This window comes from Rhipicephalus microplus, chromosome 10, assembly GCF_043290135.1.
Source record: "Rhipicephalus microplus isolate Deutch F79 chromosome 10, USDA_Rmic, whole genome shotgun sequence".
Lineage (NCBI taxonomy): Eukaryota > Metazoa > Arthropoda > Arachnida > Ixodida > Ixodidae > Rhipicephalus > Rhipicephalus microplus.
In genome coordinates, this window is record NC_134709.1 from 60396258 (window position 1) to 60455215 (window position 58958).

Genomic DNA, 58958 nt, shown 5'->3' on the forward strand with positions numbered 1-58958 from the left:
CTCGTTTGAAGACATTGGCGTCAGGAAACGTGCGAGAGACCGCAACAAAACAGATGTCAAGGGTATCTGCACTGTCCTCCGTCGTGGTCATAGGTAGGCGAGAGAGGCAATCAGCGTCCGAATGACGTCGTCCACTTCTGTACGAAATGCTGAAGTCAAATTCTTGAAGGCGTAAAGCCCATCGAGCAAGGCGGCCAGAAGGGTCTCAAAGGGTAACCAGCCAACATAATGAATGATGGTCTGTCACAATCGTGAATGAACGACCGTAGAGGTAACATCAAAACTTCTGAATGGCGAATACAGCCGCTAAACATTCTTGCTCTGTCACCGTATAATTCATTTCAGCCTTGCTTAGAGATCGACTCGTATAAGCAACATGCTCTGCATTATCATGGCGCTGAACAAGCACACCTCCAATGCCAATTCCACTTGCGTCACTGTGCACTTCTGTAGGAGCAGAAGGATCAAAATGACGAATAATAGGCTCAAATGTTAGTAGAAATTTCAGTTCAGAAAATGCAGCATCACAATCAGGTGTCCATTCGAATGGGTTGTCTTTTCGCAACAAGCTCGTCAGTGGGTGTACTACGTCCGCGAATCGGGGCACACAGCGGCGAAAGTAGGAACATGGGCCCAAGAAGCTGCGAAGTTCCTTCAGGGTCTGGGATGGTTTGAATGTGCCGACTGCTTCGATTTTGCGGGGATCCGGTTTCCTTCTTCGCTGTGAGACATTTCAGCTGCCAGTGGTAACGGGGGCAGTCCAGCAAGGCGGCGGCTTCGTCGTAGATCAGGCGCTTGAAGTGTCGTGTTGCTTGGTTGATTAGCCAGCGCCTTCACCACAAAACTGTTACGGTTGAATTAAAGGATAGGTGGATTTATTCACAGGGTGAGGATGAAGTTCGGCTGTCGCGGTAAAGATGGAGTCCTCAGGCCACACCAGACAACGTCATCTTCCTCTTCTACCTCCCCGGCACATACTACAGCCTGGCTCATACCGTAGCAATATTATAGAATATTAGAGTAATGCCGTATATAGAATGAAAACATTACAAATTTTAGTATGAAATTTAGTGCTTGCTCTAATCTGCAATATATATATATATATATATATATATATATATATGTGTGTGTGTGTGTGTGTGTGTGTGTGTGTGTGTGTGTGTGTGTGTGTGTGTGTGTGTGTGTGTGTTTATTAGTAACAGATAAGAAAAGAAATCAACAACCTAATATTTCAGAAAAACAAACAAATGCATTCGAGCTGTCCTTCTGGTGTCTAATTACCGAAGTCTACCACAAAAGCCTTAGCATGAACTGAATGTATTGGCCAACGGGTCGCCCTTTTATACATGAAAACGGGAATACCATGCGCGGGAAAGGAAGGGCTGTTTATTATCATTCGATACCCTCGTGCGAAGTGCAAAAAAATAGTCCAAAAATTTTGGCTAGGAGCACCTGAGAGCGTTTGCCCATTGTTTACAGATGCCTTCTCATCCAGCATGGTGGTTTGGATGGACATTCAAATTATAGCGGAACGTCCACGTCTAGAGCCGGTTATCTAAAGAATGACCTAGGGCCGTCGCATTTCGGTTGTACTTTACGTCTGTTCTATTTTCTGTTTAGAACATCCGAAGGATATCTACAAAGTATTTCATGCGGACGCGCTAATTTGAACACCAGATGGACATCCACGAGACATCGCAAAAAACAAAACCTTAAAGACTTTTCGAAACGACTACAAACAGTTATATGCGTCTTGGTCTAAGTGAGGACCTAAAACAGACATTTCCGATAGGAAGCACCTCAAATGTGCTCGCTTGCAGTTTATTAGTATATTTAACAACTTCAACATAGCCTGATCTGCCAAACAAGTTCCTAACGTGCCCTTTAAGACATTGTTTAGGCCCTATACAGAGCCAGCATTCAACGTCCACCTCGATGATTCTGAGACAGTTGTGTCGAGAAAGTGCTAAGGTGCCCAAACGTCCGTTCAAAATAGCGGTGACCGTCGGGTTTACCAAGAAATGACACAATTACTAGCAAATAATTGACTAGACACTGCAAGCACGAGTGTACAGCTGCCCAGTTTTTTAACCTGCATGTGCGAGAACCGACCGCCGAGTCATTAATTTCCTGTTCCCAATCTCTCATTGTCCAGATCCCAGAACAGCCTAGGAGACAGCTGAAGATTGTTTATAGTGTACATGAACGTATTGCAGTTTTATAACTTGATTTCACCGCTGCCCCGCCGCGGTGGTCTAGTGGCTAAGGTACTCGGCTGCTAACCCGCAGATCACGGGATCGAATCCGGGCTGCGGCAGCTGCATTTCCGATGGAGGCGGAAATGTTGTAGGCCCGTGTGCTCAGATTCGGGCGCACGTTAAAGAAACTCAGGTGGTCAAAATTTCCGGAGCCCTCCACTGCAGCGTCTCTCATAATCATATGGTGGTTTTGGGACATTAAACCACACAGATCATCATGATTTCGCGGCTCTGTGCAATAAATAAGGCTCTCATAAAGTGGGCAGTCAACGCTAGCGCCTTCGGGTTTAAAAAATTGGGTGACTGTATAGGCATGAGGCATAAGCTTTTCAAGCCAAGGCTCTCGTATAACGATTGCTTGCTACAAGCTCGCGCGACGGCAACCAATACGCTAGGGAGTTTTAGAATACCGTTTGCAAGCGCTGCAGGCGAAGAAGCATGCGCCATAAGAGTTTTAGAATAGCGTTTGCCCTGCTGCAAACCGCAACGCACGACCGCAGCGACACCGTAGCCTCGAAACAAGCGCTTGCGGGCACATGCGGGCAGCCATCACCACACGCGATTTTGGATTTTCTGCGTGCGGTCCGCGAACGCCAACTCGCGTTACGACGCATGCGCAGTGGCAGCGACCGTACCGCAAGGGCTCGCGGTGCGCTATTATAAAGCTCTCAAACAACGGGTGCGACACGTGAGCAAAATGCAGGCGCTCATAGGCGCGCATGCCAGCTCGCATCAGCTTCGAGCACTACGTGGTTTCGGGTAAGCGGTGACACAGTACAATGCCACGCATGTTGGAACTTGCACGACCGGATCCAGCAGCCGTGACACTTCTCTTTGATATGTGGGGTTTAATGTCCCATAACCACCATATGTTTATTAGAGACGCCCTAGTGGAGGGCTCCGGAAATTTCGACCACCTGGGATTCTTTAACGTGCACCCAAATCTGAGCACTTCCGGTGACACATGGCTTCCTTCCGCAATAATGCGCGGTGGCTCGAACAGCAGGCCAGCGGTCATCGTTTTGAGTGTTCAGCTTTCCGTAGGCAAGTAACAACCGGCATTCTGCTTTCCGCATATTTCGCATCAGTGTTTCGTGAAACAAGTTCTACTGTGCGCTTTCGCCGTTGATTCATTTCAATTCAATGACCAGATTTGCGTGCTTGCCACCTTCGTTTCCAATATAGGATACAACTAAAACGTCTGCTAAAACAACTAACATACTTCTTTCGGCAAGTTTAATAAGGTCGCCCCGACTTTGCATCATTTCCTTACTGGAACGTTATAAAATTGTAATTAAAACGGTATGTACGACAGTTGTTTGCTGGTGGTTGGATTTCGGTCAAACTCGTAGCTGCAGAACACACGCTGGTGTGAGTCGTAAGCTAGACTGACTCAACCTATTTTGGATAATCTTGTTCTGCGGGTTACAGCTCACGTTCGTGGGCCTGTGCGTGATAGCGCCAGGCAGACATACTTCCAGGCAAACATGATTACAACTATGCTTGCCAGTCACCGACGAAATGCAACGTTTTTACCGCATACGCGTCTCGCACGAGTGCAGTTGACTGAATATTTACAAATACATGACGGCATTTCATCAGATCAGTAATTGGAAATTTGTCTTATATATTCGAACCCATACGTAGCTTACATTTTCTTGTATGCAGCTTTTCTTCACTGCTGCTTTTGTAAGACATTGGACCTCGGACCGCGCCTGCGAACGCGACCGCCAGTGCACTTTCTTTTGATGGGACCCGTAGTGCGTCATATGATCGTCATTGTTTATGAAATTTTATGTGAAATCAATAATGTTTTCTAAATTGATTTGAAGATTTTAAAATATATATTGCTGCACCCCGTATTAGCTGCCAAGTCCTTATAGGGAGCTTGCACAAACGGCGACGACGCTACGCATTCTGGGTAGGCAGCCACATTTTAGTCGGAGCTACATGGCCAAGGCTGAACAGTCGTTTTCGTGGTGTCGGCATGGCTGCAGGTGTTATCGAGTACGAGTGAGGTTTACGACTCCCAAAGTATCAACAAGCCCCCCATCCATGTCTGGTTTTTGGGCAAGATTGATGGTGACGCCCTCACTGCGCACTGCACATGCATGGCTGGGAACGGTGAAGTGTGCTCGGATCTCGCTGTGTTGTTTTACGTCCAGTACAGCGTACGTGCTACAAAAGAGCACTCCTGCACACATGGGTCCAACAGCTGGCTTCCTCCGCTCATCAAAAAGGTTCATGCAAGAGCAGTGGCTGCAATGGACTTAGCATCGTTGGTAATGAAGAAGCGCAGTTTTAATGGTGAAGTGAACAACTCGACTGGTGGCTCCGGCTTCAACAAAAGAGGAGGAAGAATAAACTATTATAAGTAACCAGCAGGTTTACGTGACCGGGCTTAAGCCTCCCATGAGGGGACGTCAAGGGCTTGCCTTGCTGGGTCACCCAGGTTTGCTCGTTAAGAGAGAATGCAAAACAAAAGAGTGCAAGAAGTTTTTCAACCCACTGATTCAATCAGGGCACCGGCCTGCAGCAGCAAGCACAGACCCATGTTACAGCGATCTTTACGTGCCGGCGGGAAGGAATTGCCCAGGCGCTTACTAGAGTTCGCTTTACAACAAATCCACATTGACCCTTACTCGCCAAGAGCTTCTGGAGAGATGTCGTAAGATTTATGCTACATCGCACTTAAATGAGAAAGCTCAGATGAGCATAGAGGCAAGAACAAGTAAAGCATGCATGTAAAATGGTATGCTAATCGAAATGGCCAAATTATAGCATTCACACTTTGTGATGTATGCCACAGAAAAATCGAGACACCATCATCAAACCTTGCAAAAAAAATTTATTTGTTAGCCCCCCATGAGACCAATATTTCATCACCGCCAATGAAGTACGGGAAACAAAATGAGGCAAAAGCACTGCATTCATACAAAGTGCTTATGCACAGAAGTCGTCAAAATGCAAAATTTAAGGAAGCAGGGCTTCTGGTTTCCCAGCAACGTTTTTCTTGGTGCCATGCCAGACATGCTCGTAGAGTGTTCGTGCTGTGGAAAAAGCCTTGAAAAGCCTAGTTGAGGTAAAACGTCCTAGGTCAGTGAAAGAAGGCAAGCTGAGTGGCCTTCTGCTTGGCAGAAAGTTTTGTCACTGAAAACAAAGGTGCACTTGAGCTAAGATCTGCACACCGTTGCTTTTACAAAGTGCAAACACACACAGATGTGTGGTAGCGACAGTACTGCAATTTTGCGATCTGGAACAAGAATGACACAAGCATACAAAGAACCACAGCCGATCAAGCGTTTTTAGCTCCACATCTTGATACTGCTGCAAATTTCTTTTGCTGGGCTCCATTGCTCGAGCAAGTGGCACACTGGTTCACAGCACAGAAGGAAAACACAGCGGTAACAAATGAACTGGCCCCTGTAAATGCATCTTTGGACCAAGGTACTAATGACCCGAATAGGAGTAATGTGTTCTGTTTGTGAAAGCGCCCAGAGGTGCGCTAAATGATTGAACGGTTTAAACTGCCCAGTCGCATGGTTTCACTTCATGTCTGTAGACCTGAAGAGAGCCCCTAAATGTAAGAAATTGTATTGTGACCAATGCAAATGATGGCCACATTATCACTCAAGTAATTCACTCAAGGAACTGTAATAAGGATCTAGAATATGTTCATGTTAGATCTTAATATGGGAACAATGTAGCAAGGTGCATTTCATAAGGCAGAAATAAATGATGCAAAAATATGTGAATAAAAATATTTTATTGAAAACACTCCCAAGACTTTATTAGCGACAGGCGATAAAACACAGCACAAAGGCACCACAAAACTTATGCAGGGTATTTACAAACAAATATAACATGACTGATGGGTTACTTGGTGAGCCACGATGCATAATAAAGCAGCACACATAAGGACACAAACATGCACACAACAGTAGACGCTAACCCAAGTGCTGTACTGCAACTTATGCATTACTGTTCAAGACCTGCCTTATGCAGGGAGACTTCAACCTGTGCATTGACAACAGTGAAATATTAAAACTACAAAAACCAAATAACAATACCTTGGTTTGGCCGAGTTGGTTCATACTGCAAGAAAATTAGATGACGCAGACAAACGGAGAAAATATAAGCGAAAGAAAAGAGCGTTCTTTCCTCTCGCTTATTCTTCCCTATGAATTTGACGTCTTAATTTTCTTCTAAATTACAAATTGCCCTGAAAGGACAACTTTCTGGTAAAAAAACAAAAAACAAACAAGCAGTACATGACTATATACCAAGGTATCAACACACTTTTTTACAGAATGATAGCAAGGGGCAACTGACACATTTGTCTTTTGATGTAGCATCGTTCATTGCCTCGTTATTCAGTCTTGTTAATACTAGGCTGCTGTCAATGCACAGGCCTGTGTTGTCCTGCATAAGGCGGGTCTTTTCACGAAGCATCAGTTGCAGGACAGCGCTTGTGCTCTACCACAGTGATCTAGTTGTTATAGCACTCTAATGCTGACCTGAAGGTCGTGGAATCAAATCCCAGCGACGGCAACTGCATTGTCGATGGAGGCGAAAATATTGAAACCCTGTGCTTAAATTTAGGTGCACGCTATAGAAATTTCTGGAGCGCTCCGCTACAGCGTTCCTAATAATCGTATCATAGCTTTGGAACATTAACCCCAGATATTATTATTACAACATTGCTTGCGTCAACTTTTGCGTGCACGTTGATGTCTAAATGTGAACTGCTTCACAACAAAGTAAGCCTGCGGATCCTGCGATAGGATTACTCAAAAGGCACAAATGAATAGCAGATTCGTGAGGGCACAGTAGACACTAGAAATCTTGTAAATTTGGCACTCTTCATGTGCACTGACTAGTAGTACTTCAATTGGCATACATTTGCTATTTCTCCAGTCTTTTCCATGCTTGCACTCGAAAGCTGACACTTCCCTTTGTTGAATGCTGGCATGGCGAGTGTTGCATGACACATGCCAACGCTCTCGGCAACCAAAAAGTCTTGGTCTGCCAGAACCACATCATCGTACTCTAGATTATCAAGAGCTCCACATTCTTCAGTGATGTGTTTGTCACTGGCACGCCCACCATGGGACTCTCACAAAAAAGACAGAACCCTGAGAGCATATTCTAACCAGAAACTTGACCATGTTATGATGCTTGTAGTGAGACCACGAGACCACGTCTCAGCATGAGGCAAGTATGACATCAGACGGTCGTTGAAAACTTTTAAAAAATCAAGTACGACGCAAACCTTGGAGCCAAAGTTGTCAAGAAAACCCACAGGCATTGTCTTCATTATTTGTTCTTTCTCTGGCCAACGAACAAGGGGTCAAATTTTGTCAAAAAACAGATCAAGCCATTTCTAAAAAATTCTTGATGCTGTTGACAAGGAAACGTCACAGCAAAATGCTAAATCATTAAATTCTTATCCGAGCTGCAACCTCATGAGAAATCACAAAATTTCTCGAAATTGTGACAATAAGGTTTTTCCTGTGTGTGCCATGGGGCTCTTAACTAGCTCAAAGAAAGACGCAAGTGTACCATATGATGGTAGTCCAGTGTAAAATGTGACCTTGTCGTTTTTATCTTGCAAGGCCTCCCTGGTAAAACACGCTGATAAAGCTGCAGTTTTCGTTTTTTCACGCTCCACTTGCAGGCTGGAGATAAGTGCTTGCATCTGATCAACTTCGCTTACACAGAGCTGTCTGGCAGGTACTGACAGGTAGCTTCTGATGAAAATAAAAGAAAAAGTTGTATTTTTTTTTCCATCACTACATTTGGACTTGCTTCTGGGCGTATAAATTGCACTGTAGCAAAAAGAAAATAATAATAATTGCCAAAAAGTTTGTATTCTTTCAATCTAGGCAAACTTGAAATTCACGTACCAACTGCCAAAGGAGTTGGCTTGATTTCTGCATTGTGTGTCGGCGAGTACCTCGTTGCGTCAGGTTCGTCACCATCGTCATATTCGTCAACGTGGTTTCGAATCCCATCCATGGAAAGAAATGACATGGCTTCATGAAAAGAAATGACATGGCTTTCACAATTTCGAAAATGTACGCATAACGTGAAACCACGCGCAAGGAGCTCAGGCCTGTTCACCTGTGTGTTGTAAGCCTTCCTTGCGATGGCGGTAGCGGTACTTGTTTAGCGATGGAAACCCGTAACACAGGCTCACCAGAGGTGCCCAGTCGAGTTGCAGTCGTCGAATAGGTACGGCGGCCGACCTGGGAGGTCATGAGTGTGAAGGTTTTACGAAATTGCATGACAAAAAAAATAATACTTCACTGCAAATGCTCTCAGTGTCAACACATTTCTCAGCCTGTCAATGTTGTAAAGCACGGCACTCAAAAAATTAATAAATGATCCACTAGATTCAACGATAACCGGCAGAGCAGATTGATTTGTGATGAACTGTTCACGTACCTGACACGAACTGGCCAGAACAGACGAAACAGTTGTCGGCGTGAGCTTCTTGAATGTCACATCTGTTGACGCACAACAACCACTCACGCCGCCGGCGCTCCCGCACTCATGTGAGTGAATCTTTAGGATTTTGAAGTAACTGTAGTCTTTCGTACCTGTCTTTACCTTCTATGCCTTGCTTTGGCTTTTGACTATTGCAGCCTATAATTACACAGTGCACCATTATGTCTCCAGGCAGTGCCGACGCCATGAAAATGACTGCGCCGCCTCAGCCACCTCCGAAAAAAAAATTGCTGCCGACACAGAATGCATAGCGTCGCCGCCCTTCATGCAAGCTCCCTAACTGCTTGATATCTTGGTTGTAGCATGCTATGCTCCAAGAAAAGCTAGTCAAGTTAATGCATTGTACTTGGCAGAATTAATACTTCTGTGCCAAGATGTTCATTATGGACACAATCTTATTTGCATGATAAAATGAAACATTTGTGCTTGTCATGTGCAATAGGTCAACGCCCACGTGAGCGTCCCTGTCGTAGTGCCTACGTGGAACCCCCGACCAATCGCGTATGGCGAGGGCAAATGTTGTACAGTGCGGTATAAGGCAATGCATGTGCAATGAACGTCCAGTAATTTGAGCGATATTCCCAGGTACGTCCAGGGTATGTACTAAAAGGGCTAACTGCATATTCGTCCTGTGTTGAACCTACGATTTTTGCCACTCATCAGACAATCAACGAATCGACATTTTTTTTTGCGCATGAGGGTACTGCAGACAACCGTAGTACAGCTGGCGAATCTACATCGGACGTACTAATTTCCAAAACTGCATACCTGTGGATGCTTACCAGATTTTCGTGGCCCATTGGGAAACCACTATATAATTGCAAATAAACATATGACATTTGTCTTCAATTGTAAAGGGCCTCTAACTCGACCAGAAGTCAAATTTGTTGCGCTGCTTTCGTGCACAAGTCCAGAGCAAACGCCTTCGTCCACTTATACAAAGGCCCTTCCTTCAAGTCCGAGGCCGCCGAGGGTGCTAAAAGCAAATATCGATCTTAAAGACGATACTCCAACACATAAATTTTGGCCTGTCTGTCTTTCTGCTGGTCTATCTGTCATACAATTCAGCCACTTGGCAAAGGTTTAAGCACACTCTCACGGCAAGCTATCTTGACTTGCTGACTGCGTTCATACTTGTGAATAGTGTCAACCTAAAAAAAGGTATCATGCATTTTTTAGATAAACATCAATAAGTAAAAACTAAGTAGTGTGTATTCATTTCCAAATGCATAGGTGCGTACTTCTACACATGCTGCGCTGACAATGCCCCGCTATGAATGAAAAAGCAGCCGTTTCCCACCCTTCACGAAAAGGGCCCGTTACTGCCACCTACCCGTGGCTTTGCCTTCTAGAACAACTTTCATTTCTTGAAATCACTGCCACATTACATCCATATCTTACGCAGCATCTCCAAACAAAAGCCTGTCGTCACCTTTTTCAGTGAAGCGCACAGGTACGTGGCCATTTTTTTTCTTGCACAGCAACGATCTACAACAACTGCTATTGATAAAGCACGGACAGTTGAGCATGCGTTAAATGTCGCTCCAGCGGGGCATGACGTAGACAATTGGAACAACTCCCTATGCAGCCATTCGACCACGTAATACCGGGAATGCACGGAAATCGTTCACGAGTGTTCACGGAAAAGCTCACGAGTGTCCTATTTCTTGGATGCACTGCGGCACACCATTCGGCGAGCATGGTGTGTAGAGCGTGAGTGCGAACACTACCACGCACTGCTATACAGGAGACGGCGATTAGATTTCACTAGCACTGACGTCTTTTTCTTCTTCCTTTTACAATCTAGACAGCTTCCAGCACGGCAATGAAAATGTACGCTTACGCCTATTTGTATGAGAATTTCCTTTATTATACACCAATTTTTCACACAAATATAGCTGTCAACTAAATGCCTCTACGTTCTTAGTGGCATTTTTCTTGCACGTACAAGTGCATTTGTCAATCAAAAATGAAACTGCAGCATGAACAAAAATGAAAAAGTGAGAATAAGAAATAAATGTACTATTTCACTTGGCAACAGCTGTTGCTTATCCTTATTATCACAATAGCATAAAAACTCCACTGTGAAACGGTCTTAGGCCCACACAATGAAAAGATCTGCACAGAAAGATTGTGCACATAAAGGAACAATGTTTTCAAGTATAATCTGCATATTCGAGCTACACAACTACGAAATTGCTGTGCATTGCAACTTGCCCGGCAATAAGCCTACAACTGCCCTCACGTGAACCACATTTCTACAGTCGTTCTCCATGTTGAAAAAACTTCTGGGTGAAATTAGTACCTTGGGAGTTTCACATATTTGTGATAGAATGGTAGTATTGTTTCTTCATCATGGCTGCATTTTCATACCATGATGCATAAATGCTGCGGATGACTATTATCTACATAACCATTTACGCTGCTAGGGTCACTGAATCATACACGTCACAAGGCGAGTCGTGGTCATCAGAAAGCAATTTTCACCAGAATCGCCTATTGCCCTCTACAGAGTTCGCATACGCGATGCACATCCTTTATCTAGAAGAAAGAACATCACACTGTGCACACCAAAAAGGTGAGCCCCCAACATACTTTGGTGGTGGCAGCTTATATTTCTTATAGGGAAGCAGTCAAATGCAAAATGGAAGGTCTGACACTCAAATTCAGGTTGAGGTACTCACAAGAACTTTGCTTCATTTTGAATGACTGAGTACTTTGTGGCTGGTGTAGGATTTTTAACCTGAGTGCATTGACAACAGACAAGAGTGGTCAGACATAGCGAATCATATCCCCACACATTTTGACATTTCTATTGTGTACGCAGGCGTCGGTGTTTGACAAGGTGTGCGACCCGTGCAAATGATTTGCCACGTGTTCTGCTGTTGTAAGGCTTCTCGGGCATATGATCGAGTCGGTGAACGGCAAGCTTGGTCAGTTCAAGGAATGACTAGCCGCATGTTCTAAAATGTGAGGTGTCTTTCCCGTGTGTGTGCATTTGTGTCTAACAAGAGATGCTCTCTGTGCAAAAGACTTGCCGCATGTTGTGCACGTGTGCAGGTTCTCATCCATGTGTATGCGTTGATGAAGGAATAGCTTGTCCGACCTCGCGAAGGACTTTTCGCAGATTTTACAGACGTGAGGTTTCTTTCCGGTATGCGTGAGTCGATGGCGGGAAAGCTTGTCCGATGTGGCGAAGCACTGTTGACATGTTTTGCACTTGTAAGGCTTAAGTCCCGTATGTGTGCGTTGATGAAGAAAAAGCTTGTCCGACCTCACAAAAGACTTTCCGCATGTTTTACAGTTATAACGTTTCTCTCCGGTATGCGTGAGTCGATGACGGGAAAGCTTGTCCGACCTCGTGAAAGACTGTTGACATGTTTCGCACTTGTAAGGCTTAAGTCCCGTATGTGTGCGTTGATGAAGGAAAAGCTTGTCCGACCTCACAAAAGACTTTCCGCATGTTTTACAGTTATAACGTTTCTCTGCGGTATGCGTGAGTCGATGACGGGAAAGCTTGTCCGACCTCGCGAAAGACTGTTGACATGTTTCGCACTTGTAAGGCTTACGTCCCGTATGTGTGCGTTGATGAAGAAAAAGCTTGTCCGAACTCACAAAGGACTTTCCGCATGTTTTACAGTCGTAAGGTTTTTCTGCAGTATGCGTGAGTCGATGGCGGGAAAGCTTGTCCGACCTCGCGAAAGACTGTTGACATGTTTCGCACTTGTAAGGCTTAACGCCTGTATGCATGCGTTGATGAATGACGAGAAGACGTGATTGACCGAACGACTCACCGCATGCTCTGCAATTGTAATGTTTCTCTTCAGCATGCGCACTTGGATGAACTGCAAGTTTCTCCATCATACCGAATGATTTCTCTCTTTTTCTTAAATTGTAGCGTTTTTTTCCATCATCAGTGCACTGAGGAGTGACCAGTTGTGCTACTTGTTCGAAGGATTTGTCGCACACTGCGTAGTTGCAAGGTCTGTCTGTATGCGAGCGTTGGTGAATGACGAGAAGGCGTGCTCGACCGAACGACTTACCGCAAGCTTTGCAATTGTAACGTTTCTCCTCAGCATGCACACTTCCATGAACTGCAAGTTTCTCAACCATACTGAATAATTTCTGTCTTTTTCTCAAATTGTAACATTTTTTTTCATCGTCAGTGCACTGAGGAGTGACCAGATGTACTATTTGTTTGAATGATTTGTCGCTCACAGCGTAGTTGCAAGGCCCATCTCCAGTGTGCGTATGTTGATGCAGGATAAGCTGCTCCGATTCCCGGAGTTCCTCACTGGACGTTTTGCATTCGAAGGGCGTTTCAGTTGTATGCAATGTGCGGTGCTTCGCGAGGAAATTCAAATACCTAAACGATTCGCCACACGTCTTGCACTTGTAGCGGTCCTGCGATGAGTCCTGTGAGCTGTCATTGTCAATGCCGAGAACCGAGTCATCCAGCTGGTTGGTTTTCCTGTGTCCGGTAGCATACCTACGAGTTGCCAAACGAACAAATTTAAACAACCAGCTCAATACTCTGCACTCTCACGTTAAGAGAGCAGCACGTTTGTCATAGTGGAAGCCTTGAGTAACTAATAAAATATTCTACCAGAAAAGCTTTTTACTTCAGTGTACTGGAGGGAAACAGCCCGAGAAACACACCGAGCGAAGGACACATACAACAGCGCTGACTTTGAACTTTTGGTTTATTCGTGAAACCACGCATTATGTACTACTACAGTTGAAACGAAAAGAAACAAACTTAACAGTCGATACTTGAAATATCAAAAACACCCTTAAAAACATGCTCATTGCACATGCACTTAATTTGATAAAAGCCAAACCTCATTTTCCGAGAGGACAACTGAAAGCCTCTTATCACCAGGGAATCCTCACTTAACCTGTCAGATAATGACGTGTTTTTATCAGGTTTATTGCACTTATAATGAGCATGTTTTTTATGACGTTGATATTTCATCTATATTACACTTTCATTTTTGTTTTTTTTAGTTTCCTCCAGACATGTATATAGTGGGTGCTTTGACAAACTTTTTTGCAACTCAGCGTTGTTGTATGTGTCCTTTGCCTTGTCTCTTGTCTTTGGCAGAGTTTCCCTCCAACAGGTCATAAGAACACGCCCAAGCAAACAACGATTTTAGCTTAACTGTAATTCTGGTGAGGATTGACTGTCATTTCCGCTTTTTCTAAGAGGTTGTTATGACTTTACATTGTGTTAATTTAAACAAAAATATTATGTTTTTAGGTTCCGACAACTCCTGTAGGGAACTGTGTATCACAAATACAAATATGCGCTCATTATGTTAACGACTGCCACTGCATCAACCGGAGCGCGAGATAGTTGTAAAAACGAATGTCGTAAGCTGAGAACAGTAGTGAATTTAAGGCATTTTATACGCTGAATCTTTTCTCTTGTGAAGGGGTTCTTCCATTTTGATCATAACTCAACCACACACAATGTTCCACGCATACTTTATGAGAAGCTCCTTTGAGAAGAACTCTTCAAAAGTTGGACTCACGTTGCATTGTTTACAGAAGGTGAAACTTCCTCCATTGCAGTGTGAGTTGTACTGGAAACTGCGTCACCGGCTTGCAGTGTTGCGGATGCCGGAAGTAACGTGCACCTACTGTCTTGTCCTGCCAGTTCTGTGCATTCTGAAATATCAGGCATTGATTGGCGAATGTTAGAAAATAATTCTCGATGCTGGAGCTCTCAGTGCTAAGAAAAACTTTTAAGCCAAGTAACCATCCTGCAAAGTCTTATCTGAAGCGTCGTGCTTTGTGAGCATAAACTTGGCATTAACACCTTCAAAGTGTAAAGTGATGTCAGTGAAGAGCTTTAGCACAACTAGCAGAAGACTGAGCAATGTATAGATGCTTGGCACATTGACAAGGCAGATTGAGGAGACTGAGGACTCGCTCTTAACAAAGATAGGTCTGCCTAAACGAACGTCAGAAAGTGATACTTTGATTACTGTTAAAGCAACCATGCACCGCATGAGGTTATAACGAGCCATAGTATACAATTAGATTTGACACTGGAAAACAATAATCAGTGACGCTAAATCAATCTGCACAGTAGAAATGGCTTCCTTTAGGATGCATGGGGAAGACCATTTCTATGGTACTGTTCCGGTCAAAGACATTTCCACACAACACATACCATGGTATGAAGACGTGCAGGCGGTCGGGCTCTGTAGGGCATACGAAGAGTTTTGAGGAACCCTGCAGGCACACAAAGCTCAACGGTCAAATGTATAGTATCAAGGTCAATTCAACTAGGATCATGCAAACGGCTTTATGGATGCAACACTTTTTAGAAGAGGAAATTATGACGCAACTGATACGCTAATACAGTCATCTGCTGACACATACGGCATGCATAGTGATAAGCTTGGCCAGAAAAACATCACAGAAGGATGTGAAGCGAAATTTGAAAATATGCCACAGTCCGAGAGCTGGAACAGAGCACCTGTCATTCCTACAGGCAATGGTGTCAGGCTGGTGTGGTATCTATAGCGGCAGCATGCTAGCATTGTGACAAAATTATATAAGCTGTAAAAAGAACCAGGCACTATCACATTACAGCAACATCACAGCCTCCATACGACAATTTCACGAATGAAAGAATAGCTGATACTTATGCTTCAACACAGTACAGCCTTTGTGGCCTTTGCAATCTCGTGAACGTTCGACTAACCCTGCATCATTGTCCAGAGTGCCCGCTGGTTCATCCATGGTAATGCGGCTCCCACTGGGCTTGCCTTCAAACGCCTGGCTGCTGTCAACAGGATGTTGGAAGCCAGGGCTTCCTTCTTTGCTCCTGTCTGTGCGCGAATAAATAGGGATGATTGTTCGGCACTGAACAGAAATGTCTCAGTTTTTTTTAAATAACTAGTCCTGCCCATTCAAAGTAACGGGCATAGGCACTCTCTGCCATAACGGCTGAACTACCTCGCATACGCACCACAGATGGTAGGTGCTTCATAGTCCAAGTCGAACTCGTGACTTCGGTCATCTTCAGTGCTGCCAGGACTCCTACAGACACGCAAGCGTACAATTTCTTGTCAGTAAAGCTTCAGCAGTACGTGCAAGCGAGACACTTTTGTGTAAAAAAGAGAAGAAAAAATTTTCGAAGGTAAGCTTACAGGAGCTGGGTTTTAAGGCCTGTTCCTTTATTTATACCAACAAAAAAGAAACCTAAGAAATATTTATCTGAACGGGAATATTCAAGACGAGAAACCCTTTCAGAACTGACAAGTTCGGGCCACTAGAAAAATTGAAAAAAATACCAAGCTCTTATAAAGCACATGCACTGGCGACGCCCTGTGGCAGCTGTGGCAAAGGGACTATACACTGAGACCTTGTTATAACGAAGCGGGATATAACAAACCAATGAATTTAACGAAGCAATAGTAATTCCTCTTGAAATTTCCATAGACGACCACGTATTTAAAAGCTCGTTTTAATGAAGCGAAAATTTCCCCACAATAGATATAACACACCATTCCTCGTTCATAATGAGCATGCACTGATCATTTTGGTATAGATCGATTCTCAATACAGTGAAATCTCATTTATTCGAGCACGCTCAATTCGAACTTCCTATTCATTCGAACTCACGATGAGGTACCGTCAAAGCTATGTGTATTCCAATGGGCAAAAACGCCCGGTAATTCGAATGCCAAAGCACTTTCGACAGTTAATTCGAACAAAGCACGCTCCGCAAATGCTCCCAGCACCCTGCCCAATCCTGCGGCAGCACCTGCGACACCTCAACGCTGCCCGCGAAGGAGAGAAAAGGCTGCGCTGAAATGTTTGCTCTCTCTCAAATTCCGATCTGAGACGCCCCCGTGTCACACTTCTCCCTTTTCTGTCCCTGCGACGTAAAAACCCTTCTCCTTCCAACGCCGAGCGCAAGTGAGAGAGGAAAAAAGAATGAAAGATCTCGCTGGGTCGAATGAATGTGTGGTTGAAAAAAAATGAAAAAGGCACGATCTTCTGCAGCCCTTGCCCCTTGTGGGAGCATGGCTCTGCGCCTTGAGGGGGGTCTCTCACGCCCCGGTGCCACGATTCCCCCTTTACCGTCCCTGCCACGTAACCCTTCTCCTTTCAACGATGTGTGTGAAGAAAGCAAAAAAAAAAAAGCAGCCGTGGAGTGTTGGTTTTCTCTCAAATGCAGTTCTGCTTCTTTCCGCGTGGAGACGCTCCTCCTTTCTCGTCACGTGCTGGCCATGCTGCGGCTGCAAAGAGGAGAGCGGGAGGCTCTGCTACGCAGTCGTTGCTGTCGTCTTTTGAAAGTGCCGGTGCTGGACATTTCCGCGCACAGCTTCTCTTACCAGGAGAATGCTTTGCAAGCTGCGTGCGAAATTGATTGACTCGCTGCAAGGCAAGCGTGTGCAGACGTGCATCACCGATTACTTCAATTATTAACGGATGTCCTGTGATTTGTGAATAAATGTAAGTCTTCTGAAACTTCCACCTCGTGTGTTAGCTCAATGCACATGTGCCACTGCATGGAGAACCCTCCATTTATTTAGCTTTCATTAATGCCGAACTTCTATTTAAAACGAATTTTCGGGCTTCTTCGAATTCAAATTATCAAGGTTCGACTGTATCTTATAGCACGTGACGGTTTACCTCTCATCACGGCTACGGTAATTAAAAACTCGCGCCTTGCGCTTCCCAGGAGCCGCTTGCACACACGCATGTTGGAGCACCTCTGGAACTAATGAACTCGCCCCCTCAGCAACTCGCGCGAGCGTGCGCGTCAGTCGGCCTCCCCTCTCTTGTAGAACTCGCTGACCGGCCCGGGCATCTGACCTTTTTCTTCCCATCGGCAGGCTCAGCACCAGGACGGTGGAGATTGGAGACTGTGACATTGTTCGATGTCATTTGCTATGAAAGAGCAACACCACCTGACTTACGGCGAATGCATAGTGATAAGTTTGGCCAGATTAACGGTCACAGGACAATGTGAAGTGAAAATTTAAAGTACGCCACAGTCCGAGTAGTAGAACAAAGCGCCAGTGATTCCTACAGGCAGTGGTGTGAAGCTGGTGTGGTATTTTTAAGAATAGCATGCTAGCATGGCGTCAATATTATAGTAACTATAAAAAGAACCACTCGGTATCACGTCCCAAGCGACATCACAATTTCTATTACAAAACAAGTTCCTGAATGAAAGAAAAGCTGATACTTATGGTTCACCACAGCACGACCTTTGTGGTCTTTGCAATCTCGTGAACGTCCCACTTACCCTGCATCATTGCTCAGAACACCCACTGCTTCGTCCATGGTCATGCGGCTACCACTGGGCTTGGCATCGAAGACCTGGCTGCTGTCGACACGATGTTGCAAGGCAGGACTTCCGTTCTTGCTGTCTGTGTGCAAACAAATACAGATGGTCGTTCGGCACTGAAATGAAACGTGTCAGTTTTTCTATTTCTTTTTCAAATACTGGTCAGGCGCATTCTAAGTTAATAGGCATTCTTTACCATATAGCAGCTGAACTACTTCGCATACGTACCAAAGATGACAGGGGCTTTGTTGTCCGTGTCACACAAATTGTCATTTCTGTCATCCCCAGTGCTGCCAGGACTCCTACAGACACACAAGCGTACTACTATTATCGGTCAGTAAAGCTAGAGTAGAACGTGCAAATGAAACACTTGCGAAATAAAATAGACAAAATTTTCGATGTCAAGTCTACAGTACCTCTGTTTCAAGGGCTAGTCTTTGATTGATACTGACAACAAAGAAACTGAAGAAATATTTATCTGAAAGGGAATATTTGAGACGAGAAACCTCTGTCAGAACTGGCAAGTGCGGGCCCCTTGAAAACTTGAAAAAAATCCCAAACTCTTATGAAGACACATGCATTGGCGAAGCCTTTTGGCAGGTGCGGCAGAAGGCCTATAACAGGGACAGCACAAACGACAGGTTCTCGTATCAACATAGAATGTGGGAATTTCTATGTCTAGCGCCACATGCCGCTACCGCTGTTAGGTGCTCCGTAGTTGCCCTGATATTACGTAGCTGTCGCAAGTAGCGTAGTTGCCAATCATCACTGTTGCTTCGTGGCAGGGAGACAACTCAAACATATGGGACAGTCTGCGACTTCCAATTCATACCAACATGCCTAAGCAACCAATAATTTATCTTCACTAAAATTCTGGCGAGCATTGACAATCATTTACTTTTTATTAGAGGTTGTGATGACATTACATCGTGTTAATGTAAACAAATTTAATAAGTGTATAAGTTCTCACAACTTCTGCTGAAAATTGTGTATCCCAAAAAGAAATATGAGCTGGCTATCTTAGCAATTTCCAGTGCAGTCAACCGGAGCGAGAGATAGTTGCAAAAGCAAATGTCGTATGCTGAAATCAGCAGTGAATTTATGGCATTTTATACGCTGAATCTTTCCTTTAGTGGAGGGGTTCTTTTGTTTTCAGCATAACTCAGCCACAGGCAACGCTTCGTGCAAACGTTACGAGACACTCCTTTATGCAGAATTCTTCAAAGATTGGACTCACGTTCTGTTGTTTACGGAAGTAGGTGAAACTTCCTCCATTGCAGTGTGGCTTGGGCTCGAAACTGCGTCACTGGCTTGCAGTATTGTGAATGCCGAAAATGATGTGCAGCTACTGTCTTGTCCTGCCAGTTCTGTGCATTCTGAAATATCAGGCATTGATTGGCGAATGTTCGACAATAATGCTTGGTGCTGGAGCACTCAGTGCTAAGAAAAACTTTGAAGCCGAGTAACCCTCCTGCAAAGTCTCATCTGAAATGTCGTGCTTTGTGCACCCACCTAAGCTTGGCATTAACTCCTTCAGAGTGTAAAGTGATCACACTGTAGAGCTTTAGCACAACTAGCAGAAGACTGAGCATTGTATAAACCCCTTACACGTTGACAGTGCAGAATGAGGAGACTGATGACTCGTTCTTAACAAAGATGGGTACACCTTAACAAACGTCGGCAAGTCTGATACCCCGATTACTTTTAAAGGGAGACTTGGCTCTTGGGACCTGAAAATTTGCTCAAAAATCTATTTTCAAGAGTCATTTTTGTATTCTTTCTACCATCGCCTATCTGTCTGCAAATTTTAGTTGCGAAATGCCGCATATTAGCGGCGTAACAGTAAATTAAATATGTGTTGGCACGCCTCCTGTCCTTTAAATTGAGGACAAATCGCGCTTATTTCGGCTGCCTGTAACTCTTGAACGGCCTGCTCGAACGCGGCCATTTTGGTATCGTTGAAAAACTCTCGTATTTCACTTTTTTTTCTCGCTCAGTTGGGCAACACTGAGTTTGCTACCTCTTGAAATAAAAAAGAAAAAAAAATATGCGTAATATGTTGTCATTGGCCACTTGAGATCACATGGCTAAAATGGCGCCATCTGATTGGCTTGGCTATTCTTGGCTATTCGAGGCGTCATTTTAACTTGGGTTACGGTGATATGACGAACATGCCTGGAGGACCGAAAAAGCATTATTCGGTGTATCAGTTAGACCGAGGGCGAGTCAAAATGAAAAAACCTGCTAACAGCATGACATCACGGGTTGTCGCGAACGATCAGCAAGTGGCCGTCGTTGCTTCGGCACCCGATAACAGCGATGGAGGTGATACCAGTCCGCTCCACAAAAGCACTACAACCAACGAGCAGGCGACTCGCAGTGTCGGGGCATCCGATATCGTCAGCGCAGGTGACAGCGGTCCGCAAGATGCGGGCATGCCATCGCGCGGCTCTACAAGTGATCAGCAAGCGATCCGCAGCGATGGAGCTGACAGCGATCAGTCCAAAAACGACCACATTCTTCGCGCCCACTCTAGCCGTGTACAAGTTGACCCTAGAGCTGTCACGAGCAGCGAAATAGTGCGAGTGCTCGTGAGCAGGACATTCTTTATAGACTTGAGTTGACACCGGCAACAGCGCGAAAGACTGCAGGTTTCACCGGTGCAAGCAACGCGTCATCGGCCTCCGCCGCAGACCCCACAGCTCCGTATGTGATGATTGACATGGAGGTCCTGAATGAGCGGCTCGTTGCTTCCCTACGTTGCAGAGTATGTGGCGGGTGCGCAAAATTAGTTACGGGTTACCGCGACTACGGCCTCGCTAAAAGAGGATAGTGAAGTGCGACTATTGTAGCGAGGTCACGACGGCATCCAACTCGTGCCAAGTCAATGGTGATAAGTTCTACAATGCATTTGCGGTAAACATTTTATCCACGCTTGCGATGCTCTGCAGTGGGAACGGCCAGACAGCCATGAACAATATTTTCGCGGCAATGGGACTGTCGCGGCGGGGGCTGCACAATAAGACGTTTCAATGGCACTTGAAACAAACCTTAGAACCGGCTGCCACCAGAGCTGCCGCGACCGTTATGACTCGGTGCGCGAGTGAAGTAAAGGAGTTACACGAGGCAATGTGTTTTGGGCACAAAAAGAACATCGCCGTGTGCTATGATGGCACTTGATTGGCGAGGGGGCATTCCTCTCACACTGGTATTGGAACGGTTGTCGAACTGTTTACTGGATATGTGATTGACCACCATGTGATGTCCAACTTTTGTTTGGTTTGTGGAAACGGCCCCAAGCTAGGCAGTGAGGGCTATAATATCTGGAAGTCAAGCCACCAGTGCCAGAAGAATTCAAGCCGCAAGTCTGGCCGAATGGAGGTGTAGCCGGCAAAATTTTGTTCGAACCATACTTCAGTGGCATGACCTTCGTTACACTTCGGTGTTGTGCGATGGTGACAGCCGCACATACAACGACGCCATAAAAGAAGTGAAAATTTATGGCTACTTTGAAGTGGAGAAGGAGGATTGTGTAAATCACGTCAAGAAACGTATGGGTACTGCACTACGCAACATAGTGCAATAACACAAGGGGGAAGGCAAACGAAGCCTTGGTGGCAAGGGGAGATTGACTGCCGAACTGATCGACAAGTTGGCTGTCTACTATGGGCAAGCACTAAAATCGCACGTAGATGATGTTGAAGCCATGAGCCGGGCAGTGATCATGTCACCTCTACCGACAGTTGCCCGAACCACCAACTGTGCCCAACTGATGAGCAATCTTAATGCCGCCACAACGCAGCAAAGGCTAAAGGGGAGCCAGAGCTCAAGCACAAATATAATTTGCCTAGTGATGTGGCTGCAGCTTTCTTGCCGGTTTACCAGCGATTGTCGGAGGGGAGACTGTTGCAAAGATGCCTCAGGGGAAAGACCCAGAACTCAAATGAGTCTTTACACTCAGTAATCTGGAGCCTACTGGCAAAAAAGCAGCACTGGTCATTGTTTGCAGTACAGGCAGCTGTTGCGGAGGCTGTGCTGCATTTTAATGCTGGTAATGAGCATGCTGCTACGGCCTTGCTAGCAGAATTGAATGTAGACATAACAGCGACTGGGTCCAACAGGGCAAGGGAAAAGGACCTGTGGCGTAGCACAACTTCCGCTAAAAAAAGGGCAGCATCACAAGGCCTTACTAAGGCAGTGAATAAAAGGCACCATGACGAAATGCATCCTGATTACTTTCTGGATCATTTTGAGATACTTTTTCTTTGGAAGGAGAGTGCGTAAATAATTTTTTTTACCTGTTTCTCCAAAATGGCATTTCTGATGGTGTCATAATGAAACGACAATATCTCTAGTTCTACTCAACCAGTCTCAACATTTCTTTTTTGTCAGAAAAGTGTACAAGTGCAGTAGGGCTAGTATAAAGCTACATATCATTAAAGAACATTTATAAAAATAATCATTTCAGAAGGTATTATTGGGTTTTCGAAGTAAATTTTGAGATGCCCTAACTTAATTCAAAATTGTTGTAAAATATTCATTCTTGCCTGATTGAACCCGTGTATCATCCTTTATCACTGCAATGTTGAAGTAATTGATATAATCATTTTTAATTTGTCTGGAAGTCTTTTTTATTTTTTCTCAAAACTGTGTTTTTAATGATCACGAAGTTTTGGGGTGATGATATCTCTGGTCCTACTTATCTTACGGCATTGATTCTTGTTTTGTTAGAAAAGGGGACAAATGGGGACTGTGACAGGCCTAAAATTTGAACAAATAACATGATACAGTAAAAGCTCATTAATTCGGATTTCACGGGACCGGAAAAACTGTCCGAATTAACCGAATGCCGAATTAAAAAACAACCTTTAAAGGAAAAACAACATTTAAAACCAAGCTGCAGAAGCATACCTTTATTTGTTGAAGTACTTTGTAATTGTCGTCTGCGTTTTCGCGCAGATTCCGGCTGACATCACAATTTTTCTCAACTGTTCCAAATGGCCAACAGCACGCAAGCTGTCGGGAGTGTTCAGGCAAGCATCCTCTAATATTGGAAGCGCCTCCGAGACTTCCCGTGAGGTGCGATGAGGTCACGACTGTATCTCCTCGCATGATTCTTCGTCGGAATCGTGGTCTTCATGGGCGCCCGTGACATCATTACTAATCTCTTGATCGGTCAGGAGACCACTCGTGGCGACACCATGATCAATCGCGATGTAGTCCTGAAAGGTCACATCTGTGGGAAGGACAGCATCGAAAGTCGGGCAGTCATCGTCGGTGGACTCTGCTGACACCTCCTCGATGCCATCGTCAGCTACTGCTGCATGCTCGGGCCTCACAAAACCGCTGTGCGGAAAACATTTGGCGATGACTTGCGGCGGAGTGTTTTTCCACACGTGGGCGATGGTGTGCACTGCGCCGAGTAAGTCCACTTGATATACAACTTTCCAGCTTCTGAGCATAGGATCATTCGCTCTAGCGGTACTTCGACTTCACGTAGTGAATGATACCCTGGTCCATCGGCTGAAGAGCAGACGTAGTGTTGGGCAGCAAAAAAACTTATTTGATGCTCTTCAGTTCGACTGTACAGTTATGGGCACTGCCGTTGTCAACAACCATAATTATCTTGCGGTCCTTCGACGTGAAGTGCCGGTCCAACTGCTGCAGCCAGCCGCGAAAAATGTCCGATGTCATCTATGCCTTCCTGTTCGCTGTGTACTCGACAGGAAGGCTTTTGACGTTCTTAAGGGGTGAGGCTACCATCGGATACCAACTTTTTTGTTTATTGAGATATCTTAATGAAATTGTCAGGATAGACTTATAGCAAAAGCATTAGAAGAACTACAAAATTTCATCAAGTTATGTTCACTGGTTTTCAAGTTACAACAGAATATCAGGGTAGTGCACATGGTTCTCTTATTCCAGGCCTGGAGAACTTTCAAAAGGTGCTGGAACTGTGAAATTAACTATGATGATTCCCAGATTGATACTCCAGGGGGTAACAGAGCCCTTTTTTTTTAATTTCCTTGCTGAAAAGTTTTAGCAGACCATCAAACTTTGTGTTCGTGATTAGGATATTATCAATCAAATTTTGAATAAATATAATAAATAACACACACAATATATTGAAAAAATTGGCTTGTCACCCCCTCAGAAATTTATTCATGTACATAATAAAAAAAGACTTATGGAAATCCAATGAGTGGTTCCAGAGATATGGCTGGAATAAGCAGCCTCACTAGCCAAAAAAGTCATTTTGAGAAAACGACGTTTGAAAGTTTTGAGCACATAGGCAGTTCTAAAATGAACCTGCAGCATAACTGGAGGTGTCCTTTGGCACTCTCTTTCTTTGCCGCCTTTTCATCTTCTCTAGGGATCGCTTCTTAGCCTTTTTCAAGCGCAGAGAATCTTTCTCGGCTGCCCGTTGAATGGCCAGGTGGCCAGGTGTTAGCCCCACTGATGAAGCTAGCTTTTGGGTGGCCCTGTAGCAGCCAGCATTGTATCTTAGCACTGCATCATGCAGTGCTGTCTCCACAGCAATCAGTGACGCATGCTGCTCTTTGGGCATGAGGGACCACAGCACAGAGTGAAAGGACTCGGATGCATTCTGCGTCTTTGCTCCCAGGCAGCGTTGCAGAAGAGAAGCCTGTGAGAGCCTCTCATAAATGGGTAGAAGTGCATCTGCAACATAGCGTGGCAGCTTGTACGAATGCTTCGGAGGTGGAACACCGGTAATCTTGCTGGCATTGTGACGACACCAGGAGTCTGCACCCTCTGGGCACAAGTCGTGGTGCGGCTCCTCATCCGTCGACGTCACATGGTGGTACGATGCCATCACTGCCCGCCGCATTGCAGCCACATCATCGGAATTGTTCCGTAGGGCCCAGCCATAATAATCTGTCAACTTGTCGATGAGGGCCTTTGTCAGCCTGCCCTTCCCTCCCAAAGCCTTGTCACTTTTCTGCACAAGGTTGCGAAGTGCAGTCCCCATCCTCTTCTGAACGTGGTTCAGGCATTCCTCTTTTGAAATGGGGACCAGTCCATAAACATTTTCTTGTACAAGGGCAGAGAAGGTGGCACTATCTCCATCAGACACGAGCGTTGTGTAACGGAGGTTGTGCTTCGACAGTGAGCGTGAAAAGAGGATGATAGCTGCCTCAACCTCCATTCTCCCTGATTTAGAGTCGGTGTTTTTCTGGCACACATGATTCTCCAGCCAGCATGCATAGTCTGCGTCTCCAGTTGCCCTACTTGACAACCAAGGCACTGATTAGACAGAACAACGGCGTCCAAGATAAGGCCCGTATGGTATTCGATAATTGCCCCGACTCCAATATGGGATGTGTGCCCACGCTTGTGCCATGTTCCATCATAACAAACTGTTATATCCCTGGTGAAATATTGATTCATTTCTTTGTAAGTGGCTTTTACAGCAGAAGCAGATTCTGCATAGAAATTTTCTATGCATTGTGTCTGCGGTTCCCTGAATTTCTTCAGATGCTTCTGAAAGGTCTTGTGATGGAGGCCACGATGGGACACGTTCATCGCTGCCCAAAAGTCCTTGAGAGCTGTTTGTCCCTTGCCTATTTGTTTTGTTGCCATAATGGCTCTTACATTCACATCAAAGGCCTTTGTGTCATCCTGACGAGATGAACTCCATGAGCTTGAAACTACTCCACAATGCAAGCATACTAGCTCAAGCTTTGCAGCAAGTCCAAGTTGGGTGCCTCCTCGTACCTTCATCCCAATCGCGGTGCATCGGTGGCACGGGGTCCGAGATAGCAGGTCGTCTAGGGCATCCATTTGCACAAGGAAAAATTTTTCGTCTTCACTTGTAGCGGTGGCAGCTTCATGATCGCGCTCCATTGCCTGAAATTTCCGCTCCGTCGCTGGCATAGCGCCAAGTTCTCTTTGCACAGCAGCGCGTTGTTGATTCGCCGCCTCTTTCTCCTCGCACGTCAGGAAACTTGTTCGCAAATGCACAGTTGATGACGCGATCGCACTCGAGGCCGATGAAAGAGAAGATGCGGAAGCCACTGTCGATGAGCACGAGACACCAGGCGCACTTGTAACGACAAATTCTTGCACCGGCGGAGCAGGAGTCCCGTTGCTAGGCGCGTCGATGCGACCACTCTCTTGCGTAGATGAAGCAGAAGCTGCCCCACAGGTACCGTCGGCGCGATCACCGTCGGCGCACGTGCGAGCGAAGAGCCTCGTCGCGCGGACAAGCTTCATAGCTCGCTTCCTTGCACCGAACGATTGTAGCGTCTTCTTTTTCGTTGGGCGCATCGTGAGCGAACACAACAACGGTCTCGTATAGACGGTTGAAAATCGTTTCGAAGACAGTTGAAACGTGGAGAGTATGCGAACGGCTGCAACGATACACGGAAGCGAGCGAAACACAAAGACGCCGGACGGAGGAGCAGCAGACGAGCGGCCGCATCGGCCGCATTATGCGCAAGAGCGCTACGTCATCGCGCGCAGCAGCCAATGGCAGTCGCGGGCTCCCCCGCGTCCTTGGGAAGCGCGCGCTTCGCCCAATCCCAGCTGCGCGCCTCAACCGCGGGAAACTTGAAAGCTCTCGCGAGCCCTCCAATCATGAGCGGCTTGCTCTTCTCCTGCGCTGCCGCCGGCGACGCAGGTGGCGGGGAAAGAAAGAGCAAGAATTCACAAACAAAACAACACCAAAATGGCGGCGCTCCGTCGAGCGGTCGAGAAACTGCAATCACGCCAAGTTGGGGTATTTTGAGCGCTCGCGCGTCGCTCGAGGGCCGCCGCGGCATGTTCTAAACTTTATTTCAAATGGTTTCGCGACGAATTAGACGTTGATATTTACAGAAAAGGTAGTTTATGACACATACTGCCCGAATATGTGGTTTGCCGAAAATCGACTTTTTCGCGATTTTTCGGTTTTCAAAGGCCGCATCCCCCCTTAAAACAACGTGGCTTAAGCGCCTTCCCGACAACAAGTAGTGGCAAGCGCTCCGTGCCAGTCATATTGGCGGCAGGAAGCACAGTTATCCTTTGCTTGCACTTCTTGCCACCAATGCACGCGTCCCCTTTGAAAGTCACCGTCTTGTCGGGCAGAGCTCTGAAAAATAGAGCAGTTTCATCTGCATTGAACACGTCACGTGGTTCATATGCGGCGATGTGCTCCAGCAGCTTCACATTTCTCCACTCGGTGGTCACGCTTTCGTCAACACTGGCCTTTTCGCCTTTCACACTCCTGAAGACAAGTTCGTGTCTCTCTCGAAACCTCGCAAACCACCCTTCTGACGCTTTGAACGATTCAATGTTCATTATCGCAGCGTACTTCTCACCTTGCACCATGATGAGAGGTCCGCTCAAAGGCAGATGCGTGTTGCGACAGTCAGTAATCCCCCAGAGCAAAGCTTCTTCGAGCTGGGGATGAGCTGCGGTTCACAACTGCTTTCTAGAGGCATGAAACTTCTCGCTTTCGAAGGCTTGTCGAATCTGTTTTTCATTTTTCACGTACGTTCCCAACGTGCTCCGCTTCACGTTGTATGGTCATAACCTGCTGTCGCGATTCGCCGTTCTTCAGTGCTTCCCAAATTTCCACTTTAGTCGCCAAGTTCTTCGCATCGTAGTTCTGCCGCTTTTTTCGGCGTTGCCATCACTGTAGCGCACGATGGTGGTGGCATGCAAATACGGTCACAATGGAAGAAAAAGAGAACTCCGCAAGAAGAGATGGTTTCGACACGACAACACAAGGGAAAATGGTGTCGGAGGCACTGAGTGGAGAAGAAAGAAGACGCCGACGTTCGGTGACGCTGCGATCGCCCCCACTAGTTGATGATTATGGCGATGCCACTCAGATTTCGGTTTCACTCCAGTGGTGCCAGCGCTGCTTTATCACACTTTTGTGTAGCAGCAGCCATCAGCATTTGTCCGAATTATGCGGTGCGGAGCCGAATTTCGACGAAATAACGAAGGTTTGGTCCCATAGATTAACATGCACTTTGGCCGGGACCAATAGAGCCGTCCGAATTATCCGAATTAACGGGTGTCGAATTAACGAGCTTTTACTGTACATGTTTTCAAAATAACATGATACATGTTTTCAATGTGTTACTGAAGCCTTTTGCTTGCAAATGTTTGACATGCTGACACTGGCTCAAATCACTCTAGAATATTCATTCATGTACCACTTCAAGCTCTGACAACACAAGATCATTTTCATAAACCAATGTCTTTGATCACAGCCAGCATTAAAGGGAAACTTTAACTCTCAATTAGCCAATTAAAAAACACGAATTTCTCGATATTTTGAAAAGTACTTGTTGAAGAGAAAAATTAATCGCATATTTCAAGTCAGCATGTCAAAATGCATGAAGCATGCAAGTTTGATCAAAATTTGCCCATAAATAAACAGTTTTTTTCAAGTGGGGTGTCCCCCTTAAAGCAACAATGGACCGCATGAGTTTATAACGAGCCGTAGTATACAATTAGATTTACCCCAGGAAAACGATAATTTGTGACACTAATTCAATCTGCGCTGTACAAAAGGCTTCCAATAGGATGCATGGGGAAGAGCATTTCTTTGTTACTGTTCCGGTTAAAGACATTTTCACACAACACATACCATGGCATGAAGGCGTGCAGGCGGTTGGGCTGTGTAGGGCGTACGAAGAGTTTTCAGGAACTCTGCAGGCATGCAAAGCGCAATTATTAGATGTGTAGTATCAAGGTCAATTCAAGTAGGATCATACAAATGGTTTTATGGATGCAACACTTTTTAGAAGAGGAAATTATGACGCGACTGATATGCTAATACAGTCATTTACTGACACATGCGGCATGCATACTGATAAGTTTGGCCAGAATAGCGTCACTGAAGAATGTGAAGCGAAAATTGAAAATACGCCACAGTCCGAGAGCTGGAACAAAGCACCTGTCATTCCTACAGACAATGGTGTCAAGCTGGTGTGGTATTTATAGAGGCAGCATACTAGCATGGCGACAATATTATATTAACTGTAAAAAGAACCACGCACTATAATGTTACAGCGACATCACAGCCTCTACTACGACGACAATTTCATGAATGGAAGAATAGCTGATACTTATGCTTCAACACAGTCCAACCTTTGCGGCTTTTGCAATCTCATGAACGTTCGACTAACCCTGCATCATTGTCCTGAGTGCTCGCTGGTTCATCCATGATCATGCAGCTCCTACTGGGTATGCCTTCAAATGCCTGGCTGCTGTCGACAGAATGTTGCAAGCCAGGGCTTCTTTCTTTGTTCATGTCTGTGTGCGAATAAATACAGATGGTTGTTTGGCACTCAACGGAAATGTCTCAGTTTTTTTTCAATAACTAGTCAGGCACATTCAAAGTGGCGGGCATAGACACTCTTTACCATAACGGCTGAACTGCCTTGCATACCCACCGCAGATGGTAGGTGCTTCATTGTCCAAGTCGGAGACGTGACTTCGGTCATCTTCAGTGCTGCCAGGACTCCTACAGACACGCAAGCGTACAATTTTTTGTCAGTAAAGCTCCAGCAGTACGTGCAAGCGAAACACTTTTGTGAAAAAAAGAAAAAATTTTCGAAGGTATCGTATTTACTCGATTCTACCGCGCCCTCAATTGTGACGCGCACTTGAATGCCACGACGAAAAAAAAAAGTAAGACATCGATTGCAACACGCACCCATTTTTCTCGCTGGCCCGCACGATCACACCACTCGAAAAAACTACTCCTTTCGGGAGCGTCTTTCATTTAAATATGAAGTACGGGGGAAGCTTGTGCCCCTCTGACGTGTAACAGAGCATTGCCGTCACTAGTTTTACCGTGAACCAATGTCAGCATGCGAACTTGCTTTGCCCCCTCCTTCTCGACGGTTGTGGTGCCAGGCATGTCGAAGTAAAGAGGCGTCTGATCGGCATTGCCGATTTGCCTAAGCAGGTAGCCTTTGTTGTGCCGCGCAAGTTTTTTTGGACGAACCTCTGAAAACTGTGAAGCTTTTCATTGTACTCCTCCAAAAAACTTTTTGCATATGCCCGTTCGCCTTCGGAGGGAAAAGCCTTTTCTCTTCATAAAGTTAGTTAGCCAGCACTTGCTGCTCGCTTTAAACTGGCTCCGCATTAGACCTTTTTCTAAGGCTAATTGCATACCCCGCACTTGGAGCAGTTCTGTCGTCACGGGCCGCTGTGCCGCTCGCTGCTCAAGCACATACTCGCCGAGCAGCTCTTCAATTTGCGGAAAACCGACCCTGCTGTGGTCCACTGAAGCACTTGCGTGAAGCTTTGCTGTCGACAATCTTCTGCTTTTGTTTCCGCCAGTCCAGCGCGCACGTTTCGGGAACTCCGAACGACCGCGATGCGGCCCGATTTCCGTCCGTTTGTGCACATGCGATCACTTTCCTTTTAAAAGCGCCAACGTGGTGCACTCGAGTTTTTGGAGTCAACCCTTCCATGGCGTCGATGCTAATGCAGACTGACTGGTGGTTCGTGAGGAAAAGAACGAGGGCACCTAATTTCTGTCTGCCTACAGGCGACACGGCGCAGTGCCTTTGCTAATTCATTACAAGATGACGAACTCCTCAGCACACGTACGAAGTGCCGCACATGGGAAACACATAGGCAGAAATGGCCAACGCGCCATGCCGACGCACGTAGGGGGCGGCCATTTTGCATACGCCGATGGCAATAGAATGACCGTATTCATTTTTTTTTTTCGTATTCGATTCTAACGCGCATGCGATTTATGAACTCGCTTAACCGGAAAAAAGGTGCGCGTTAGATTCGAGTAATTACGGTAAGCTTACAGGAGCTGGGTTTTAAGGGCTGGTCCTTGATTTATACTGACAACAAAGAAACCTAAGAAATATTTATCTGAACGGGAATATTGCAGACGAGAAACCTCCGTCAAAACTGATAAGTGCAGGCTACTGGAAAAATTGAAAAAAATAACGAGCTCTTACAAAAGCACATGCTCTGGCGACACCTTGTGGCAGCTGTGGCACAAGGACTATGCAGTAAAACCTCATTATAACGAAGTGGGACATAAAGAACTATTGGATATAATGATGCAGTAATTCCCCTTGAAATTTCCATAGATGCAAACGTATATAAAACCGCGTTATAACGAAGCGAAAATTTCTACACAATGGTTATAACAAACCATTCCTTGTTTACAATGAGCATTCACTGATCTTTTTGGTATACGTCGATTGTCAATATCTTATAACGTGCAACGATTTAACTCGCATTACGGCCGCGGTAATTCAAAACTCGTGCCTTGGGCTTCCCAGGAGCCGCTTGCCAACACGCGTGTAGGAACACCACTAGAACTAATGGACTCGCCCGCGCAGCAACTTGCGCAAGCATGCGCGTCAGCCGGCCTCCCCTCTCTTGTAGAACTTGTTGACCTACCCGCCCATCTGACCTTCTTCTCGCCTTCAGCAGGCTCCGTTCTGGGATGGCAGAGATTAAGGCTTTGTTCATTGTCATTTGGTACGAAAGAGCAGCACCACCTGACTTATGGGGCATGCATAGTTATAAGTTTGGCCAGATTAACGGTCACAGGACAATGTGAAGTGAAAATTGAAAGAACGCCACAGTCCGAGTGCTGGAACAAATGCCAGTCATTCCTACAGGCAGTGGTGTGAAGCTAGTGTGGTATTTTTAAGGATAGCATGCTAGCATGGTGTCAATATTATAGTAACTGTAGAAAGAACCAGTTGGTATCACGTCACAAGCGATATCACAGCTTCTATTTCGAAGATAGTTTCATGAATGGAAGAATAGGTGATACTTATGCTTCAGCACAGTACAGCCTTTGTGGCCTGTGCAATCTCTCGAACCATAGACTAACCCTGCATCATTGCCCAGATCACCCACTGCTTCGTCCATAGTCATGCGGCTACCACTGGGCTCGGCATCGAAGGCCTGGCTGCTGTCGACACGATGTTGCAAGGCAGGACTTCCGTTCTTGCTGTCTGTGTGCAAACAAATACAGGTCGTTCGGCACTGAAATGAAACGTTTCAGTTTTTCTACTTCTTTTTCAAAAACTGGTCAGGCGCATTCTAAGCTAATAGGCATTCTTTACCATATAGCAGCTGAACTACTTCGCATACGTACCAAAAATGACAGGGGCTTCGTTTTCCGGATCGCACAAATTGTCATTTCTGTCATCACCAGTGCTGCCAGGACTCCTACAGACACGCAAATGTACCACTATTATCGGTCAGTAAAGCTCCAGTAAAACGTGCAAATGAAACACTTTTGTGAAATAAGATAGAAAACAAAATTTGTAGCCAAAATAAATAGACAACAATATCGAAATAAACAGACAACAAAATAGACAACAGTACCTCGGTTTCAAAGGCTAGTCTGATTTATACTGACAGCAAAGAAACCGAAGAAATATTAGTCTGAACAGGAATATTTGAGACGAGAAACCTCTGTCAGATTCGATGTGTGCAGACCACTGGAAAACGTGAAAAAATAGCAAGCTCTTACAAAGGCACATGCACTGGCGACGCTTTGTGGCAGCTGCGGCACAAGGCCTACAACAAGGACAGCAGAAACAACAGGTTCCCGAACCAGCAGAAAATGTGGCATTTTCTATGTCAAGTGCCACATTCTGCTACCACTGTTAGGTGTTCCGTGGTTGCTCTGACATTAAGTAGACATTGCAAGTAGCGTAGCTTTCAATCATCAGTGTTTCCTGCTTCATGGCAAGGAGATAACTCAAACAGATGGGACAGCTCCCAACTTCCAATTCATACCAACATGCCCAAACAACCAATCATTTTAGCTTCACTGTATTTCTAATGAGCATTTACCATCATTTACACTTTTTTAGAGGTTGTGATGACATTACGTTATGTTAATTTAAACAAAGTTAAGAAGTGTATAAGGTCTGACAACTGCTGAAAATTGCGTATCACAAATATGAATACGCGCTCTCTATGTAAGCGATTGCCAATGCAGTCAACCGGAACACGAGATAGTTGCTAAAACAAATGTCGTATGCTGAGAACAGTAGTGAATTAATTGTATTATATACGCTGAATCTTTCCTCGTGAGGAGGTGTTCTTTCATTTTGAGCATAATTCAGCCACTGACATTGTTCCATGCAAACTCTGCGAGCAGGTCATTCGAGCAGAGTTCTTCAAAAATTGCACTCACGTTGCGTTGTTTACGAAAGTAGGTGAAACTTTCTCCATTACAGCGTGACTTGTGCTCGAAACTGCGTCACCAGCTCGCAGTGTTGTGAGCACCGGAAGTGACATGCAGCTACTGTTTTGTTCTTCCTGGGCTGTGCATTCTGAAATAGCAGGCGTTAATTGGGCGTTATTGGACAATAATGCTCGATGCTGGAGCATTCAGTGCTAAGAAAAAGTTTGAAGCCGAGTAACCCTCCTGCAATGATTTATCTGAAACATCGTGCTTTGTACCCCTAAACTTGGCATTAACTTGAAAGAGTAAAGTCATGTCAGTGAAGAGCTTTAGCACTACTTGCAGAAAAGCGAGCAATGTATAAATTCTTGGCACATTGACAAGGCCGAATGACCAAGCGATATATAAATCCTTGCCACGCTGACAAGGCAGAATGACGAGACTGACAACTAATCCTCGACAAAGATAGGTTTGCCGAAAGATAGGTCCGTCGGCAATTCTGATACCCCAATTACTGTTAAAACAACCATGCATCACACGAGGTTATAATGATCCATATTATGCAATTAGATCTGCTTCTAAAGAACAATAATCAATGACGCTAATTCAATCTGCACTGTAGAAAAGACTTCCAATGGGGTGCATGCGTAAGAGCATTTGTACCTTACTGTTCCAGTCAAAGGCATTTTCACACATACCATGGTATGAAGGAATGCATGCGGTCGGGCTCCGTAGGGCGTACGAAGCATTTTCAGGAATCCTGCAGGCAAGGGAAGGCCAATGATGAGATGTGTGGTATCAAAGCCAATTCAAGTAGGATATGCAAATGGTTTTATGGATGCTACACTTCTTAGAAGAGGAAATTATGACGCGACTGATACGCCAATACAGTCATTTTCTGACTTATGGGGCATGCATAGTGATATGTTTGGCCAGATTAACAGTCACAGGACAACATGAAGTGAAAATTGAAAGTACACCACAATCCGAATGCTGGAACAAAGCGCCAGTCATTCCTAAAGGCAGTGGTGTGAAACTGGTGTGGTATTTTAAGGGCAGCATGCTAGCATGGCATCAATATTATATTAAGCAGAGAAAGAACCATTCGGTATCACGTTACAAGCGACGTCACAGCCTCTATAAAAAAGACAATTTCATGAATGGAAGAATAGCTGATACTTATGCTTCAACACAGTACAGTCTTTGTGGTCTTTGCAATCTCATGGACGTTCAACTAACCCTGCATCATTGCCCATAGTGCTCGCTGGTTCATCCTTGGTCGTGCAGCTCTCACTGTGCTTCGCTTCAAAGGCCTGGCTGCTGTCGACAGGATGTTGAAAGCCAGTGCTTCCTTTTTTGTCCATATCTGTGTGCAAATAAATACAGATGGTTGTTCGGCACTGAACAGAAATGTGTTTTTTTCAAAAATCTGGTTATGCGCATTCAAAGTGACGTGCAAAGACATTCAAAGTGACTCTCTACGATAGCAGCTGGAATACCTGGCATACGTACCGCAGATAGTAAGGGCTTCATTGTCTGGGTCGCACTCGTTGTGACTTCGGTCATCCTCAGTGCTGCCAGGACTCCTACAGACACGTAAGCGCACTACTATTATCGGTCAGTAAAGCTATGGCAAAAACGTGCAAATGAAACACTTTTGCAAAAAAAATAAGTTGACCAAATTTTCGAAGTTAAGCTAACAGGAGCTGGGTTTTAAGGGCTAGACTGATTTATACTGACAACAAAGAAACCCAAGAAATATTTATCTGAACGCAAATATTTGAGACGACAAGCCTCCATCAAAACTGACGTGTGCGCGACTGGAAAATTCCGGTGCATGCACGGAGGTGCATGCAATGGCGGCGCTTTGTGACAGCTGCGGCACAAGGCCTATAACAGACAGCACAAACGACAGGTTCCTGTACTAACATAGCATGTGGCAATTTGTATGTCCAGCGCCACATGCCGCTACCCCTATTATGTGCTCCGTGGTCGCCCTGACATTACGTAGTCATCGTAAGTAGTGTAGCCTCTAATCATCAGTGTTTATTGATTAGTAGCAGGAAGACAACTTAACCAGACGGGACAGTACCCGACTTCCAATTCATGCTTCATTTTTACTGGAGTGAAATATATATGCACGTGACATTGAAATGCACCTCAGTCATTTGAGAAATTGGGGATGGCTAAGGAAGTTCAATTAGCGAGCCAGCTAGTATCCGGAGGAAGGAATACCTTGCACAGGTGAGCTATCGGTTGCTACATCTCGCTGTGCATATTGCTGTAGGTATCGTTATGGTTGTGGACAGTCTTGCAACTCCACGGCCAGCAAGCGTTAGGCGGTGGCATTCAATCATCTTGAAGTTTGTGCGGCACTCAAGACACCAGTTTATTTCTTGTGAGGCACTGGTGGGCAAATTTAGTGAACAAGTGCCTTCAGAAGACCTTGGAAACCACGGTCAGTGCTAGTCACCGTTCATTCGACATTATCTGGTGTTGGCATTATGCAAAAAATTACAGCGCACGAAATCACTGGTCCCTGCAATTATAGTCATGTTTTGCATGTAGCAAAGGAAGAGTTAAGATAATCACCATTGGAATGCATGCTACGTGGCACCAGGCAGCGTTCAAAAGTAGTGCACCACATCGTCGCCATGGTTACAAGTGACGCTGGCCAACATTACAGTAAAATCTCGGTAGATTAAACACCATTTTAACAAACTTTTCAGATTAACGAACTTTTTGAAATCCTACGCCGACTGCTCATAGTTTCAATGTAAAACTATTTCGCTACTACGTACTTCAGAACACGGAACTTTTCAGAATAACGAGCACTAATTTACTTCTGCATTATATTAACGCCTGAGTACTATGAACTCATGTTTTGAAATCCGTCACGGCCACCAGAGCGGTATCCAAGCAGACGGCACAGCGAATGAACGCCTTGCTTCTTAGAATAGGCCTGACAGTGTGAAGGAAAAAAAAAACTAAAGGACGACTTTCTTTTTATATAAACGCCGACGCTGCGGGTTTACAAGCACAGAAGCGACGGCAACACGAGAGGCCAAGGTCAGCGAGGCAGACGGCAGAGTGGGAGTTGGCGAGCAGGAAACATGAACGCGGAAAACCTGACACGGCGAGGAAGCAGAAAACGAAACACGAGGAATTTTTTTTTTTCAGTTCTTTCTTTTCTTCGGAAGAGACGATTACAACCTGGACGCTTCGGGCTTTCGTATTTTCGTCACTTCTACATGTCATCTAGGACGCCAAAAGGGTACAAGCAGGTATAGCTATTCTCTGAGGAGGCCTCTTCAGTCGTGTTCATCTTTTCGGTGATTACATATCGCAATTGCAAAGCACGTCAGCATTCACACTGCGGTGCTACTACAATGAGTTCATCTCTGCTTGCGACGAAGAAGCGGAAGAAGTTTTGGCTAAGGAGAAAGTGGAGAATGTGGATGAGGTGGAGGTCTTCGTGCTGCACGCATAAAAAAAAAACTCACTTTTTCAAAGAATTGTGCATTTTTTGGTGTTCACTTGTGCATTTGTTTTTTATCATGAAAAACGAGTTCAAGGAACCACCGTTGTAAAGGTAAGTCATTTTTGTCGGTGGAAAATAAGTACTTATGGCTAATTTTGGGGCTTTTGCTATAACGACCTTTCAAATTAGCAAACAAATTGCTGAGGTCCCCTGAAGTTCTTTATACTGAGATTTCACTGTACTAGGATTCTACGTGCTCAATACCCAATAAAGAAAGCGACGGAATGGCCGCAGCGTAGCTAGGTTGATGAATCAGTTCGCGCGTGCTGCAAATGTGGTGTTTGGCCTATACGTCCAGACTGGCGGTGAGTACTACATCGCAGCCTAAATTTCGTATACACTTTATAAAAAGTTCCCAAAACAAATCCTGTGCCTGGCTTCATAGAAGTGATTGCGCTAAGGCAGGCACACGATGAAAGGCAGGCCCATTTAGGTCGTAAAAACTCGTCAGAATACAGGCTCACCTGTTGCCAGGTCTGTCCCCAGTATGCGTGTGTTGATGCAGGATAAGCTGCTCTTGTTTCCCAATTTCTCTACTGGACGTTTGGTATTCGTAGGGCGTCTTGGCCTTATGCATTCGGCGGTGTCTCGTGAGGAAATTGAAGTACATGAAGGATTTGCAACACGTCTCACACTTGAAGTGGTCCCCCGAGGAGTCCTGTGAGCGATCATCGTCCCTGCCAAGAACCGAGTAATCCAGATGATTACTTTTGTTGTGTCCGGTAGCATTCCTACAAATCGCCAAACGAACGAATCTAAGCTCAGTACTGGCTACTCTTACGTTAAGAGAGCAGCACGTTTGTAGCAGTAAAAGCCTTGAGTAACTAATAAAATGTTCTACCAGAAAAGCGCTTTGGTTCACTGCATTGGAGAGAAACAGCTCAAAAGAAACACGAAGCGAAGGACACACACACCAGCGCTGACTTTCAACTTTGCTTTATTCATGAAACCACGCTATAGATACCTGCGCAGTTGAGACGAAAAGAAACAAAAATAACAGTCCACAATACTTGAAATGTCAAAATCACCCTCAAAAACATGCTCATTGCACATGCACTCAACTCGATAAAACCCAAACCTCATTTTCCAAGAGGACAAATAAAGGCCTTTTATCTCCAGGGACTCCTCTGTTAACGTGTCGGATAATTACAGTGTGTTTTTATCAGGTTGACTGCACACCCAATGAGCATGTTTTTTATGACGATGTTGATCTATTTTCAACAGTCATTCTTGTTTCTTTTATTTTCCATCAGAGAGGTATATAGTGGGTGCTTTCACAAATAAACTTTGTTGCCAGTCAGCGTTGTTATATGTGTCCTTTGCCTGCAGTTTCCCTCCAACAGGTCGTACCAACATGCCCAACAAACCAACTATTCTTCTAACTTCACTGTAATTCTGGTGAGCGTTAATTGTTATTTACACTTTTTCTCAGAGGTTGCTACGTCTTCACATCGTGTTAATTTGAACAAAACTAATAGGCTTATATGTTCCGACATCTACAGCTGAAAATTGTGAATCAGAAATACAAATAATCTGCTCACTTGTTAACGATTGCCACTGCAGTCAATCGGAACGGGAGATCATCGTTAATGCAAATGTCACATGATGAAAACAGGGGTGAATTTATCACATTTTACACAGAGAATCATTCCTCTCGTGCAGATGTCCTTTCATTTCTGGCATGACTCAGTCACAGACAACGTTCGTGGAAACTTGGCGAGCAGCTTTTTGAGCCCAACTTTTCAAAAGTTAAACTCACGATGCATTGTTTTCTGAAGTAGGTGAAACTTCCTCCATTGCAGCGTGACTTCTGCTTGAAACTGCATCACCGGCTTGAGGTGCTGTGAATGCCTGAAGTGACGCGCAGCTACTCTCTTGTCCTGCCAAGTATGTGCAATCTGAAATACCATGTGTTGATTGGCTGTTGTTGGACAACAATGCTCGATGCTGGAGCACTCAGTGATAAAAAAAAGTTTGAAGCCGAGTAATTCTCCTGCAATGTCTCATCTGAATCGTCGTGCTTTGTGCGCCTATTGATTGATATGTGGAGCTTAACGTCCCAAAACCACCATATGATTATGAGAGACGTCGTAGTGGAGGGCTCCGGAAATTTCGACCCCCTGGGGTTCTTTAACAAACACCCAAATCTGACCACACGGGCCTACATTTCCGCCTCCATCGGAAATGCAGCCGCCGCAGGCGGGATACGAACCCGCGACCTGCGGGTCAGCAGCCGAGTACCTTAGCCGCTAGACCACCGCGGCAGGGCTGCTTTGTGCGCCTAAACTTGGCATTAACACCTTCAAAGTGTAAAGTGATGTCAGTGAAGAGATTTAGCACAACTAGCAAAAGACTGAGCAATATATAAATCCTTGGCACGTTGACAAGGCAGAATGACGGGACTGACAACTCATCTTTGAAGATAGGTCCGCCTTAAACCTCTGCAAGTCTAATGGCCCAATTAGTCTTAAAGCAAGCATGTAATTAATGAGGTTGTCACGAGCCATATTATACAATTATATTTGCCCCTGGATAACGATTATGCTTGACGCTCGTTCAATCTGCGCTGTACAAAAGGCCTCCAAATATGTGCATGGGAAAGAGCACTTGTACTCTTGCAGCCAAAGGCATTTCAACACATACCCTGGTATGAAGACATGCTGGCGGTCAGGCTTTGTAGAGCGTACAAAGAGTTTTCAGGAACCCTGCAGGCATGCAAAGCGCAACGGTCAGATGTGTAGTATCAAGGTCGATTCAAGTCGAATTATGATTTTATGCATGCAACACTTTATTGAAACGGAATGACGCGACTGATACGGCACTACAGTCCTTTGCTCACTTATGTGGCATGCATAGTGATAAGTTTGGCCAGAATAATGTCGTCACACTACGATGTGATGTGGAAATCGCGAGTCCGAGAGTTGGAACAAAGTGCCAGTCATTCCTACAGGCAGTGGTGTCAAGCTGGTGTGGTATTTTTAAGGGTAGCATGCTACCATGATGTCAATATTAAGTGTAAAATGAACCAGTCGCTATCACGTTACAGTGACATCACAGCCTCTATTACGACAATTTCATGAATGGAAGAATAGCTGATACTTATGCTTCAACACAGTATGGCCTTTGTGGCCTTTGCGATCTCGTGAGCCTTCGACTAACCCTGCATCAATGTCCAGACTGCCCGCTGGTTCAGCCATGGTCATGCGGCTCTCACTGGGCTTGCCTTCAAATGCCTGGCTGCTGTCGGCAGGATGTTGCAAGGCAGGGCTTCCGTTCTTGCTGTCTGTGTGCGAACAAATACAGATGGTTGTTCGGCGCTGAACAGAAATGATCCAGTTTTTTTTTTTTTTTTTTTTTTCAGAAACTGGTCAGGCGAATTCTAAGTGACATGCATAGGCACTCTCTACCATATAGCAGCTGAACGACCTCAAATACGTACCGCAGATGACAAGGGCTTCGTTGTCCGGGTCGCACAAATTGTCACTTTTGTCATCCCCAGTGGTGCCAGGACTCCTACAGACATGCAAGCGTACTACTATTATCGGTCAGTAAAGCTCCAGTAAAACGTGCAAATGAAGCACGTATGTGAAATAAAGTAGACAAGATTTTTGAAGTCAAGTTTTGAAGTACCTCGGTTTCAAAAGCTAGTCCTTCATTTATACTGACAGCAACGAAACCGAAGAAATATTAATCTGAACGGGAATATTTGAGACAAGAAACCTCTGTCAGAACTGACGTGTGCAGGCCACTGAAAAACGTGAAAAAATAGCAAGCTCTTACAAAGACACATGCACTGGTGGCACCTTGTGGCAGCTGGGGCACAAAACCTATAACAAGGGCAGCACAAACGACTGGTTCAGTACCAACAGAGAATGCAGCAATTTCTATGTGCAGCGCCACATGCCACTAGACTGTTAGGCACTCAGTGGTTCTCCTGGAATTACATAGTCGTTGCAAGTAACATAGTTTTAAATCATCAGTGTTTCCTGCTTTGTGGCAGGGAGACAACTTGTGGGATGCCATGTCGAGAGAAGGATGCATCCCAGCATAAAAGAAATATTTATTAACTAGATAGATGCAGCGGTACAAGCATGCCAGCGCTGTGCTCAGAAGACTAGGTAAACAAAGAGAGCACTGAGCTTGGGTTATAATTTATAGCCAGCAGTGATGATGTAAGCCGCTGGCTAAACTGCGGTGGCACTGTCTTTTATCAGAAACGTGTTCCACCAAGTGGCCGTGTCACCCCGGGCTAATCAGCGACGAGACGGAAGCTGCGCAGGTAAGTACACAGTCGTAGCCACAAGTTCTAACAGTCTCCGACTTCCAATTCATACTTTCTTTTCAATGGACTGTAATCTGTATGCACGCTACGTTCTAGGGTATCTCAGTGATTTGAGAAATTGGGAATGAATAAAGAAGCGCAATTAGCGAGGCAGCTAGTATCGGGAGGAAGAAATACTTATGCATGAATGAACCATCAGCCGCCACATGCTGCTATAGACTTTATGCAAAATTGCTGCCATCTGTCGGCTGCGGCGTGCACACTGCTATTTTGAAGGCTCCACGCAGCACAGTACACACAGGTCCGCGTGCGTTTACGTAAGGTGTTTCAACGGGAGCCGTGTATTGGCTGACAATCGCAATGCCGGCATATTGCTGCGTCTCTTGCAGCACACAGAGAGGAACTCAGAATGCTGAAGGAAAAAAGATGTCACAAACTTTGTCCCTTGTTTTTTGTTTTTTTTTTCTTTCCAAGCTGATGGTATTTCCAGCATGAGCTCCAGCTACTGCTCCCGAAATATGTGTTTCTGTTCTCCTTTCTATGCAAGTAAGACATCTAATAGCAGTTTTATTTGTGTTCCCACAAATTGCTGCATGCCTAATCAAGGCAGTTTTTGCAATGTTCTCGCTAGCAGCTGTTTAGTAAGTGAGGACGGCTCGTGTGCTTTACGCAGAAGCCACCTCTACATAACTAGCTTTACCGCGATAAACTGCATGTGCCTGCATTTTGTTACATGTGTAGAGCACATCTAATGCTTGAAAAGTTTGCGCAGTCTTAAGCAAAATGGCTGCTTGTAACAATCCGGAAGAGAGAACGAAACAGCACGAAACAAAGACGCTTTAGCACTGTTGTTTCCTTCTTAGAATGAACCAATGACGCGCACTTACTTCTAATTCAGCGTGCACCATTACTCAAATGTAATAAACAAAACACATTCAATGAAATGTAAGCACATGCAATTAGCTGCGATGAAATTCGTTGCAGGAAGGTGTTTTTAGCATGAAACATATGAGTCGCTTTCACTTGGTAAATGGTTCCTAGCGAAAACATTGCAAAACCTGCCTTGCTTCAGAAGTGTGGCAATTTTGGGAACACGAATACAAAAGCTATTGCACGTCTTACTTACATAGAAAGAAGAATGCAAGCATGTATTTCGGGAGAAGTTGCTGAAGCTAATGCTGGAAACGCCATCAGCTTGGAAAAAAAAAAAACAAGGGACAAAGCTTACGACTTACCTTTTTTTTTTTTTTTGCTTCAGCATTCCGAGTTCCTCTCTGTGTGCTACAAGAGAAGCAGCAATATACGGCATTGCGATTATCAGCCAATACACGCCTCACGTATACCTCTATGTATACGTAAGGCGTTCTGCCCCTTGCGGAGCCTCTAACATGGCGGCTATTATGCACACAACGGCTGACAGATGGCAGCAATATTGAATAAGATCTATAGCATAGCCGTAGGTATCGCGACTATTGTGGGTAGTAGTCTTGCCACTCCACAGTTAGCAAGCGTAAGGCGGTGCCATTCGATCATCTTGAAGTTTGTGCACCGATCATAAAAGAAATAAAAGCCAGTTCAGTTTTTTTCTCGTGAGGCACTGGCAGCCAAAATTAGTGAACAAGTGCCCTCAAGAAGACCTTGGGAACTATAGTCAGTGCTAGCTGCCAGTCATCCGACATTATCTGTTGTTGGAATTATGCAAGTAATCACGGCTCACGAAATCGCTGGTCCTTGTAAACAATGTGATGTCTGTGTTGAGCGATCAGTTAAGATGATCTCCATTGCAATGCTGGCTAAGTGGCACCATGCAGCTTTCAAAACGAGTGTGCCACGTTCGTCGCCGTGGTTATGAGTGGTTCTGGCTAACATTACTGGGATTCTGCGCAAAAAATACCCAGTAAAACAATCGACGGAATAGCTTTTGCGGAGCTAGATTGATAGATCAGCACGTGCGTGCTGCAAATGTGGTGGGTTTGGTCCCCACGTCTACACCGGCGGTGAGTGCTACAATACAACGTAAATTTGGTAGAACTTTTATGAACAGTTCTAAAAAAAAATAACCCTGAGGCTAGCTTCACAGGAGTGATTGCGCAAAGGCAGGCGCACAAAATCTTGCGAGCGCTATAGCAAGGAACACTGCTGAAGCATTGATGAAACAAGCTGCCCATGTCGATCGCACGGAGGATGCAAGCGATAACATCACTATGCGTGCGATGCCTACCGTCGATTTCTCATCAACCGGAAAGGAAGCCCTGTCTGCCTTTTTCTGGAAGCATCACCATGAAAGGCAGGCCCATTTAAGCCGTAGAAACTCGTCAAAATATAGGCTCACCTGTAGCTGTCTGCCAAAGCAACTGAGGATTCTTCCAAGCCGGCAGCGCTTAGTATATTAGAGGCTGAGTCTTCATCCTTGCCCTTGCTGGGCACTGCAAGCTCCGAAACAGTGTCTGCGTTCTCTATCATCTGTGAAGGCCATGAAATAACCAAGTATCAATTAGCAAGCAGAGACATTGTTTCCCGGAGTTTTTCAAGCACACATTGCATGAAAGAAATATCGCATGCACAAAACAAGTTCAGCTCTGTCATGGTGCTAAAAAAAATATCAGGCTGCTCCGCTTGGTGGAAACAGATGAAACAGCAAAGCTCGCGGCGTGCAGTGGGCTTAAAGAAAGTGGGTTGAATGAAATGGAAGAAAGTGGGAATGAAGAAGGCAGGGGCCTGAACAGTAGTGAGCGTAGTGGGGAGTTGAGAAAGTAGTGAGCGTGAGTATTGAGGAGTGGTGGCACGAGTGGCACATATTCGCAGTGGGAGTGAACCACTGTCTGTGGGTGAACCCCAATACGATCTACAATTTATGATGGTCCTTGTACATGAAAGCCTCAACCAAGAACAGCTTGGCTATTAAAAACAAAACAGTGTAGGCTTACGCCACAGGAGTAAACGAAAAAGACACCTGATCAACACTCGACGCCAGCAAGGAACCCGAGCTTTGGTTTCACGTGCCACCGCCAAGCGCCGTGTTTATTTTCTTTCTTTCGCGATCATACACACTCTGTTTTTCGTGCCATCCAAACGAGGGCACTACAACAGCAAGACAGCAGCACCACAATTTAATGTCCATACGGCTTTACCTCTACCCACTCAACATCAATAACTGATATTTAATGTCTATGAAACATGGTAAGAAAATTATTAGAAGGTGGCTTATATGAGGGAAAGGAGGAAGTGATTATAAGAAACAGTGTAGTATATCAAACCGGGCACCCCTGTGGTTTACAACCCTAGATTGGGAAAAAAATGTTTAGGACGATAATAACTTCGTAAGGGTGCCATACAAGTCCTCATAATGAAGCATGTACTCCTGGGGCATTTTGCAGTGGAGTGCTTCTCATATCTTTAATGCTACTTCTAAATTCTGCCCCATATGAGCTAGTGTTTTGACGGCTAGCTTCTAATTAGCTTGTTTAAATCCAACTCCCCGCTTATTTTCGACTTCCTATGACAACTTCACTTTGATAGGCGTGCTAACGCAAATTGGCTGTCTGCACAGAAAGCCACAAGACAAAACGGCACATGCATCACGCATGCAGGAACTTATCGATGCGCAATTCTTTGTTGCTGATGTTGAAAATATAAATGTCCAAGCTTATTTTAATTGCCGTAATTGCTCTTGTAATGGTTATGATTTCAGAAGTTTGCTGAATGAGTGCCGCCACTTCTGCAAATAATTGTTCTTTGCTGTGGCTCATTAGGTAGCATCAAATTAGGCGAAACATTGAAACAGTTGCCCGTTCAATAGCTTATACAAAGCTTGGCTTGTGGCAAATGCTTCATCATGTCTATAGCATCATTCAGTGTAAAAAATAAACAACAAACAACTCGTCAATCCTGAGCGGTACATGCAGTGAACTCTCAGCGAGAGAGCAGTCTTTCTAGAGCCGATTGTAAACTCTCTTGTGGCTTCTATTACAAGTACACTTGCAAGCTCTCCACTATGGCATATATCAAAATTTTCAGGGGGCAAAGCTTCTCATGGCGTGGCTTGTGCGTTTGTACAGCCCAGGAGCCGAGTGACAAGAACAGAGTACTGCTCTCAAACAAGTCACAACACTTAATTGCCTGCGGCAACATGAAAAACACAGTACAGAGCCCATTCGCAAGTTCTGTTGACTGTCATGACCCCCCACCCTGGCCACCAGGACAATTTTTTCAAAGAGTAGCGACGCGACAGCGATGCTACAGAGGTATGTTCGCTTTTTTTCTTTGAGTCGTTTTCACGGCTCCCCCCCCCCCCCCCCCCAATGACCAAATTTAAAGGCTTCAAAGTAATCCTATGCGCTGCGTGCCGTAGTGTACAAACAGAGCATCGCGAAAAATCAACCTCCACGCCTTCCCAGGAGATGAAGTGAGGATAAAAAGAATGGATCATGAAGTTGAGATTCGGCAAAAAAAAAAAAAAAGTCGGCGGGTACGCAAACGAGGCTTATCCACGCCACGGGCGAAAAGTACAACACAAAGGGGGGCCGCGAGCACGTCTCCGTGGGCAAACTGGTTCGTGGTGACACGCCGTTAAGGGAAACGGGCCCTCGCGACTATGCCGCGCGCTCTCGCGATAACAGACAACAGGGGCCCGATCGCGCGGCGAGAGCTAGATCCCCTTGGGTTGGCTTCGAGAGGTACGGGTCGGCGTGGCAGGACCACGCACGAACACACCACACCGTTCTTCGGCATCGCGTTCTAAAGGGGCAACGAAAGGTAAACGTTCGGCGCGAGTGCAAGAAGCCGACGGACTGGAAAGAAATGCGCACTTACAATTCGTTGTCCCGTGTGATTCTCTGACTCCCGATGCTCGCGCACAGAACACCTACCAGTTTGCGCGCGAAAAATTTGGAGCCCGGAGGAGGAAATCTTGATGAATGGATGGATGGATAGTTAAATGCATGGATGGATGTGGCTGTACCCTTTGGATTAGGCGGTGGCTAGCGCTACCTAGCCGTAATACTTAGTGAACTAATCACTAGATTTACCTTTTTTTTTTCCTTTAAATAGTGAAATTGAGGATTCGTATTTTGCAGCGAAGGGTTTAACTTTCACTCGTGCCTTGACTTTAGCCACCAATCAGATAACCTTCTTCTAGTTAATTCTACCCGCTTAAAGTCTATTTTGCCCTCTCTGTCCCTAAACCCCAGTGCTTTGAAAAACTCTGCGCCATCATTCTGAACTATAGGGTGAAGCCCTTTATTGAACAATATAAAGTGTTCGGCAGTTTCTTCTTCCTCTCCACACGCACTGCATACTGTGTCTACCCCTTCGTATTTGGCCCGATATGTCTTGGTTCGCAATACTCCCGTCCTGGCCTCAAACAGTAGAGAACTACCGCGAGTATTATCATATCCTTTTTTGGCGATTTTCTGCTTAAAAGTTTGATAGATCCCTAGTGCGGACTTTTTAATCATGCAAATTCTCCACATGTCAGTCTCCGTTTCCTTCACTTTCTTCTTAACCGGTAGTTCCTTTTGGTTTGGCCACCTGCTAGCTGTTTTCTAAGTATTTACAAAAACGTTGGTAGTTACCAGCCAATTTCCTAGTTCACTGCCTTCATTTTGTATCGGCATTCCTCATGTACAAGTAGCTGAAAACCTTCCTAACCCAACGCTCCTCCCCCATTTCTCTCAATCACGTCTCAAATTTTATCTTGCTGCTAGCTTCCCTGCCCTCAAATGATGTCCATTACATATCACCTTGTACTTCCTGATTTGATGTATTCCCGTGAGCTCCTAAAGCAAGCCTACCTATTCCACGTTGCTTAATTTCTAATCTTGCTTGAACTTCTGATCTCATGCACAAGACCACATTGCCGAACGTCAGCTCAGGAACCATGACCCCTTCCCGTATTCCTCTCACTACATACCTTTTGTAATTCCACAGTGCCCTTTTTTCATCACTGCTGCATTCCTGTTACCTTTAGGCGTCACGTATATTTCATGTTCCCTTATGTACTCGGTCCGATTGCTTATCCATAGGCCTAGATATTTGTATTTATCTTTTATTTATTTCATTTATTGAAGCCTTAAGGGCCCGGAGGCATAACATGAGGCGGGGGAAGCAATATATGACGGACTCTTAATCACACAAACGCCGAAAAAGGAAGAAAAGACGAAGAAAGGTAGAAAAAACATCTCTAAGAAAGGAATCAAGCAAGCAGAAAAAAAAACAACTACCGTAGACTGGAAATAAAACAGAAATATACATAATTTATCAGCATCATAATGCATGAGTCATTAAAAGTTGGCTACTAACATGGTTCAACTAGGAATTCATTTCAATTGAGGTCAGATGCATTGTTATTTCGCGAAAAGTCGGGCGGTCGGTGGACGAAACAATACTGTCGCGGAGGGTGTTCCACAGGGTTATTGCATGAGGGGAAAAAGAATCTTTCATGGATGATGTGCGGCACTGAATGTGTGCGATTGGTTTGCTGTGGCTGAGGCGCGGCGAGATTCGGGGCGGGGGTTGAAGTCGAGGGTGCCTGGCATGTGGGTGATAATAGAAAGAGTGAAGCAAGCAGAGACGCGAGATGATTCGACGAGATTGGAGACATGGAAGGTCAAGTGTGCGTTTGAGTTCAGTGATGCTAAATTTACGCGAGTAGTTTGACGTTATGAAGCGAGCAGTGCGATTCTGGATGGATTCTAATTCGTAGGTGAGATATGCTTGTGAGGGGTGCCAGATATATGAAGCGTATTCCAATTTAGGCAGAACGTATGTCTGATATGCAAGTTTTTTAATAGCGGGTGACGCAGATCTGACATTTCGGCGCAAAAATCCAAGTGTGCGCGAAGCATGTGCGCATATTGTTTCAATGTGAGCGACCCATGATAATGACGATGTCAACTGAACGCCTAGATACTTACAGCAGTCTGTTCGAGTTATTTCATTTGAATTGATATGATATCCGTGAATAGTGGTGCTGCGTTTACGGGAAAAAGGGCATGGATTGGCACTTATTAAGGTTAAGAGGCATGAGCCATTTTCCACACCATGCAGTGATAGTGTCCATGTCTTCCTAAAGATTAGTGGAGTCACTAGGCTTGTGAATGGCATTGTAGATGACGCAGTCACCGGCGAAAAGTCGAGGTCTGGTTTTTGTGTTAGATGATAGGTCATTGACGTAGATTAAAAACAATAGGGGGGATAAGTCTGCTCCCTGGGGGACACCGGATGTAACACTAGAAATTTGCGAGTCATGAGAGTTGGCAGTTGTGTATTGTACGCGTCCTTTTAAGAAATGTTCTATCCAAGTAATCAGTTTCGGGGGGATGCCAAGAGTAGATAACTTTGCAAGCAGGTGATTGTGTGGGACACGGTCGAAGGCCTTCGAGAAGTCGAGGAAGATGGCGTCAATTTGTCGATGATCGTCCATATGTTGCAAGATATCATCGGTGAATTCCGAGAGCTGTGTTTCGCACGATAATAGTTTTCTGAAACCATGCTGGTACGCGTAAAAGAAGTTAATTGATTCAAGGTAGTTCATTAAATTAGTTGCTATAATGTGTTCAAGCAGTTTGGATGGTATGCTGGTTAGCGAAATCGGGCAGTAATTAGGTGCTTTTGATCGGTCGCCAGACTTGTGGATGGGAATGATTTGTGCTTTTTTCCAATCGTGGGGAACCTCACTAGTGCTTAGTGATTGTTGGAACAGTAAGGTTTGTATTGCACCTGACAGGTAAATTGTGTTTTTAACAAGTTTGCTGCTGATATCGCAACCGGATGAGGAGGATAATTTGAGAGAGTTTATTAACTTAAATATTCCATCAACGTTGATCTGGATATCAGGCATTCTGGTCGGCGAGTCGAGTTGTAACTGGGTAAAATTGAGGCTTTGAGCAGGTGAAAATACTGACGTAAAGAAGTCGTTAAGGACTGTAGCACATTTATCAGTTTCGATTAATTCGTTGTCTACGTTTGACAGCTGGAGTTGCGTTTGACGATGTGGCGGGGAGATAATTTGAAAGAATTTACGAGGGTTAGACTCTAGGATTGATAAGAGGTCAGTTGAGAAAATTTTGTCTTTAGAGGCTTTCAATTCCGTAGTGTATTCATTAGCAGCCAATTTGTACTGATCCCAAACTATGGCGTTATTAAGAAGTCTTGCTTTCCGATAAAACCATTTTTTTCTTGTTGAGTAGGCGATTGAGGCGTTGCGTAAAACAACTGGTTATCTGTGTCTGTATTTACAAGGATAGTGGGAATATGTCTGTTTTTCAAGTTTAGCGTCGTGTTTTTATATAATTCCCAATCGGTGTTGACCGAGCGGGGAGTGTATGACTGTCGGAAGTCGTCGCAGAAGAGTGCAAGTTCGCGGTTAAATGTGTCGAAGTTAGCTTTCTTGTAATCAGTGATTATTTTTTGCGTTGGGGCGTTCTTTTTTATAGGCAGAGAAATGCTGATATGAAAGAGGCTATGGTCGCTGAGGGCAGGAAGCAAAGTTACATTTTTTATGTTTTCAGGGCTAATAAGAGATTTAGGGTGTTGTCACCCCTTGTAGGGCATGTAAATGTTTGGTGCAGATTAAAGTCCAGAGTAAATTCAAGAAATTGTTTGGGTTCACTAAATGGTGATTGGTTGGCTACTGAAAGTAACGACCAATTAATGCTGGGATGATTAAAGTCTCCGAAAAGGAAGATTGGTGCCTCGGGAATATCTTTTTTTGTTTGTTCTAGAGAAAAACGTGATTTCTCGCAAAAGGAGGGACTACTGTCTGGTGGACGGTAACATATTCCAAACACTATTTTGCCAATTGTACTGTGCACGCATACCCATGTTAGTTCAGTGTTGTCGTCGTGGGTGAATAGTGAGGATGATATCTGTTGTCTCTAGCGTGACCTCCTGTATTCTAGTCTCACTAACTTCGTTGTCATTAAAAATCATGACTGCTGATTTTTCCTTACTGAATCTAAAATCTAGCCTATCTCCCTCATTACCACAGATGTCCATCAATCTCTGCAAATCTTCCTTGTTGTCGGCCATTAGCACTATATCATCTGCGTACATTAATGCTGGTAGTGCCTGATCAATGAGTTTTCCTTGTTTGACTAAAGAGAGGTTGAAGCCAAGTCCACTTCCGTCTAATTTGGCCTCTTATTCTTGTAGGTAGATCATGAATAACAAGGGTGACAGTGAACACCCCTGCCTAAGCCCCCGTTTCACCTCTGTGGGCTTGGATACCTGTTGTTTTTCCCACTTTATAACTACCGTGTTACTTTTATAGATTTCCTTGAAAAGATTAGTGACTCCATCTTCCACGCCCAGTGTGTCTAGTATTCTCCACAAGTCCTCTTGAACCACGCTATCATACGCTCCCTTGATATCCAAAAATGCTAGCCACAGGGCCTGAGTTCCTTTTCTGCTATTTCGATGCACTGCGTCAGTGAGAACATATTATCTTCCAACCTTTTGTGTTTCCGAAACCCATTCTGCAGTTCTCCCAGCACCCCTTCATCTTCTATCCATGCCTGCAGTCTTTCCTTTATAATCTGCATCGCCAGCCTGTAGACCACTGATGTCACTGTTATAGGACGGTAGTTGTTTATGTCATCTTTGTCCACCTTTCCTTTATAGATCATGCTCATCCTGCTAAGTTTCCATCCATCAGGGACTTCACCATAGATTATTGTTCTGCTCACTGCCTCTTTCAAAGTCTGTTTAGACTTCGGACCCAATGTCTTTATCAGCATAATTGGAATGTCATCTGGGCCTGTTGATGTACTACTTGGAACTCTCTTCTCAACCCTTTCCCACTCTCATTGTGAAAATGGAGCCATTATGCCACTTGATCCATCCCTGTCTATTGTGTTGCATAAGGCACTTCATTGTTGAAATTTTTCTGTCACCCTTGTTCTTATATATTCAATAGCTTCATCCCCTTCTAGCCTAGCACCTTGAGCTGTAGTTATAAACCCCTGCTCTAAGTTTGTTTCATTTCTTAGGGAGTTTAGATGGTTCCAAAATTTCGCAGCTTCCTTTCTGTCCTTTTTATGCACTCCTGCCAGCCACTGAGCACCCTTTCTTCTAATCTTTTCATTGATCAGGAGGGATCGCAGGAGGGATCCCTTCTAGAGCTTAGAAAGATTTCCCATTTTCTTCCAAAATCATCTGTCGGTTCACCCCGTTGCTCAGCATGTCTGTGTTCCCTAGCTAGAGGCTTCCTGACGTTTTTCTATGGCTCTCCTAACTTCCTCATCCCACCAACTCTTGGGCTTGTGTCTTCTTGTCCGAGGTGACTTGTCACGTGCCTTAGCAAGCTCTAGCCCAAACAGTCTAATTATATTTGTGTATGTCCACACATTTTTATTATCCTCAGTGATTACTTTCTCAATTTGTTGAGTAGCAATTTCTATTTGCCTTTCTGAATGAAAATTTTCCTGTAGTTGCTCATCTTGTCTCCTTCCCACTTTCGCTGCTCTTCCAAAACTTAGCTTGATACGTTTGTGATCACCACCCAGACTTCTGGAGCCACCTTCATCTATATGCATTCTTTTGAGCTTATCATACATCCTATGTGACATCAGTGCGTAATCTATCGTTGGCTGCAGTCTTCCTACCTCCCATGTTATTTGCCTTTCACACTTCTCGGTACTGTTGCAAATGATCAAATCATGCCTTTCACACATATCCATGATCATTTTGCCTGTTCAGTCAGTATACCCATCTATATCTTCTATGTGTGCATTCATATCCCCTAGTATAATTATCTCGCACTCTCCTCCTAAGTCCCTAATGCCATTAGATATACACTCTACCATTGCCTGGTTTTCCTCTCTGGCCTTTGCTCCCTTCCACAAGTACACGAAACCAAGGAGTGTTATTTGCCCTGCCACTTTCCCTTTTAGCCATAAATGTTCCTTGCATCCCTGCTTGACTGGCGCTGCAGCCGAGAGACTCGACTGCAGCGCCACAGACTATATCCGGGTGAGAGAAACAAAGTACAGTGGCTAGAATAGGAAAGTGTGATGAACCAACACCTCCTAAAAATTACGCGCCGGCTAGCGCGTAACGCCTTGGGAGGAAACCACCAAATGGCGCTGGCACACGTTTGCACAAGAGTGTTTTGTTTATTTACTTTTTAAGGGTTTTTTCTTTACTCTGGCTAGGGCAGATTAATATGGCCCGCCCAATACAGAGGGATCAGCCTCAAATCATCATCATCATCATCATCATCATCATCAACGTCACCCAAGGCAGCGATGCGCTGCGCAGAGACGGAAATCAACCACGTGCGTGGGCAATGTGAAATATTTAAAATATATTTTTCTTGCTCGTGCATGGCCTCAAATGGTGACCGAGAAAATATGTGAATTATCTTCTGGAAAACAAGATGCCTACGCGGGTGCGCGACTGAACTTAAATATCGTCAGGTCGACAGGATGCCGAAAGTGAGCGTGCGTGACGGCACTGAAACATTTTATCGATGTGAAGTGGTAGAAGAGTGGAACGATGAACTCAGTAGTGAGCCATTGCTTGCAACACCTTCCACGGCGAACCATCATTTCCTCAAGCACTAATCTGTAAATAAAGCCCCATCATTCGCAACGTTGCACTCAGGGACGAGAATCAAGAGCGGTATCTGGATGAAAACAGGTCATGCAACGCATTTCCGAGTAGTGACTCACTATTTGTTTACAACAATGTATTCTTAATAATTGGTCGCGCGTGCTTTTTTGTCCCCAAGAAAAAAAAAACGTTTTGTAATTCACAAGCGCCCCACAGCCCCACAGAACATTGGGCTGCAAACCTGCTGATGCGCCTGATCACCAGGTACTTCCTCTTTTCACGGGAAGATGTTCGCGATCACTCCTTGTGGAGTACCTTTGTGTAAAAACGCAAATGGGTGAGGAGAAAACACTTGGTCACTTGATTGGTGAGGCTTTGACCATGTTGTGCGCAACCCAGTGTGACATTTTTTTTTACTAAGCAGGCAACAAGCTCTTCCAAGCTGTCACTGTGAAACTCGTTGTAGCTAAACCACTTTGAAGAAGTGATTTCAAGGGCGTCTACAAATGCGAAGAGCTTCTCCGAAAGGCCTACCCATAGGTGTCCGCACGAGGGGGGCAAAGGGGTCTGGGCACATGGGAGTGGGGGCTCTAAATCTGTTCCATACATTGACTAGGCAGTGGAGCACTCTTTTAGTCATCTAAAAGGGGGGCGTAAAATCTGCCTCATACACAGATTTAATAGGGAGGAGGCGCCTTGCAATAAAGCTTCGCCCCCCCCCCCCTAACTGCAAGCACGCCTATAGGCCTACCCCTTTCAATACGGACAATTTTGCCATTCACAGTGTGCTCGAAGCACCGGGAGATGTATACCTCTCGCCGAAGTGCAGCGCGCCCACAGCCGAGTTTTCGTGAAGCAGCTTATCAGCGCACGAGATCGCTCTCCGCCACTGCGCTAACAGAGCATCGTCCTTTGGAACGCCGAACAGCGCATGCTTCTTTTTAGCTATCTTGTAGCCTGTAGTGAACCCCGGGACGAAGAATTGACTTCGTTTTCGCGCCATGAGAGTGCATACAGAAGATTCGTGTCAGATTGTCATCGCAATTAAAAAAAAAACGAGGACGAACGCGCTCGACGAAACTGTCGGAAACGTGCAAACAACGTGGATGGATGGGTGGCTGTACCCTTTAGATCAGGTGGCGGCTAACGCCACCTAGCCGTAATAATTAGTAAATCAACTATTAGATTTATCTTTTTTCATTTAAATAGTGAGTTTGAGGATTCGTACTTTGCAGTGAAGAGTTTAATCTTCACTCGTGCCTTGACTTTAGCCACCAATCAGATAACCTCCTTCTAGTTAAGTCTACTTGCTTAAAGTCTATTTTGCCCACCCGGTCCCTAAACCCCAGTGCTTTGAAAAACTCTGCGTCATCATCCTGAACTATAGGGTGAAGTCCTTTACAGAACATTATCAAGTGTTCGGCAGTTTCTTCTTCCTCTCCACACGCACTGCATACTGTGTCTACCCCTTCGTATTCGGCCCGATATGTCTTGGTTCGCAGTACTCCCGTCCTTGCCTCAAACAGTAGAGAACTACCCCGAGTATTATCATAGATCCTTTCCTTGGCAATTTCCTGCTTAAAAGTTCGATAGATCTCTAGTGCAGACTTCTCAATCATGCCAATTCTCCACTTGTCAGTCTCCGTTTCCTTCACTTTCTTCTTAACCGATAGTTCTTTTTGGTTTGGCTCCCTGCTGTTTTATAAGTATTTACCAGTCAATTTCCTGGTTCGCTTCCTCCGTTTTGTATCGACATTCTTCATGTACAAGTAGCTGAAAACCTTCCTAGCCCAACGTTCCTCCCCCATTTCTCTCAATCGCTTCTCAAATTTTATCTTGCTCCTATAGCTTCCCTGCCCTCAAATGATGTCCATCCCATAGTACCTTGTACCCCTGATTTGGTGTATTCCCGTGAGCTCCTAAAGCAAGCCTACCTATTCCACGTTGCTTAATTTTTAATCTTGCTTGAACTTCTGGTCTCATGCACAACACCATATTGCCGAACGTGAGCCCAGCAACCATGACCCATTTCCATATTCCTCTCACAACATTATACCTATTGTAATTCAAGAGTGCCCTATTTTTTATCACTGCTGCATTCCTGTTACCCTTAGTCGTCACGTATATTTCGTGTTCCCTTAGGTACTCGGTCCCGTTGCTTATCTATGCGCCCAGGTATTTGTATTTATCTGTTATCTCTAGCGTGACTTCCTGTATCTTAAGCTCACAACCTTAATTATCTTTGAAAATCATGACTGCTCATTTTTCCTTACTGAATCTGAAATCTAACCTATCTCCTTCATTACCACATACTGTCCATGAATCTCTGCAATCTTCCTTGTTGTCGGTCATTAGCACTATATCATCTGCATACATTAATGCTGGTAGTGCCTGATCAATGAGTTTTCCTTGTTTGACGAAAGAAAGGTTGAAGCCAAGCCGACTTCCCTCTAATTTGGCCTCTAATTCTTGTAGGTACGTCATGAATAACAATAATGACAAAGGACACCCCTGCCTAAGCCCCCGTTTCACCTCTGTGGGCTTGGATACCTGTTTTCCCACTTTATAACTACCTTGTTACTTTTATAGATTTCCTTTAAAAGATTAGTGACTCCATCTTCCACACCTAGTGCGTCCAGTATTCTCCACAAGTCGTCTTGAACTACGCTATCGTACGCTCCCTTGATATCCAAAAATGTTAGTCGCAGGGGCCTTAGTTCCTTTTCTGCTATTTCGATGCACTGCGTCAGTGAGAACAGATTGTCTTCCAACCTCCTGTGTTTCCGAAACCCATGCTGCATTTCCCCAAGCACGCCCTCATCCTCTATCCATGCCTGCAGTCTTTCCTTTATAACCTGCATCGCCAGCCTGTGGACCACTGATGTCACTGTTATATGACGGTAGTTGTTTATGTCAGCTTTGTCCCCTTTTCCTTTATAGATCATGCTCATCCTGCTAAGTCTCCATCCATCGGGACTTCACCATCGTTTATTGTTCTGCTCACTGCCTCTCTCAAAGTCTGTTTAGGCTTCGGACCCAATGTCTTTATCAGCCTAATTGGAATGCCCTCTGGGACTGTTGATGTACTACTTGGAACCCTCTTCTCTGCCATTTTCCGCTCTCGTTGCGAAAGTGGAGCCATTGCGCCACTTTATCCATCCTTGTCTATTGTGGTGCATAAGGCACTTCTTTGTTGAAATTTTTCTGCCACCCTTGTATATATATATTTAATAGCTTCGTCCCCTTCTAGCCTAGCACCTTGAGCTGTAGTTATAAACCACCGCTCTAGGCTTGTTTCATTTCTCAGGGAGTTTAGATGGTTCCAAAATTTCGCAGCTGCTTTTCTATCTTTTTTATGTACTTCTGCCAGCCACTGGGCTCCCTTTCTTCTAATCTTTTCATTGATCAAAAGGGATACATCCCTTCTACAGCTTAGAAAGATTTTCCATTTTCTTTCAACATCATCTGTCGGTTTTCCCACCTGCTTAGCACGTCTGTGTTCCCTAGAGGCTTCCTGACGTTTTGCTATGGCTCTCTTAACTTCCTCATCCCATCAACTCTTGGGCTTGTGTCCTCTTTTCTGGGCTGACTTGTCACGTGCCTTAGCAAGCTCTAGCCCAAACAGTCTAATTAGATTTGTATAAACGATTGCGCGCGCCCCCACGCGGCTACTCCTCGGAGGCTTCAGAGCGCTCCCTGGGTGCCACTTGCCGCTCATCACACTTTCCTATTCTAGCCACTATAGACAAAACACAAAGTTGCTCCCGATGATGATGATGATTTGCTGCTGTTCCCTTTTTACGGGCGGGTGTACTTATAGTTGTGACAGCACTCTAACACACAGATGGACATCAGCACGGAGCTCAGCTCTGCCTGGCTGTCGATCTTGAGTCCGCGCAAGAAAAAAACGAAGAAAAAATATCAGACGAAAAGAGGGGGCAGGGCGAAAAACCATCCCGAAGGACATGCACAGCATGGCGGAAGAAAACCACAAAAAACAGAAAAGAGTCTGCGCGGAAGGAGCAGCACAGCCACAGCGAAAGCTAGAAGAGCAGGCTTTCAGAGCCTTTTCAAAACACTCATTGGGTAACTACTGCCAGCACACTTGCTTGGTACCCACTAGGGCATAATTAATAAATTTTAGGGTAGTAATCCGGCATTCACTATGCTATTTGTCGTGATTTTTCTGAGAACCGTGGTATCCGCTAAACACTTGCAAGGAATTTAGTGCCAATTGGTCATGCAGAGGCTGAAGACGATGAGGAATTACGCCTAAAATGGGTATTCGCCACAGTTAATAGGTGAACAAGAGCAAGCTTTTGTAATGGGTTGGAACATTGGACGATCCACTCCTTACGCTATTCGCATTGTGCGACAACTGGTTGTTCTTTCGCTCTTTTAGAACGCTTTATAAGTCGTATTAACGCGATTGCTTTCCCGGCATCATGCCAGCCCAAGGTAAGTTTAGACCTCCTCTATAAACTTGCGACCTGCTCATGCCGCGCCGCTCCCCGTGCAACCATATTTGCTTTTGCTTGTTTATTATTTAGTTCTCTAAAGTGCCACAACACTAGGAACAGCACGCCAAAGCGCTACAACTTACCCCCATCGCTGCAGACGTCAAACCGCTTTTCTGTACGTGCATGCGCGCGTTTGCTCGTTTATTATTATTATTATTATTATTATTATTATTATTATTATTATTATTATTATTATTATTATTATTATTATTATTATTATTATTATTATTATTATTATTATTATTATTATTATTATTATTATTATTATTATTATTATTATTATTATTATTATTATTATTATTATTATCCAGGCACTCGCACAGAGATTGAAATCCGGTAGTGGAGATCCTGGAGCCAGCTACCGTGGTGCTTCTGACAGCTAGAATGTTGCTTCGGTACACCTTATCTGTGAATCCCTCGATCCACGCGTTAGAAACGGGAAAAAACAATGAAAGGAACGCGCACGAACAAGTGCACCACGACTTAGAAGAGTGGCAACTAGGGCTAGTTGGTGTGACATGACGATAGTTATAGCCCGAGAACAGACCGAAAACACAGAGACACAGTGCATGTCCTTCGTGTCCTTGTCGCTGTGTCGTCGTTCTGTTCTCGCGCTATAACTACGTCATGCACCACGACGTTGGTGCGTCACCTGCTATGGGCGTAAGTCGTGGCGGCACCTGGCAGAATCTCTGGCCCCTACGCGCCAATTTTTAGACCCAAACGCCTCCATAGGGGTTGCGCCGATGAGCAGGTCGTAAGGTTATAGAGGAGGTTGGGGTTTGCCACCGACTCTCAAGCACCGATGTGGCTCTCCCTCCTAGGTACTGAGGGAGAGCCACATCGGTGCTCTGGACTTGGTGGCAAGCCATGACCTCCTTTAATAAAGAAAAAAAAAGCACCGATGTGGTTCATTAGTAAGATACTGGGCTCGCACCCAGTGGATCCAAGTCATGTGACGTCATTACAACGTTAATAAGCCAAACAATGTGATGCTTTCATGAAGTCACGTGGGGACGTCGTAACCTCGCGTCATCGTCTGGTAGTATGTAGGCTCATTACAGGCGCAGTACGAAATCCGGTGAAATGTAGAAAGGTTGAAATACCTTCCTTTGTAAGAAAATAAGCGCAGCTTTCACTCCCGCAAACACTCAAGAATTCACTCACTCATCCACCCGAGAAACACACACGACACTTTCTCGGACGGATTGGCGAGTGATTGCGTGAGCGTTTGTGAGAGTCAAAGTTGCACTTAGTTTCTTACAAAATCATGAATATCCAACTAGCTCGACAACAAGTTTTATTGTTTCAATACCTCCGATCGCGGAGGCAGTGCAAGGCTAGGCTACGTGTAGAAGGATTTTAGAGCGAGGCGAATGGAGATCGCTACTGAGAAGAAGAGCAGATGGCTTTCACCTTCGAAACTTCAACGAATTCATAAAATATCACGTGCGCCTTTGTGGACAGGGCGAAGACATATACCTTATTTACACTAATTTGACCACCAGCGAACACTCGGGACTTTTCTTATGGTGGCGAAGAATGAAAGCACAAAAAGCCTTAAACGAAACGCCCTAAGAATTTTAGTTCTATTATTGTCGCTGTGGGGTTGTGTGCGGCGTCTTTTTGCTATTCTGTTGGAATATTTCGAAGAAAATCGTATTTCAAACGCATCATGAAAAATAAAATTTATGGTAGGTACATTTCCAGCGCATTTTCTTATTGCCTCCCCCCCTTACACGGTTCACGCTGAAGGAGCATGCAGTAATGAGTGCGATGCATGGTATCAAGTATCCTGGAGACATCGATATTCATTTACGACTTACC

At 45.0% G+C, this 58958-nt stretch overlaps 1 protein-coding gene across 1 annotated transcript; it reads right to left on the minus strand.

The window, feature by feature from the left end:
- Positions 1 to 10616: 10616 nt before the first annotated feature.
- LOC119181654 (uncharacterized) lies at positions 10617 to 45990 on the minus strand. Its single transcript, XM_075875746.1, has 24 exons — positions 45871 to 45990; positions 43391 to 43521; positions 40216 to 40289; positions 39936 to 40059; positions 39420 to 39481; positions 38536 to 38674; positions 37241 to 37507; positions 34748 to 34821; positions 34475 to 34601; positions 33934 to 33995; positions 33245 to 33383; positions 32192 to 32265; positions 31925 to 32048; positions 29496 to 29566; positions 29229 to 29355; positions 28688 to 28749; positions 19322 to 19460; positions 18313 to 18386; positions 18043 to 18166; positions 15751 to 15821; positions 15484 to 15610; positions 14947 to 15008; positions 14303 to 14438; positions 10617 to 13257 (listed from the first exon to the last, which is right to left on the minus strand). The coding sequence occupies exons 2-24, from the start codon at positions 43519 to 43521 to the stop codon at positions 11703 to 11705; spliced, it is 3945 nt and encodes a 1314-aa protein (XP_075731861.1). The 5' UTR covers positions 45871 to 45990; the 3' UTR covers positions 10617 to 11702.
- Positions 45991 to 58958: the final 12968 nt, after the last annotated feature.

Excerpts from the sequence above, each read along its gene's own strand:
- LOC119181654 (XM_075875746.1), bottom strand. The coding sequence starts at position 43,521 with ATGATAGAGAACGCAGACACTGTTTCGGAGCTTGCAGTGCCCAGCAAG. Across the intron at positions 33,996-34,474 it reads ACTATGGGCAATGATGCAGG|GATTCCTGAAAATGCTTCGT; the intron begins GTTAGTTGAACG and ends CCTTGCCTGCAG. Across the intron at positions 19,461-28,687 it reads CTGCACGCCTTCATGCCATG|AATGCACAGAACTGGCAGGA; the intron begins GTATGTGTTGTG and ends CTGATATTTCAG.